At 41.5% G+C, this 67,020-nt stretch overlaps 1 protein-coding gene across 1 annotated transcript; it reads right to left on the reverse strand.

Annotated features, from left to right (window-relative positions):
* Positions 1–7,135: 7,135 nt before the first annotated feature.
* si:ch211-266g18.6 (synaptotagmin-like protein 2) lies at positions 7,136–49,983 on the reverse strand. Its single transcript, XM_038967397.1, has 15 exons — positions 49,552–49,983; positions 45,726–45,871; positions 45,410–45,503; positions 44,411–44,456; positions 44,279–44,321; positions 42,670–44,196; positions 33,783–33,844; positions 33,362–33,466; positions 32,263–32,435; positions 31,154–31,259; positions 24,016–24,177; positions 23,334–23,412; positions 21,229–21,328; positions 7,861–8,066; positions 7,136–7,597 (listed from the first exon to the last, which is right to left on the reverse strand). The coding sequence occupies exons 1-15, from the start codon at positions 49,680–49,682 to the stop codon at positions 7,458–7,460; spliced, it is 3,120 nt and encodes a 1,039-aa protein (XP_038823325.1). The 5' UTR covers positions 49,683–49,983; the 3' UTR covers positions 7,136–7,457.
* Positions 49,984–67,020: the final 17,037 nt, after the last annotated feature.

A 67,020-nucleotide genomic window follows, 5' to 3' on the forward strand; every position in this document is an offset into this window, starting at 1 on the left:
TACTGTGGATATAGATACTTTTGTACCTGTTTCCTCCAGCATCTTCACAAGGTCCTTTGCTGTTGTTCTGGGATTGATTTTCACTTTTCGCACCAAAGTACGTTCATCTCTAGGAGACAGAACGCGTCTCCTTCCTGAGCGGTATGACGGATGAACCCGATTTGTGGAGGTCTAAACTTTTTTTCTGAGGTCTTTCTTTTGATTTTCCCATGATGTCAAGCAAAGAGGCACTGAGTTTGAAGGTAGGCCTTGAAATACATCCACAGGTACACCTCCGATTGACTCAAATGATGTCAATTAGCCTATCAGAAGCTTCTAAAGCCATGACATCATTTTCTGGAATTTTCCAAGCTGTTTAAAGGCACAGTCAACTTAGTGTATGTAAACTTCTGACCCACTGGAATTGTGATACGGTGAATTATAAGTGAAACAATCTGTCTGTAAACAATTGTTGAAAAAATTACTTGTGTCATGTACAAAGTAGATGTCCTAACTGACTTGTTAACAAGAAATTTGTGGAGTGGTTGAAAAACGAGTTTTAATGACTCCAACCTAAGTGTATGTAAACTTCCGACTTCAACTGTATACATTTGGCATTGCTTTTATGATTTTAGTTGTCCTTGATGTCTTTTTTTTTTTAATTATCGATTTTTTTTTTTGGCATTGTTTTTTGCTGTTTTCTTTTTCTTTTTTATCTTTAGTTCATTCTCTTGGTTGTTGTTATATTGGGGTTTTATTAGGGGTGGGGAATGGAATTATTATTATTTTTTATTCTTGGGGGGGGGCTGTGGGAGGGGTCTCGCATGGTTGAGGGTCAACTATTGGGGAATTGTGGGGGGATCTTTTAGGGTTCGGGTTCACGTTTTTTGGCCTGGTGGGAGATCTGTCAATGTGCCCTTGAGCAGGGCATTGACCCTGGATGCTTCTATGTGTTGGATGACTGGTATGGTGTAGTTGTTGAGCGGCTTCACTGCAAGTATATTGTTTTGGATATTATTATCATTATTTTAAGTTCCTTAACTATAGGGACAAATCATTTCTACGACTGGCCATCCAAGCCAAAAAGTCGGGAGTCTGACCTTTTGATGTATGAGTATCATCGGATCTACATCAATGCTGACTTGAGCAGGGACCTCTACATGAAACGCAGAGAATTCGACCCCATAAAGAAAAATTTATGCTGAAAAACGTATCCCATTCTCTTTGGTGTACCCCGTACAACTACGGGTCAAATGGAAGGAGATATCACACTGAAATCAGCAATAGAAGCTACCCGATTCCTGGAGAACGTTGGAAATGGCAATGAACGAAATGTATAGACTACAGGACAGCCTCTCAACAGACAATGTACAACAGATGGGGCACTGGACTATTGAACTGTTTAGGCTACTGAAATTAATAAACTATGGACACGCCACCACATCAAAGACACAAAAGACAAAGGTAGGTGTTGTTAATATATTCTCTCACATGCCTATTCAAAAGATAATCACAGCACCACTCGGGCAATCTGTCTAAATGAATAACACTTTAATGACTATTGGCTATGTAGCCTAAATGACAACCACTTATTTGGTAGGTTATAGCCATGATCTATTTGTTTAAGTAACGAATTGACAAGTGAACAAGACAACGGATGATTGCTATGATCTGGACAATTATTTTTGAACGGTCTAAGTGGGCCGGAATAATTTAAATGGCCCATATGTGAAAAAAGACTAGGAGAGATCAGATGTCATACAGCCTAAGATGCTGAAATTGTAAGCACACAGTACTTTTATTTCTGTTGCCATCTCTACCTTCCTTTAAAAACATACGTTTATAAAAGAGAGAGACAAACAAGCGGGCTATGTGCGCGAAGCCCACAATTATGCACCTTTCAATCATTATTTCCAGATTTTCGTTGGGCAATTATATCAAAACAAATGAATTAATTGGATGTCAAGGTGGAATGTAAAAGAAATGGAGCTAGGCCAACTGAACATGAAAAGTCAATTGAATAGATGGACGCACTCGCTTTGGCTCTGCCAGTGCCTAGAGCAGACAGATGTTGCATTGACGTTACAAGTCACTATACTACTCCTGCTATTTATTTATTTAACTAGGCAAGTCAGTTAAGAAAGATTATTATTTACATTGACGGCCTAACCCCGGCGAAACCCAGACAACGCTGGGCCAATTGTGTGCCTGTCACGCCCTGACCGTAGAGAGCTTTTTATGTCTCTATTTTGGTTTGGTCAGGGTGTGATTTGGGTGGGCATTCTATGTTCCTTTTTCTATGATTTGTTTTTGTGTGTTTGGCCGGGTGTGGTTCTCAATCAGAGGCAGCTGTCTGTCGTTGTCTCTGATTGAGAACCATACTTAGGTAGCTTTTTCCCACATGGTTTTTGTGGGTAGTTATTTTCTGTTTAGCTGTTTTGTTTGCCTGACAGAACTGTTCGCTTTCGTTCTCCTGTTTGTTGTTTTTGTTCGATTGTTTTTTTTGATTAAATCATAAACGCTGCACCTTGGTCCACTCTTCCTTCAGCCCACGAGAAGCGTGACAGCGCCACCGTATGGGACTCACAGCCGGATGTGATTCAGCCTGGATTTGAACCAGGGACTGTAGTGAAGCCTCTTAAACTGAGATGCAGTGCCTTAGACCGCTGCGCCACTCGGGATCCCACTCAGGATCTCTTAATGATCCAGCAGCTTTTTATTTAAAAAATAATTATGCCAACATCAGTTTTTTACAAGAAACTCACCTATCAGCAATAGAAAGTGAAAGGTTTTGGTAAGCTTGGGATGGGTTGGCATTATCCTCCACCTACTCCTTAAGATCCAGAGGAGTATCAATTCTCATTGATAAAGTCCCAATTAAAAGGGAATTTCACCCTGGGTGAATCTGGGCTTGTTTTCATCATGTCCGAGCCATTTCTATGTCAGTCAGATGTGTTTCACACATAATTTCCCAGGGGGAAGTCAGGTCTGGGCGACGCACGCTGAATGATACACACCCTGTGGCGGCTTCCGGTGTATTGTGAGATCTGAACATAAATGTAGTCCTATTTGTGGCATTTCGTGAAGGCTCTATGTGATATTGTTCGCATTATACATTTTTGTGCGTGTAGATATGGTTGTCCTTGTTCGATAGAGACATTGGACTTCTTTCAGCAATGTTCCTACCAGTGGATTCATTGCTAAATATATAAACTGACACATTTTTCCAGTCTCTGGAAGACTACAACTTGTGTAGGGCAGTGCTTCGTGCTCCGGCCCTGTCTCTCCCCCAAGGCAGGCTTTTCTGAAATGGAGGCAGACACTAATGTAAGAATACTTTGAAGATAACTACACAACGCAGAGTATGAGAGTTTGAGAGGACTAAACAAAAATGAGAGTACTAATGGTCAATAGCGAATGGTAATAGGAGTTGGGTTTCAGTTCAACATCTGTTCGAATCTGTGGAATGTCACTCCTGAACTCAGAGCCACGTGTTCTACGTGGGCCACATTTTCATTGGTCTGTACAATAAGTCTGGAGTGAGACACTTGTTATTTGGCCATTGGCCAAGTGGTCCTGCAAGGACTTCTGATTGGTCAACCCCAGGCTAGGGTGGAGGGGTTATAAATGGCACCATGTTCCTTTATTCTGGGGGAAAAGCTTAGGACAGGGAGACTGAACATCTGACTCCCAGCATAACATCTTGATTTGTCCTCTCTGAATAAACCTATTTTTCTCCCCCTGATTCGCTTTGGAGTTTGTGTTATTGAAGAATAACAATTTGCTAAAGCTAACAACACAATCCTTTGAGCAAAACTGAAAGAACTGGCTAGACCGCAATGGCTTCAAGTGATTCCTCTCATCAACACGAATTTGACGATGGAGCATTTTTTTTGCTACATGGTGACATTCAACCATATGCTGGGTTTCTTCCCTGGTGATGCTCTGCCAGGCCTTTACTGAAGCTGTCTTCAGTTCCTGCTTGTTCTTGTGGTATTTTGCCTTCAGCAAGTGAAATGCATGCTCAATTGGATTCAGGTCAGGTGATTGACTTGGCCATTGCAGAACATTCTACTTCTTTGACTTAAAAAAGTATTGGGTTGCATTTACAGTATGCTCAGGTCATTGTCCATCTGCACTGTGAAGCGCAATCCAATGATTTATGAAGCATTTGGCTGAATCTGAGCAGATAATATGGCCCTAAACACTTCAGAATTCATCCTGCTGCTTTTGTCAGCAGTCACATCATCAATAAATACAAGGGAACCAGGTCCATTGGCAGCCATACATGCCCAAGCCATGCTTCACAGATGAGGTGGTATGCTTCGGATCATGATCAGTTCCTTCCCTTCTCTATACTCTTCTCTTCGTATCATTTTGGTACAAGTTGATCTTTCACCGTATTACAGCTGTGAATGTGTTTTGAAGTATTTTGGAATGCCAATAGAGTGTACCAACTGAGATTTAAATCATTTACACAAAAAGATTCAAAGAATCAAAGATGACTGCCATATACCAATACACTAACGCTGAGATATTAGTATAAACCGTTAGTCAAATGGACCCCAGAATTGGAAAATAAACTCAGAATTGACATTATGTAATGACTTTAAGAATTATTACCTGCTGAATTCCAAGATAACCAACCTACAGCACTAGACCAAACTTCACTTGCGTCATCCTTGTGGTATTGAGAGATAAACAGGGTAATGCATTAACTGATTGCACATAAAGGAAGACACTTACTACATGATAGAGTGCTTGCTTTGATATCCAATTGACCTTTTTGTCCTTTCTTTCATCCTGTGAAAAAATGTCATCCTGGTCCCAGATTCTGTCTCGCAATGTTCTGTGTAAAGTCAGCACAATTCTGTCCTTGTCCCACATTAGGTCAGTCAGCACTAGATTTTAACCATAATGTATTATGCAGTACTGTACAAAAAAGGTAAAGAAAGCTGGTGACCATTTTACAAACATAACTTTATTTTTACACTTTGTGGTGGTTAATTTCTTTACTATCAAATGAGGAGAGACAAACTTATCACACAAGTCAGAGTCATACTTAAACTAAATCTTTAATAAGAGCTTTGCAATAGCAATGACATTCAACGATCCACCATTTCTAATGATCCGTTGAGAGTGATAAAACAAAAGTACAAAGGTATTTTATAGGCAAGATACACCCCTTTCAACCTACATGACAAACAACAGATACATAGAATGTTCACAAGGTTAAGACTCCAAACTAGAACCATCTCTCCCTGGTACGGTTATAGAGCAGAAACATTAACTCATGTTCTCTGGAATGCTCTTTAGGTTTTATCACCCAAAGACATCGTAAATCTCCTCTGTCAGTGTTATCTCATAGAGGCCCATCCTCAGTAGAACACACACACAATAGTTAACAGAATACTCTATTCTGTCGAATAAAACAACCATTATAATGCAAGATATACAGTACCAGACAAAAGTTTGGACACACCTACTTATTCCAGGGCTTTTCTTTATTTTTACTATTTTCTACATTGTAGAATAATATTGAAGACATCAAAACTACAAAATAACACATATGGAATCATGTAGTAACCAAAAAAGTGTTTATCAAATCAAAATATATTTGAGATTTGAGATTCTTCAAAATAGCCACCCTTTGCCTTGATGACAGCGTTGCACATTTTTGGCATTCTCTCAACCAGCTTCATGAGGTAGTCATCTGGAATGCATTTCAATTAACAGACCTGCCTTGTTAAAGGTTAATTTGTGGTATTTCTTTCCTTCTTAATGCGTTTCAGCCAATCAGTTGTGTTGTGACAAAGTAGGGGTGGTATACAGAAGATAGGTCTATTTGGTAAAAGACCAAGTCCATATTATGGCAAGAACAGCTCAAATAAGCAAAGAGAAAAGACAGTCCCTCATTACTTTAAGACATGAAGGTCATTCAATATGGAACATTTCTTCAAATGCAGTTGCAAAACCCATCAAGCGCTATGATGAAACTGTCTCTCATGAGGACCGCCACAGGAAAGGAAGACCCAGAGTTACCTCTGCTGCAGTGGAAAAGTTAATTAGAGTTACTAGCCTCAGAAATTGCAGCCCAAATAAATGCTTCACAGTGTTCAAGTAACAGACACATCTCAACATCAACTGTTCAGAGGAGACTTCGTGAATCAGGCCTTCATAGTCTAATTTCGGTAAAGAAACCACTACTAAAGGACAGCAATAACAAGAAGAGACTTGCTTTGGCCAAGTAACACAAGCAATGGACATGAGACCGGTGGAAATCTGTCGTTTGGTCTGATGAGTCCATATTAGAGATTTTTGGTTCCAACCGCAGGGTTTATGTGAGACGCAGAGTAGGTAACCGGATGATCTCTGCATGTGTGGTTCCCACCCAAAAGCATGGAGGAGGTGTGATGGTGAGGGGGTGCTTTGCTGGTGACACCGTCTGTGATTTATTTAGAATTCAAGGCACACAACCAGCAAGACTACCACAGCATTCTGCAGCAATACGCCATCCCATATAGTTTGCACTTAGTCCCACTATCATTTGTTTTTCATCAGGACAATGACCCAACACACCTCCAGGCTGTGTAAGGGCTATTTGTCCAAGAAGGAGACTGCTAGAGTGCTGCATCAGATGACCTGGCCTCCACAATCACCCAATCTCAACCCAATTGAGATGGTTTGGGATGAGTTGGACTGCAGAGTGAAGGAAAAGCAGCCAACAAGTGCTCAGCATATGTGGGAACTCCTTCAAGACTGTTGGAAAAGCATTCCAGGTGAAGCTGGTTGAGAGAATGCAAAGCTGTCATCAAGGCAAAGAGTGGCTCCTTTGAAGAATCTAAAATATATGAACACTTTTTTGGTTACTACATGATTCCATATGTGTTATGTTTTGGGGCGACAGGTAGCCTAGTGGTGAGAGCGTTGGGCCAGTAACCGAAAGGTTGCTAGATCGAATCCCTGAGCTGACAAGGTAAAAATCTGTCGTTTTGCCCCTGAACAAGGCAGTTAACCCACTGTTCCTAGGCCGTCATTGTAAATAAGAATTTGTTCTTAACTGACTTGCCTAGTTAAATAAAGGAAAAATAAAATGTCATAGTTGTGATGTCTTCACTATTATTCTACAATGTAGAGAATAGTAAACATTAAGAAAAACCCTGGAATGAGTAGATGTATCCAAACTTTTGACTGGTACTGTAAGTAAAGTATTGGTGAATAAAAAATGCACCGAAAAATGATGCATTGCAATTCTAATTCTTTATACTTTGATTAATCACAATAAAAAAGGTTCTGAGCAGTAATTACCTTTTACCGAACCTCATCCTCCTGATATATTTGTTTTCCTTTATTCAGAAAAGTTAGAATGTAGATTATGGGGTACAGTTGAAGAGGGTAGAAAGTTGGAAAGTGTTGCTCATGGAAATGTGCGCATGTTCGACTCTAGCACTACCGCTGCGCTCCCGCACTGATGTATTCTACTTCCTCGGGGTCATAGAGGAACGAAGGGGGATCTCACCCTCCACCCAAGCATCTGGACTTGATAGCATATTTTCCCAAAGTTGAATTTCCTCATTGACAGATTCCATCCAGTCCACGTTTTTGCCATAGCTTTGTCCTGGAATCAAACAGAAAAGTAAGGTATTTCAGAAAAGTAAGCCATTGCAAAATATTGAGTGAACAACCTCTATACCGAAATCAAAGACGAACTATGGTAGTATCTCATACGTTATTTTTTCAGTTGTTAACTATGTTTTTAGTGCTTCAGCCTTGGAAATGGATTACTTTTCGTAACGAATTTTGAAACGTACTATCACAGACATTTGTCAAGCATGAGTAAAGCACAAGTAACATCATGACAAAATGGTGTTTAACAATCACCTGTGCCCAGACTGAGGCGCACCCCTCCCAGGAACTGATTGGAGAGTTTGTTGTGGTCCCACACAGTCAGCTCGCAGCAAGCCTCTCTGACCTCTCCGGCACGGAAACCGTCGTACACCATGGCGTGGTTATACACAGGCTTTTGGCTCTTCTTCACCACCCGCGTCTTCTGACGACTCTTCTTGCTTGTGTCAGGCAACATGTAACTGACATAGAAAATGCAATCATTTTGTTTTTTATAGCACATTAAAATGACACTAATGACTTTAGCATATGGTGTCTCTGCTTGCAAATATCTGTGCATCTGGATAGATGATAAGCTATCATAAAAAAAATTACATATTGATGAGTTCATTAAGAAGCTGAGAAAAAAATGCCTCTCGCTTTCTAACTCTGTAGAGACCGAAGGACTTTCCCAGAGTTAGCCATCCCTGAGACCGGGTATGGTAACTCATACGTCTAAAGGTTAACAATGATGTTGGGTACAGTGGTTGTTTTTGAAAAAGAGCTTTATAAATAAAATGTAAGCAATGTATGGAGCTACGTGACATCAAAGAGGGTCAGATCTTTTGGTAGAGAATGCAGTGATGTGTACTAAACGTGTCACCCGTAACAAAACGTAGTACACTATGGTGAACCGCATCTAATGGCTTTAGTGAAGTGGCAGCTGCATTCATATGGATGATATCTCCATAGTCTAGGACCGGTAGGAACGTCGATTGAATGATCTGCTTTCTACTATTAGGTAAATGAGCTTTGTTCTTTTACACCTTACACTTGGAATAATCTCAAACCTTTATCTCTAGTGTAGGGGGCAGCATTCGGAATCTTGGATGAAAAGCTTGCCCAAATTAAACTGTCTGCTACTCAGGCCCAGAAGATAGGATATGCATATAATTGGTAGATTTGGATAGAACACTCTAAAGCACAGGTGTCAAACTCATTCCACGGGGGGCCGAGTGTCTGCGGGTTTTCGCTCCTCCCTTGTACTTGATTGATGAATTAACATCACTAATTAGTTAGGAACTCCCCACACCTGGTTGTCTAGGGCTTTATTGAAAGGAAAAACCAAAAACCTGCAGACACTAGGCCCTCCGTGGAATGAGTTTGACACCCCTGCTCTAAAGTTTCCAAAACTGTTAAAATAGCGTCTGTGAGTATAACAGAACTGATTTGGCAGGTGAAAACCTGAGAAAAATCCATTCAGGAAGTAGGATTTATTTTTGTTTTGTAGTTTTCTATTCAATGCCATTACAGTATCCATTGACTTAGGACTCAAATTGCAGTTCCTATTTCTTCCACTAGATGTCAACAGTCTTTAGAAATTGTTTCAGGCTTGTATTCTGAAAAATTAGGGAGTAAGAGCAGTCTGAATGAGTGGACCCTGCAATGTCACAGAGCTTTTTCATGCGATGGACCGAGAGAGTGCCTTTCTTGTTTACCTTTTATATTGATGACGTTATTGTCCGGTTGAAATATTATCGATTATTTAGGCTAAAAACAACCTGAGGATTGAATATAAACATCGTTTGACATGTTTCTATGAACTTTACGGATACAATTTGGATTTTTTGTCTGCCTGTTGTGACTGCGTTTGAGCCTGTGGATTACTGAAGAAAACGCGCAAACAAAAAGGAGGTTTTTGGATATAAAGAAAGACTTTATCGAACAAAATGAACGTCTTCTGAGTGCAACCATATGAAGATCATCAAAGGTAAGTGATTAATTTTATCTCTATTTCTGACTTGTGTAACTCTGCTACTTGGCTGGTTACTGTTTGTAATGATTTGTCTGCTGGGCGATGTTCTCAAATAATCGTAAGGTATGCTTTCGCCGTAAAGCCTTTTTGAAATCTGACACAGTGGTTGGATTCACAAGAAGTTAATCTTTAAACCTATGTAAAATACTTATATTTTCCAAATTTTTATCATGAGTATTTCTGTATTTGAATTTGGCATTCTGCAATTTCACTGGATGTTGGCCAGGTGGGACGCTAGCGTCCCACATACCCTAGTGAGGTTTTAACAAGGAAAAGCCCATTGAGACCCAGTGTCTTTTTCAAGGGAGACCTGGCCAACAAGGCAGCAACAATCAATACATTACAGAATTAAAACATACAACATGAAAATAAATCCCCCAAAAAGCATTTACACTCCTCTGTAACCCCCATAAATATTGTTTATTCATTTATTGGCACTAACATATCTAGATGAAGCATGGATTGTAGACTATTTTCATGCCTCTGGTGCACAAGACGAGAAGGCAGTCTTGCCTAATACTGTCAATGTCCCGGGGACATTAAGTAGCAACCACCTAGCAGACAGGGTATGGTAACTGCTGGTGGTGAAGGAGCCCAGACTACAGAGGTAAAGAGGGAGTTTACACAAAGGGGCTTTGTAGAGGAACACATGTAGCTTTCTGCGCATATAAAGCGAGTTCCAACCTACCATTTGCTACAAGGTGCAATGGTGGGTGAGTGACTTGGCATTTGTAAAATGGATTTGAAAGGAGCATGCATAATGAACATGAGTCCAGTCTCTGTAAAACAGAGGGCTGCATGCATATACAACAAGTCACCATATTCAATTACAGAGAGAAAAGTGTCCTGAACAAGCTTCTTTCTAGCCATAAGCGGGAAGCATTTTCAATGTAAGCTTCCTCACAAGATTATCCATATGAACTTTAAAGGACAACATGTCATCCAACCATATACTGTACCTACGTAGGTATTTGTAGGATGACACTTTTTCAATGGATAAGCCACAAGGTGTGAAAATGTTAACCTTCTCTGGCTGAGTGCGAGCTCTGGTAAAGGTCATGAATTTTGTTTTTTTTACATTCAAGACCAGTTTGAGACCGTAAAAGGGAGGCCTGCAGTGACTGAAAATCAGTCTGGAGCTCTTCAACAGCCGGAACCAGAGAAGGCGCACATGAATATATACAGTATATCACAAAAGTGAGTACACCCCTCACATTTTTGTAAATATTTGGGTATATCTTTTCATGTGACAACACTGAAGAAATGACACTTTGCTACAATGTAAAGTAGTGAGTGTACAGCTTGTATAACAGTGTAAATTTGCTGTCCCCTCAAAATAACTCAACACACAGCCATTAATGTCTAAACCGCTGGCAACAAAAGTGAGTACACCCCTAAGTGAAAATGTCCAAATTGGGCCCAAAGTGTCAAGATTTTGTGTGGCCACCATCATTTTCCAGCACTGCCTTATCCCTCTTGGGCATGGAGTTCACCAGAGCTTCACAGGTTGCCACTGGAGTCCTCTTCCACTCCTCCATGACGACATCACAGAGCTGGTGGATGTTAGAGAGCTTGCACTCCTCCACCTTCCGTTTGAGGATGCCCCACAGATGCTCAATAAGGTTTAGGTCTGGAGACATGCTTGGCCAGTCCATCACCTTTACCCTCAGCTTCTTTAGCAAGGCAGTGGTTGTCTTGGAGGTGTGTTTGGGGTCGTTATCATGTTGGAATACTGCCCTGCGGCCCAGTCTCCGAAGGGAGGGGATCATACTCTGCTTCAGTATGTCACAGTACATGTTGGCATTCATGGTTCCCTCAATGAACTGTAGCTCCCCAGTGCCGGCAGCACTCATGCAGCCCCAGACCATGACACTCCCACCACCATGCTTGTCTTTGTACTCCTCACCTGGTTGCCGCCACACACGCTTGACACCATCTGAACCAAATACGTTTATCTTGGTCTCATCAGACCACAGGACATGGTTCCAGTAATCCATGTCCTTAGTCTGCTTGTCTTCAGCAAACTGTTTGCGGGCTTTCTTGTGCATCATCTTTAGAAGAGGCTTCCTTCTGGGACGACAGCCATGCAGACCAATTTGATGCAGTGTACGGCGTATGGTCTGAGCACTGACAGGCTGACCCCCCACCCCTTCAACCTCTGCAGCAATGCTGGCAGCACTCATACATCTATTTCCCAAAGACAACCTCTGGATATGACGCCGAACACGTGCACTCTACTTCTTTGGTCGACCATGGCGAGGCCTGTTCTGAGTGGAACCTGTCCAGTTAAACCTCTGTATGGTCTTGGCCACCGTGCTGCAGCTCAGTTTCAGGGTCTTGGCAATCTTCTTATAGCCCAGGCCATCTTTATGTAGAGCAACAATTATTTTTTTCAGATCCTCAGAGTTCTTTGCCATGAGGTGCCATGTTGAACTTCCAGTGACCAGTCAGTATGAGAGAGTGTGAGAGCGATGACACCAAATTTAACACACCTGCTCCCCATTCACACCTGAGACCTTGTAACATTAACGAGTCACATGACACCGGGGAGGGAAAATGGCTAATTGGGCCCAATTTGGACATTTTCACTTAGGGGTGTACTCACTTTTGTTGCCAGCGGTTTAGACATTAATGGCTGTGTGTTGAGTTATTTTGAGGGGACAGCAAATGTACACTGTTATACAAGCTGTACACTCACTACTTTACATTGTAGCAAAGTGTCATTTCTTCAGTGTTGTCACATGACAAGATATACTCAAATATTTACAAAAATGTGAGGGGTGTACTCACTTTTGTGATATACTGTAACTGTATCATCTGCATATACATGTGACTTTGCTGGTTGCATCCCATTTCCAAAATCATTAATACAAATTGAGAACAACACAGGAGCTAAAATGGAACCCTGGGGCACACCTCTATTAATCTCAAGAAAGCTAGACTTGTGATTGTCAGTAAGACGTTTTTAAACTGTGAATTCATTAGGGATTCAAAGACTTTGGCCAGAATAGGGAGTTTGGACGATAGTTATTAGCATTTGAGGGATCTCCACCTGTAACAGTGACGCTGTGAGTCGAGAAGCAGGTGAAACGTTTAATAAAACAACAAACATGAAAACAGAGTAACAGTGGTGATATAGCATGAATACAGGAACAATACTGACGGAGGAAGGAACCCAAGGGAGTGACAGATAAAGGGAAGGTAATCAGGGAGCTACGTAAGTCCATGTGAGTATCCTAATCATCTGCAGGTGTGCGTAATGATGAATCCCAGGAACGGTGGTTAGTACTCCGGCGATGTCGAACGCCAGAGGGGAGGAGCAGGAGTAGATGTGACAGTACCCCCCTCTGACATGCGGCTCCCGTCGCCAAACGAGGCCGACTAGAGGGACGACCCCGAGGACGAGGAGCGGGTCGGTCGTCAAAGGTGAAAATCACAGATGTTGGGATCCAGAATGTCCTCCACCGGAACCCAACACCGCTCCTCTGGGCCATATCCCCCCCCCCCAGTTCACCAGGTACTGGAGCCGACCCCCACGATGCCGGGAATCCAGGTGGGATCTGACCGCATACACCGGACATTTTCTCAATGTCCAGGTGGGATCGGGGGTGTTGAGGGGGACAGCATCAGCTAGGGGGCCAGGAACCACTGGCCTGAGAAAGGAGACATGAAAAGAGGGTGAGATACGATAGTGACTTGGAAGCTTTAACCTATACGCCACCTCGATGACCCTCCGGAGAACCTTGAACGGCCCCACAAACCAGGGCCTCAGTTTCTTGCAGGGCAGGAGGTGTGGGAGGTTCCTGGTAGAAAGCCAGAATCGATCCCCAGGGTGGAACACAGGGGTCTCACTGCAGTGGCGGTCTGCCTGTTCCTTTTGACGATGGAACAGGCAGGCCACTCATCAACCGCAGGGGCTTTCGGTCTGGCCCGGAGTCCACGGAGCCAGGCACGGCTGAAAACCCAAAACACACTGGAATGGGGTCAACCCAGTGGAGGAGTGAGTTCCATGGAAGGAATCGTGCCCACTCACCCTGCCGGTCCTGACAGTGACTCCTCAGGTACCTCCCTAGCTCCTGGTTCATCCTCTCCACCTGCTCATTAGACTGACGCCGGTAACCAGAAATGAGGCTTCTCCAAAAAGGCCCTCCATACTAGTGATGTGAATTGGGGGCCACGGTCGGAGAATATGTCCTCCGGAAGGGCATAGTTCCGGAAGACCGTCTGGAAGAGTACCTCAGCAACCTGGAGAGCAGTGGGGAGACCAGGAAAAGGGATTAAATGACAGGACTTAGAAAATCTATCCACTACCACCAAAATGGTGGTGAAACCGTCAGAGGGGAGCGCCCAGGTCAGCAGCCAATCCGTTATCCCTTTGGGAACGTAAATGCATTCAGGAGGGCAGTTATTGGGTGCGGGCTCCTTCTCCAGAGCCTGGCGGATGTCCGCATCTACGTCCCAGACCACAGAAGCTACGACTCGGGAGGATGGGATTATAGGTGCACTCTGGACAGGACCCTCTCCCAAATCGTAGAGACGGGACAGGGCATCGGTCTTGGTGTTCTTTGAACCTAGGCGATAGGTTAGCGTGAAGTCAAACCTTGTGAAGAACAGGACCCACCTCGCTTGGTGCGGATTCAGCCTCCTCGCTGTCCATATGTACTCCAGGTTCTGATGGTCAGTGAGAATGACGAATGGTTCCTTGGCGCCCTCCAGGCAGTGTTTCCACTCCTCTAATGCCAACTTCACCGCCAGGAGCTCCCAATCCCCGACGTCGTAATTCCTCTCTGCAGGGGACAGTTTCTTAGAGTAAAAAGCACAGGGGTACAATTTATGTGGAATACCCTGTTGTTGAGACAGAACTGCCCCCACGCCTACCTCTGAAGCGTCCACCTCCACCACAAAGGATATCGAGGGATCTGGATATTTTAGCAATGGGGTGGAGGTGAAACGTCCCTTAAGGATACCAAAGGCCTCCTCAGCTGCTGGGCTCCACACCATCCTACGGGGCCCTCCCTTAAGGAGAGAGATGAGAGGAGCGGCGACAGAGCTGTAGTTCCTGATGAAGCAACGGTAGAAGTTGGCAAACCCCCAAACCCCATTGTACCCCTTTTATGGTGGTTGGGACTGGCCATGACCTGACTGCATCTACGTTCTTGTTTTCCATCCTCACTCCCTGTGGGCTGATTTGGTAACCTAAGAAGTATACCGACCTTTGGTGAAATTGGCACTTCTCAGCCTTGACGAACAGATGGTTAGCCAGTAGGCGTTCCAAGACTGCTCGAACGTGAGTGATGTGATCCTCCAGGGTAGCCGAGTAGATCAGGATGTCATCGATATACATGACTACCTGGCGTCCGAGCATGTCCCTGAACACTTCATTAACGAAAGCCTGGAACACTGACGGAGCATTGGTGTCACCAAGTACTCGTAGTGACCAGACATTGTGCTAAATGCCGTCTTCCACTCATCCCCCTCCCGGATGCGAATGAGATTGTAAGCACTCCGCAGGTCCAGTGTGGTAAAAAAAACAGGCCCCGCGAAGTTGTTCAATGGCTGTCGGCACCAATGGGAGAGGGTACCGATACTTTGTGGTGATTTCGTTGAGTACTCTGTAGTCAATGCAGGAACGTAACCCTCCATCTTTCTTGGCCATGACGGAAAAAAACAGCCGATGCAGGGGAAGTGGAAGTGCGGATGAAACCATGTTAACTCGCCTCTTGGATGTAATCCTCCATGGCCTGGATCTCAGCCACCCACAGAGGGTAAATGCGCTGCACCTGCAAGCGGGTTGATGGCACAGTCCCAGGGGCGATGAGCAGGAAGACAAGGTGGGGCGAGTCTTGGAGAATACCTCTCACAGGTCCTGATATACCTCCGGGATATGGGCTGAAGAGCAACCATAGGACTCTCATCATGGAACCACACGGGACAGGGAAGCAGGTCCTCCGGCACTCAGGTGACCAGTGTGTAATTCTCATCCTCGACCATGAGATGGTAGGGTTATGGCGTTGAAGCCAAGGGAGCCTGAGGATGATCTTGTGGACTGGTGCACTGGTAATGAAGAAGGGGATGTTTTCCTGATGACTGGACTCCACGGTGAGGGAGAGTGGTTGAGTGATGTGGGTGATGGTTTCGGATCCTAAAGGCTATCAAGGCCTTGAACCGGAAAAGGAGAGGAGAGTGGGTATGATATGATGTTAAGGGAGGAGGCAAAGGTCTGGTCAATAAAGTTCCCCATGGCACCGGAATCAACTAAAGCTGTAGACACAGTACATGAGCGACAGTCATCTAGCGTGATGGACACCAAAAAGAGCCTAGCAGACAGTGATGAAGACTGCATACTCACTTCTGCCCCAGGGGGTGGAGATCACGTGACTGCCCTCTGCTCTTGTGGATCCTGGGTTCGGACATGCCAGACACCTCTGGAGCTTGTGCCCTTCTTGTCCACAGTACAAACAGAGACCCAGTTGTATCCGTCTGCCGTGGGGAGGCGTGTGACCCCTACCTCCATGGGTTCAGGCTCTGATCCCGAGTGTTCACTGAGGGAGGGAGAGAAACGATGAGAGTACCGGCGCTCCCGAAGTATGTTATCCAGACGGATGGCCATCGCAAGGTGAGATTGTCTCGACAGGCCAGTTCTGTCTGGACCTCCTCGCTCAGACCTCTTCTGAATGGCGTGCGAAGCGCCGGCTCATTCCATCCACTGGATGCTGCTACTGTCCGAAAGGTGAGCGCGTACTCAGCAGCCGTCTGGTTCCCCTGCTGTAATTGCAGTAGCCGCTCACCTCCCTCTCTGCCCTCTGGGGGATGATTAAAAATAAATGTAAAACAGAGCCATGAACCCCTCATAAGAATCAAGCTCCTCCTTTCCCCCGAGACGGCCGTAGCCCATTCCAACGCCCGCCCAGTCAGTAGAGAAATCACCGTGGCAACCTTGGACCGCTTGGTGGTGGGGGCTCCCATCTGATGCGTAAAATAGAGGGAGCACTGAAGTAGGAAGCCACGGCATTTGGATGGTTTGCCATCATATTTATCCAGGATTGGATAAATGGGCATCGCTGACCTGAGCAGGTTGCTGAATGTGCTGACTCACTGGGTCGACTGGTTGTAGAGTTACCTGCGCTGGATGAAGGGAACGCCTCCTGGGTGTGTTCGAGACGTTGCACACTGCGAAGAACCTCCTCCATAGCCGATCCCAGTTGTGCCAGCTGTTCATGGTGTTGACGTAGAAGATAACGCTGTTCATTGATCGTCAGAGATATTAGAATTTCCTGCTGTTTCCATAGTTTGAGTCGGTATTCTGTAACAATGCCGCTGTGAGTCGAGAAGCAGGTGAATATTTTAATAAAACAACAAACATGAAAACGAAACAGCGTAACAGTGGCGATATAACATGAACACAGGAACAACACCGACTGAGGAAGGAACCCAAGGGAGTGACAGATAAAGGGAAGGTATTCAGAGTCCAGGTAAGTATCCTAAAGATCTACAGGTGCGCGTAATGATGGATGCCAGGTGTGCGTAATGATGAATCCCAGGACCGGTGGTTAGTACTCTGGCGACGTCGAACGCAGGAGGGGAGGAGGAGTAGACATGACACCAAACCTTTAGCAGTGGGAGGACATCAGCTGATTTCCAAATGCTGGGTATGGAATTGGTGAAGAGAAAACGTGAGCCACAGGTTCAGTAATAATACCAGCTGCTACCTTTGAGGTAAGGATCCAGGTTATCTGGACCTACAGACTTTTTAGCGTCTACTGCTTTTAGTGCTTTATCGACCTCAGCATAAGAAAGAGGCTCAAAGTTAAAATTATTCAGATGAGGGCCTATATCATAGTTTACTGTAACAGAGCTTACATTAGAGGCCTGGGCCCCACTATTATCAAAATCTGAACCAGCAAAATATGAAGTGCATGTTCAAACTTCTTCAATATTGGCTTTATCCTTCATTTAATTAGAATCAATAATTAAATGGTCAGGAAGGCCAGAGGATACATTAGAACCCGGCACTGATTTGATTAGCTTCCAGAACTTGGTAGGGTTGTTTAGATTCTCTGTGACTGCATTTAGAAAGAAATCTGATTTGCAATCCTGTGCATTTGTTTCTTAGCACTCTGAAAGAGGCCCAGTCAACAGGAGCGTTTGTATGTCTAGCTTTAGCCCAAGAGACATCTCTTTTCTAATCAATTTATCTGAAAACCAGGGATTGTCCCTTCCACTGATTCTAATTTTCTTCACAGGTGCATGCTTATCACAAATGGACACAAATTTCATACAAAAATAGTCCCAGGCAGTGTCAAGATCGGGAATCAGACTTACTCTGTCATGACTTCCGCCGAAGTCGGTTCCTCTCCTTGTTCTAGCCATCATCGATCCACTTTTCATTTTCCATTTGTTTTGTCTTGTCTTCTCACACACCTGGTCTCAATTTCCCTCATTACATGTTGTGTATTTAATCCTCTGTTCCCCCCATGTCTTTGTGCGGAATTGTTTATTGTAAGTGCACGTTTTCTCTGGTGCGCGACGGGTTTTGTACCCATTTGTTTGTGGTTCTGGTTACCGGTGGTTTTATGAATAAAACTGCTCCGTTGATTACCCAGTTTTGCTCTCCTGCGCCTGACTTCCCTGCCACCAGTTACGCACTCCCTTATATACTCTGTAAATATGGTGCAGATCATGTAAGAACGCTTGCTCATCAAACTTTCTAAAATGTCTTTAAAAAATATCATTATTTGACACAGATTTCTTTAGCAGAGTTTCTGATAAAAACATTGTCTGCATTTGTCGTATTGACCCATATTCTAATCATGTCTATTTTTGGAAATAGACTTCTGAGATTAACATACAAGAGGCCAAAACCTGCTCTGTTTTCGAAAATCATAGGGAGTCGGTAGAGATTGCAGGGTATCTACAGGCCCAGGGCTTGGTCGCACATTACCAGAGACCAACAATAAAAGCATAACAATATATCTCAGTTGCCCAATGTGTGAGGGCTTGGCGGAGCACCATTGTCAATAAAACGAGTGGAGTCATTCAAAAGTTAGATATTTTGGAAGTATGCCATCAAGTGTAGGCCCAATTGCGTTTGAGAGTGGTACAAATGCAGTTGCAGAGAGAGACCAAGCTCCTGGTGGTATTGACATGATGGTCTCGTCAGAGTGTTTGCAAATTGTAGGGCATAAAGTGAAGATAATTCACTCACCAATTGGTCATTTAGCCTATTTAATCCAGGATGGCATTGAGTAAATTCAGATGACTGATTGAGACCCTTTTTCCTGAAGAATATGTTTGTTTTCTATGATTGTTTTCTATCTCTGGTTTACTTTTCACATCGGTATTGATGTGTATATTTTTGAAATTACAGGGCTCGTCTACAAAAGCGCGCTTGGTCTCAGCATGACTCCCTGTCAAAATAAAGGTTAAATAAATACATTTAAAGTATTAATTGAGACAAAATATGTCACACAAACACAGACACACACACAGTGAAAATGACGTCGTCAGAGACGGCTGCCTCGCTTCTTGCTCGGAGGAAACTGCAGTATTCTGTTTTTTATTAATGTATTATTTCAAAGAATTGTTAGCCCAGAATTTTCTTACATTATTATGTACAGTTGAAGTCGGAAGTTTACATACACCTTATCCAAATACATTTAAACTCCGTTTCACAATTCCTGACATTTAATCCTAGTACAAATTCCCTGTCTTAGGTCAGTTAAGATCACCAATTTATTTTAAGAATGTGAAATGTCAGAATAATAGTAGAGAGAAGGATTTCTTTCAGCTTTTATTTCTTTCATCACATTCCCAGTATGTCAGAAGTTTACATACACTCAATTGGTATTTGGTAGAATTGCCTTTAAATTGTTTAACTTGGGTCAAACGTTTCGGGTAGCCTTCCACAAGCTTCCCACAATAAGTTGGGTGAATTTTGGCCCATTCCTCCTGGCAGAGCTGGTGTAACTGAGTCAGGTTTGTAGGTCTCCTTGCTCGCACACGCTTTTTCAGTTCTGCCCACAAATTTTCGAAAGGATTGAGGTCAGGGCTTTGTGATGGCCACTCCAATACCTTGACTTTGTTGTCCTGAAGCCATTTTGCCACAACTTTGGAAGTATGCATGGGGTCATTGTCCACTTGGTAGACCCATTTGCGACCAAGCTTTAACTTCCTGACTGATGTCTTGAGATGTTGTTCAATATATCCACATATTTTTCCTTCTCATGATGCCATCTATTTTGTGAAGTGCACCAGTCCCTCCTGCAGCAAAGCACCCCAACAACATGATGCTGCCACCCCCGTGCTTCACGGATAGGATGGTGTTCTTTCGGCTTGCAAGCCACCCCCTTTTCCCTCCAAACATAACGATGGTCATTATGGCCAAACAGTTATTTTTTTTGTTTTATCAGACCAGAGGACATTTCTCCAAAATGTATGATCTTCGTCGGCATGTGCAGTTGCAAACCGTAGTCTGGCTTTTTTTATGGCGGTTTTGGAGCAGTGGCTTCTTCCTTGCTTGAGCGGCCTTTCAGGTTATGTCGATATAGGACTCATTTTACTGTGGATATAGATACTTTTGTACCCGTTTCCTCTAGCATCTTCACAAGGTCCTGTGCTGTTGTTCTGGGATTGATTTGCACTTTTCGCACCAAAGTACGTTCATCTCTAGGAGACAATGACATCTCTTCCTGAGCGGTATGACGACTGTGTGGTCCCATGGTGTTTATACTTGCGTACTATTGTACAGATGAGTGTGGTACCTTCAGGCGTTTGGAAATTGCTCCCAAGGATGAACCAGACTTGTGGAGATCAAAAAAAAAAAATCTGAGGTTTTGGCTGATTTCTTTTGATTTTCCCATGATGTCAAGCAAAGAGGCACTGCGTTTGAAGGTAGGCCTTGAAATACATCCACAGGTACACCTCCAATTGACTCAAATGATGTCAATTAGCCTATCAGAAGCTTCTAAAGCCATGACATAATTTTCTGCAATTTTCCAAGCTGTTTAAAGTCACAGTCATCTTAGTGTATGTAAACTTCTGACCCACTGGAATTGTGATACAGTGAATTATATGTGAAATAATCTGTCTGTAAACAATTGTTGGAAAAATTACTTGTGTCATGCACAAAGTAGATGTCCTAACCGACTTGCCAAAACTATAGTTTGTTAACAAAAAATTTGTGGAGTGATTGAAAAACGAGTTTTAATGACTCCAACCTAAGTGTATGTAAACTTCCGACTTCAACTGTATATACATAGACTTTAAATCACTGGCCACTTTAATAAATGGAACACCAGTCACTTTAATAATGTCCACATATCTTTCATTACCCATCTCATATGAAATTGTGGTATCCTATACTATTCTACTGTATCTTATTCAATGCCGCTCTGACATCGCTTGTCCATATATTTTTATGTTCTTAATTCTATTCCTTTACTAGATTTGTGTGTATTGGGTATATGTTGTGTAATTGTTAGATATTACTTGTCAGATATTACTGCACTGTCAGAGCTAGAAACACAAGCATTTTGCTACACCCGCTAAACTCGTGTATGTGACCATTACATGCCTCAGACGCCATTCTATTAAACCTGTCTTCTACTCACCACTTCACAAAGGAGTCGACACCCTGAGGCTTTAGCTTACGCAGCTCTCTGGCCTCCTTCAGCCACACGTGGACCTCCCCTGAGTTAATCTTGTCATCACCTGCAAGAAGAGGAGGCACAATATCCAATATTGATGATCAGAGAGCTAATTCAGTGTCCCACATGTCTTTCAATATGTACTACACGACTATTGACTAATCTATTCTTTTTCAGGGGTTGGAACCAAAATTATTTTCCCAATCGGTTTGGTTTCGTTCCACTGTTCTGACTGGTTTGAACCCGAAAATAGTACCGGTTTATATTGTTAGTTTCTGTTCCTTTTTCAACCTGTGAAATCAACCTTTGATGATGTGTAGCCTATGGTGCAAGATGTCACTAAAATGTTGCGGGTGGGGACACAGCAAGAGGGTTGAGGAGGAGGCTTGAAGTGCTGGGCATCACATTATGCCATGCCTTATATGAATTAGGTCCACAGAATTATACCTAGGAGGAGCAGCTTCTATGAAGGAACTTTGAATGTCCTTTAAGCTAGCTAGCTAACAAGCTTGTGTGTGCAGAGTGGCACCATAATTGTAGATTGTGAGATAGGTGTGATATTGTATTTTTGTAGATTGTGAAATCGCTAGGGGAGGAAGCGGTTTAGTAGGAAAAAGTTATAATTGTTTTATGACACTAATTGATTGAGGTCAGCAAAATGTGCACTACATGTGTTGTTGACGTGCCTAAAATAAAGGTTAAATATACAGTCCCAGTCAAACGTTTAGACACACCTACTCATTAAAGAGGTTTTTCTTTATTTGTACTATTTTCTACATTGTAGAATAATAGTGAAGACATCAAAACTATGAAATGATACATATGGAATCATTGAAGTAAACAAAAGTGTTAAACAAATCAAAATATATTTGAGATTTGAGATTCGTCAAATAGCTACACTTTGCTTGATGACAGCTTTCCACACTCTTGACATTCTCTCAACCAGCTTCATGAGGTAGTCATCTGGAATGCATTTCAATTAACAGGTCTGCCTTGTTAAAAGTTAATTTAGGGAATTTCTTTCCAATCATTTGTGTTGTGACAAGGTAGGGGTGGTATACAGAAGATGGCCCTATTTTGTAAAAGACCAAGTCCATATTATGGCAAGAACAGCTCAAATAAGTAAATAGAAACAACAGTCCATCATTACTTTTAGACATGCAGGTCAGTCAATCCATAACATTTCCAGAACTTTTAAAGTTTCCTTAAGTGCAGTCGCAAAAACCATCAAGCGCTATGATGAAACTGGCTCTCACGAGGACCGCCACAGGAAAGGAAGACCCAGAGTTACCTCTGCTGCTGAGGATAAGTTCGTTAGAGTTACCGGCCTCAGAAATTGCAGCCCAAATAAATGCTTCACAGAGTTTAAGTAACAGACACATCTCAACATCAACTGTTCAGAGGAGACTGCGTGAATCAGGCCTTCATGGCCGAACTGCTGCAAAGAAACCACTACTAAAGGACACCAATAATAAGAAGAGATTGCTTGGGCCAAGAAACATGAGTAATGGACATTAGACCGGTTTGACCAAGGAGAGTGATGGAGTGCTGCATCAGATGACCTCGCCTCCACAATCACCCGCCCTCAACCCAATTGAGATGGTTTGGGATGAGTTGGACCGCAAAGTGAAGGAAAAGTAGACAACAAATGCTCAGCATATGTGGGAACTCCTTCAAGACTGTTGGAAAAGCAATCCAGGTGAAGTCGGTTGAGAGAAGGCCAAGAGTGTGCAAAGCTGTCATCAAGGGAAAGGCTGGCTACTTTGAACAATCTAAAATATCAAATATATGTTGATTTGTTTAACATTTTCAGTGAATAATTGATCACGTGTGTTATTTAATAGTTTGGATGTCTTCACTATTATTCTACAATGTAGAAAATACTAAAAATAAAGAAAAACCCTTGAATGAGTAGGCGTGTCCAAACTTTTGACTGGTACTGTATACATATATTTTTTAAATGTTTTGGCTCAGTAAAGTGATTTAAACATGATTTATTTGTCACTATTTTTCTAGCATAACATAATGCTATCCCATGCACAAAAGAGACAGGCATATCATATCAGTACCTGTTGAGCCAGGGGGAATATATTTCAGTGCTACTGTCAACAGTCCATGATATTCAGGAGAGTCCTGAACGCCAGGATTCTGCAAATAAAAACAAGTGGATGATAACTTAACACACAGGCATTTATAACTGAGTGTTGCTCTTGCTGCTTTTTGTTTCCAAAACATTTACAAACATACATTATATCCAATAGTTGTTCTTAATGTCTTGTGATGTTTTTTTTTATCTTATTGTGGGTTTGTCAGGTCGACAAACTAATCTATCCTCGGGGATCAATAAAGTATGAACTCATCTCTTACTGCACATACCATTTCATCTCTATATCAGGGCCAGTGTTGGTCAGGGAGGGAGAGGTGGTGTCCAGCTGGGTTTTAACACATGTTCTACAATAATATTTGTGTTGTGGTTTATTTCCAAGAAACTCCTCCTTACCAGAGATCTGCTCAGGTCAGTGGTGGGTCAAATAAGCAGGCTTTTCAGGCAATTCAGAAAGTGAATTGAGATTGAACTGAAAAGAATCCTCTTTGAAAGTAATTTTGTCATTAATTACATTTCAAGTCCACCTGAAAAGACTACATTAAAATGGGATTGACCTCAACGCCTGGGAGGCAATGTACTAAGCTGCCTTGTGATGTTTCTTTCTGTATAAATTCCACAACTTCTATACAGTAAATGCTATTTACCTTGGGCTGTAGGTTGTACCAGGTAAGGGTCTCATGCCCCCAGTCCCAGGTCTTAAGGTCAATGTCTACCTGCCCCAGAAAGACATTTCTCCCTCTGGAGTCATTGTGCCACACAGAAAGGTTCAGTGTCCTGCCTTTCAGATCATCCATCATCATCTTGTACTGGAGAGGGGAATACAAAAAAAACTGTATTACACACAAAAAAATGAAATAAAAGATGAAGTGTTAAGAGGATAAGCTGCGTTCATAACATCTTGTAAATTCGTAAATACGAGGATATAATCCACTTGAAAGCCCGTCCAACTCGTAATTACTAGTGGGAAACTCGTCATCCCTGAGATCTGACTTCTAGCACACGATGAACTCAACTACTAAGGAAATAACCTCGGTAACAGAATTTGACAGTTAAATGCAACAACAAAACATTATTTATCAAAATGCAATCTATTGCATGGTTTTTGAACACTATAATAGTTTATGGTTAACGCAGCTTGTTAGCCATTAGCCTATCAGCGTTCTCAATTAGTTCAAAGCATGTAAACGCACAAAACCTGTTGCTTCCAGGTTACACGTAGTATTTTCAAAGTGTCCCACTTGTTATCACTGCAGCATTAGAATAGAATAAAAATGATCTGTTACTAGCTAGGTTTCCATGCAATTGGCTTCAGATTTTCATGCTAATATTCTAAAATCCGCATAAAATCTGTATTTCCCCACCAGAGACGTTTCCATCAAATTGGCATGTTGCAGATAAAAAGCTGTACGTGATATAGTGCACATACAAATACTTTTTGCAGTAAAATGTACCAAATGATTTTTTTTTAAAGCTGTACTAATGGTTTTCTCACAAAATAATTGTGTTATATGGCGAGGGTACCCACTCTGGTATTGGCATGTGCGCTCTAGCCAACAGCTCGCAAATAGAATGCGGGTCAGCCAGCCTACATGATGAGATTATTACGGACAAAAGAGCAAGATTATTTTTATTTGTCAAACGGCTGCCAAGCATCGACGATAATGTCACCAGAATAAGACCCACTATATGAATTGGAAAGGAGCATCAATTGAGCTCGTCACCTTGAACTTTCACCATCCTATGAAGTTCATCATAACTTACAGTGCTTTCGGAAAGTATTCAGACCCCTTGACTTTTTCCACATTTTGGTATGTTACAGCCTTATTCAAAAATTGATTACATAAATAAAAATCCTCAGCAAGCTACACACAATACCCCATAATGACAAAGTGAAAACAGGTTTTTATATTTGCAAATGTATTAAATATAAAAGACAGATACCTTATTTACATAGTCTCATAACAAAGGGTCTGAGTACTCGAAATTGACCTCAGGTGCATCATGTTTCCAATGATTATCCTTCAGATGTTTCTACAACTTGATTGGAGTCCAATTGTGGTAAATTCAATTGATTGGACATGATTTTGAAAGGCACACACCTGTCTATAGAAGGTCCCACAGTTGACTGTGCATGTCAGAGCCAAAACCAGGCCATGAGGTTAAAGGAATTGTCCGTAGAGCTCAGAGACAGGATTATGTCGGCACAGATCTGGGGAAGGGTACCAAAACATTTCTGCAGCATTGAAGGTCACCAAAATCATTCTTAAATGGAAGAAGTTTGGAACCACCAAGACTTTTACTAGAGCTGGCCGCCCGGCCAAATTGAGCGATCGGGGGAAAAGGGCCTTAGTCAGGGAGGTGATGGTCACTCTGACAGAGCTCTAGAGTTCCTCTGTAGATATGGGAGAACCTTCCAGAAGGACAACCATCTCTGCAGCACTCCACCAATCAGGCCTTTATGGTAGAGTGGCCAGACAGAAGTCACTCCTCAGTAAAAGGCACATGACAGCCCGCTTGGAGTTTGCCAAAAGGCACCTAAAGATGATCAGACCATGAGAAACAACATTCTCATGGTCTGATGAAACCAAGATTGAACTCTTTGGCCTGAATGCCAAGCGTCACGTCTGGAGGAAACCTGGCACAATCCCTACGTTGAAGAATGGTGGTGGCAGTATCATGCTGTGGGGATGTTTTTCAGGGGCAGGGACTGGGAGACTAGTCAGGATCGAGGCAAAGATGAACGGAGCAAAGTACATAGAGATATTTGATGAAATCCTGCTCCGGACCTCAGACTGGGGTGAAAGGTTCACTTTCCAACAGGACAACGACCCTAAGCAAACAGCCAAGACAGCGCAGGCGTAGCATTGGGACAAGTCTCACAAGGTCCTCTATTCTGCCAATTAATCCACACATAAAACGGTCAACCGAATCGTTTCTAGTCATCTCTCCCCCTTCCAGGCTTTTTCTTCTCTTGACTTTATATTGCGATTGGCAACTTTCATAAATAAGGTGCATTATCGCCACTGACCTCGTTCGTCTTTCAGTCACCCACGTGGGTATAACCAATGAGGAGATGGCACGTGGGTGTCTGCTTCTATAAACCAATGAGGAGATGGGAGAGGCAGGACTTGCAGCGCGGTCTGCGTCACAAATAGAATTGACTTCTATTTTAGCCCTTGGCAACTCAGACGCTCGTTGGCGCGCGCCAGCAGTGTGGGTGCAACAATGGAATAATATAGATTTCTAAATTTATTTTGCAATTCTGCAATTTTGCAGGTGCAGTCAGCCTGTAACAGCTTACAGACGGTAGGCAATTAAGGTCACAGTTATGAACACTTAGGACACTAAAGAGGCCTTTCTATTGACTCTGAAAAACACCAAAAGAAAGATGCCCAGGATCCCTGCTCATCTGCGTGAACGTGCCTTAGGCATGCTGCAAGGAGGCATGAGGACTGCAGATGTGGCCAGGGCAACAAATTGCAATGTCCGTACTGTGAGACACCTAAGACAGCCCTACAGGGAGACAGGACAGACAGCTGATTGTCCTCGCAGTGGCAGACCATGTGTAACAGCACCTGTACAGGATTGGTACATCCATACATCACACCTGCGGGACAGGTACAGGATGGCACAACAACTGCCTGCGAGTTACACCAGGAATGAACAATCCCTTCATCAGTGCTCAGACTGTCCGCAGTAGGCTCAGAGAAGCTGGACTGTCTGTTGTAAGGCAGGTCCTCACCAGACAGCACCGGCAACAACGTCGCCTATGGGCACAAACCCACCGTCGCAGGACCAGACAGGACTGGCAAAAAGTGCTCTTAGCTGAAAAGTCGGGGTTTTGTCTCACCAGGGGTGATGGTCGGATTTGCATTTATCGTTGGAGGAATGATCGTTACACCGAGGCCTGTACTCTGGAGCGGGATCGATTTGGAGGTGGAGGGTCCGTCATGGTCTGGGGCGGAGTGTCACAGCATCATCGGACTGAGCTTGTTGTCATTGCCTGCAATCTCAACGCTGTGCGTTACAGGGAAGACATCCTCCTCCCTCATGTGGTACCCTTCCTGCAGCCATACTGCTCGTTCTGTGCGTGATTTCCTGCAAGACAGGAATGTCAGTGTTCCGCCATGGCCAGCAAAGAGCCCGGATCTCAATCCCATTGAGCACATCTGGGATTGGAGGGTGAGGGCTAGGGCCATTCCCCCCAGAAATGTCTGGGGACTTGCAGGTGCCTTGGTGGAAGAGTGGGGTAACATCTCACAGCAAGAACTGGCAAATTTGGTGCAGTCCATGAGGAGGAGATGCACTGCAGTACTTAATGCAGCCACACCAGATACTGACTGTTACTTTTGATTTTGATCCCCCCTTTGTTCAGGGACACATTATTCCATTTATGTTAGTCACATGTTGGTGGAACTTGTTCAGTTTATGTCTCAGTAGTTGAATCTTGTTTTGGTCATACAAATATTTACACATGTTAAGTTTGCTGAAAATAAACGCAGTTGACAGTGAAAGGACATTTATTTTTTTGCTGAGTTTAGATGGCAACAGCAATGATAGGAATATGCTGGTCACACTATATTAAAGTAATCTACTGCCATCTAGTGGTTTTGATTAGCTATTGACGTTCTGGTTATCTCACAGACCTGGCTGAATAATTTGATTATGGATAAGGACATTGCCATTGCGGACAACAACATTTTCAGATGTGATAGACAAAAAAGACGCAAAGAATTTACTGCTGATACCGGACCAGGCCCAACCCCCCCGTCATTCGCATGAAGAAGAGACCCGAAACAGGGGACACAGATCCAGGTGTCTTGTGAGAATTCGTCAGCGAGTGGAAAACCCGCCTCCACCATCCGTCCTATTGGCCAGCGTGCAATCATTTGAGAATAATCTGGATGCGCTCGAGACTATCCTATTAACGGGACATTAGAAACTGTAATATTTTATGTTTCACCGAGTTGTGGCTGAATGACGACATAGATAATATACTGTTGGCTGGTTTTTCCGTGCATCGGCAAGACAGAACAGCCACCTCCAGTAAGACAAGGGGTAGTGGTCTGTGTCTATTTGTCAATAACAGCTGGTGTGTGAAATCTGATATTAAAAAAGTATTGAGGTTTTGCTTGCCTGAGGTAAAGTATCTCATGAGAGTTTATCTATATTTTTCATAGAGATAGCTGACAAAGACCTTCAACGTGTAAATACATATATTACTTGTTACCCAAAAGTGCGGCAGTTCGGGGCAAGGTATTAGGGTTATTGTGAGTGTAGCTCCCAAATGTATGCAAGTGTTGCTTCTCTTTCTCTCTCTCTTTAACTCTCCATCTTGTGTAACAAGTGTCCTATTGTGTTAGTTTGCTAGGGACCTGTTGTCATCGTATTAAGTTTATAATCAATAACCTATACAGTGTGTGTGTGTGTCCTATGTTATCATTTAGTTGGTTAGTTAACCTTTCTAGGACACAAGTTCCGCTAGCGGAACCCCTGACAACATTCCGCTGAAAAGGCAGCGCGGGAAATTACTTTTATTTATTTTTAAATATGTAACTTTCACACATTAACAAGTCCAATACAGCAAATGAAAGATAAACATCTTGTTAATCTACCCATCATGTCCGATTTAAAAAATGTTTTACAGCGAAAACACAACATATGATTATGTTAGATCACCACCAAGTCCAAAAAACACACAGCCATTTTCCCAGCCAAAGATAGGAGTCACAAAAAACAGAAATAGAGATGAAATTAATCACTAACCTTTGATGATCTTCATCAGATGACACTCATAGGACATTATGTTACACAATACATGTATGTTTTGTTCGATAATGTGCATATTTATATTAAAAAATCTCAGTTTACATTGGCGCCATGTTCAGAAATGCCTCCAAAATATCCGGAGAAATTGCAGAGCCACATCAAATAACAGAAATACTCATCATAAACTTTGATGAAAGATACATTTTTACATAGAATTAAAGATACACTTGTTCTTAACTTCTTTATGATAGGGGGCAGCATTTTCACTTTTGGATGAATTGCGTGCCCATAGTGAACTGCCTCCTACTTTGTCCCAGATGCTAATATATGCATATTATTATTACTATTGGATATAAAACACTCTGAAGTTTCTAAAACTGTTTGAATGATGTCTGTGAGTATAACAGAACTCATATGGCAGGCAAAAACCTGAGAAAAAATCCAAACAGGAAGTGAGAATTCTGAGACTGGTCAATGTTCAACTCATCGCCGATTCAATTCCCTGTAAGATATGGATCTGTTTGCACTTCCTACGCCTTCCACTAGATGTCAACAGTCTGTAGAACGTGGAATGAAGCTTATGCTGTGTTGTGGGGCCGGATGGGAGGGGAATGAGTCAGTGGTCTGGCAGAATGCCAGTTCCTGGTCAAGCGCTTTCCTCATGATATCGCCTTGCGTTCCATAACTTCTACAGACATGAAGGAATGCTCCGGTTGGAACGTTATTGGATATATATGATAACAACATCCTGAAGATTGATTCTCTACTTAGTTTGACCAGTTTATTCGACCTGTGTTATATAACTTTTTGAAGTTTTCGTCCGAGTTCGCCTCCATCTGCGTGAGCGTTTGGACATTTGCACTAAACATGCTAGCAAAAGTAGCTACTTGGACATTATCGAACAAAACAACGATTTATTGTGGAACTAGGATTCCTGGGAGTGCATTCTGATGAAGATGATCAAAGGTAAGGGAATATTTATGATGTAATTTCGTATTTCTGTTGACTCCAACATGGCGGAGAAATGTTGTTATTTTCGAGCGCCGTCTCAGATTATTGCATGGTGTGCTTTTTACGTAAAGTTTTTTAAAAAATCTGACACAGCGGTTGCATTAAGAACAAGTGTATCTTTAATTCTATGTAAAAAATGTATCTTTCATCAAAGTTTATGATGACTATTTCTGTTATTTGACGTGGCTCTCTGCAATTTCTCAGGATATTTTGGAGGCATTTCTGAACATGGTGCCAATGTAAACCGAGATTTGTGGATATAAATATGCACATTATCGAACAAAACATAAATGTATTGTGTAACATGATGTCCTATGAGTGTCATCTGATGAAGATCATCAAAGGTTAGTGATTCATTTTATCTCTATTTCTGCTTTTTATGACTACTATCTTTTGCTGGGAAAATGGCTGTGTTTTTCTGTGGCTATGTACTGAGCTAACATAATCGTTTGGTGTGCTTTCGCCGTAAATCCTTTTTGAAATCAGACATGTTGGCTGGATTCACAACATGTGTAGCTTTAATTTGGTGTCTTTCATGTGTGATTTCATGAAAGATTGATTTTTATAGTAATATATTTGAATTTGGCGTGCTACATTTTTTCTGGCTTTTGGCCAAGTGGGACGCTACCGTCCCACATATCCCAGAGAAGTTAATAGAATTGGTTCAGAGGTTGCTTGGATATTTCAACCTGCGTGTCCTGATCACTTCTGGTGTGGGTGAACAAAAACTATGGGGAATATTCTCATGTCACTGTACACACGCATAACATCTGGTTCTGCACCAAATGTGCATGTGTATTCCAGTCAGCCAAGCCCACACCATTGTGCCAACCGCACACGTTGGGTGGGGAAACTCAGATTTGGTTGTAAATAAAGTAATTGTATTTGAGTGAAAAATAAACAAAGACCAGGCTAAGAGATGCGTAACTTTCCCAAGTACATTTTCATGCTAAATGAATTCATAAAATATACGGAAAGCACTCACAACATGGTAAAACCTACTTTCAGTGTCTCTCCACCAAAAACTGGGTTGATTGTGCGTTTCTTGATGGAGGTCTTCTTCTTGCTATGGCGGGATTTGTCAGGGTGGAGGTAGGTTTTCACATATCTGCACAGCAGACAGGAGTTATACTGTTAAAGGAGTAGTTCACTATTTTACAACTTGATGTAAGATAGTTCCTCACCCTGAAAGTAGTCTATGGGCTAAAATAAACGTACGTTTTCTTTAAAACAGCCACTACAAATTTCAGCCACCAAAGCGAACAATCAATGGATGTGATGGGGACATGTGAGCATGTAAAAAAAACAATGTCAAAATCACCTGAAATAAAATCAACTCCATAATTGGTTTGATGTTACTTAAAGGTGATTTGTCTCCCATAACTTCCATTGATTGTTAGGTTGTGGTGGCTAAAGTTAGCTGAAGTTTGTAGTGGCTTACAGTTGGATTACAGTTTATCCTGGCCCATAGACGACTTTCAGGGTGAGGAACCATCTAACATCAAGTTGTACAATAGTGAACTACTTATAGTATTGATGCCATGGGAGACGAGTCATCTTGTATTCTACACAGCAATGACCATAGTTTAAAGGTTCCTTCCCATTCTAACCCCTTAAAAATATTTAACATAAACTGATCTAATACTCTACTAAATACTTATTATTTGGCTCATATTTATTTTTTAAAACCTGTTGTAGGTTCTGGAGACACCAATTAAAGCTGCAATATGTAACTTTTTGGGCGACTCAACCAAATTCACATAGAAATGTAAGTTAGAGATCTGTCATTCTCATTGAAAACAAGTCTAAGAAGCGGTACATCTGTTCTATGTGCACTATTTCTCGTTTTTGGGTCTTAAACGTTCAGTTTTCTATATTGGGTTATGGAAAATATATTTCACAGCAAATTAGATGGTACAATAATTCTCTACACTATACTTGCTTGTTTTGTCACATAAATTGAAATTAGGCTAACTATTAGAATTTTAGCAACCAGAAAATGGCAGAACGATTTCTGCATAGTGCATCTTTAAAACACCTGATTTAACTACTATAATATTGGTCTGAATTTGTGTGTCTATGTGCATGCATGCGTGGTGTGTTGAGTTTACGGGTCAGTGCGCTGCTTGCGAGGGTTGGCGTAGGCAAGGTCCTGACACTGCTCCACTGTGACGATCAGCTCCTCTGCATTTCTGTACCTTAGCGAGAACTCCACTGCCCCCTGAACAGTCACACTCCCAAAATCCCCCGCCTCACTGTACACACTCAGAAGACTGCCAGTGCGCTGACAAAAGAGGACAGGAGAGGGACATTTCAAAGCTACTCATTTGGAGACAAAGCATGTTCTTCAGGCGTCATTTTGGAAATGGAAGGATTACCAAACACAACCATATTAACCTCTACAGGATCCCAAAGCTTAAATTCTTGTTAATCTAACTGCACTGTCCAATTTACAGTAGCTATTACAGTGAAAGAATGCTATTGTTTGAGGGGAGTGCTCAGTTATGAACTTGAAAATGTATTAATAAACCAATTAGGCACATTTGGGCAGTCTTGATACAACATTTTTGGGGAAATGCAATGGTTCATTGGAACAGTCCAAAACTTTGCAGGTGCACTGCTGCCATCTAGTGGCCAAAATTGAAATTGCGCCTAACTTAGAACAGTACATTGTGAGCTTTTCTCTTGCATTTCAAGGATGAGGGTGGAAAAAATTCATGTTTTTTTCTTTGTGTTATCTTTTACCAGATCTAATATGTTAAATTCTCCTACATTCATTTCCACAAACTTCAAACTGTTTCCTTTCAAATGGTATCAAGTATATGCATTTAAAAAAAAGGGTTAAGCCTCACTTTCAGTATTTCGTTTATAACTTTCAGTATAACTTTTTGGGGAAAAGGTGGCCTAAATAAAGCAATCATTTTGGGGGGTTTTAAGTAATCATTGCAATAGTTTAAAACATGATGCAATTATGAACTGCAAAATCAAGAGCTGTGTCAAGTATTTTGAAAAGTCATACAGTATGATTGTATTTTTGCACAAATATCACCTTTGATGTTCAAAGAAAGATTAATAAAATAGACAAAGTATTAAAACAAATATTTCACGGGACAGCTAATATCTTGCTATTCAAGCCATATCTTCCAAAACGACTACAGTATGTTGTTGTAAATGGTAGATTTATGGTAACTGTCCATAAAATGGTCCTACCCCAGTGAGACCCAAAGCAATGGAGCCATAACCTCTTCTTGCAGAGAAGTCAGACCCATAGCTGGAGACAGAGCTGCAGTCATCATCTGAGTCCAGACCCTCATCCTGAAGAGGGTTAGAGTTCGAGTAAAAGTCAAGGAAGGCATATGAAAGCCATCAGCCGGTGTGTGCATGTATGTGGTAATATTTTTTCAAAAGTGCAACATTTCATGTATTTAGACAACTTAACTCACATGAATGAAAGGCATCAGTGTGTGTGCGTGCATGTTTTAAAGAGTTAAAACATCCATCTTTCTGGTTGTTTATATGTCAGTACTACTAAACTCCCACAAGTGAAAGCCATTATTCAGAATATGTACATAAATAGTTGAAGAATGCATTTATTCATCTGTTTTGTTGGAAATGTATTTTAACGTCTAACCTCCCAGGTGTCCATAGGTGTAACAACCACTGAAGGGGGTTCCTGAGACCTAGCTGGGTGCTCTAAGCCAGAGTGAGAGAAAAAAAACACAGACAAAAACAACCGTTTGTCATTTGGTGTGATATGCATGTTACCTCAATTGGCATGTGAACTTCCTTGATTGAAAACATACTACTGTATAGCGAATCTCTAAGTGCAAGGACATTCAGAGACTTGTCCCAAAGCCACTCCTGCGTTGTCTTGGCTGTGTGCTTAGGGTCGTTGACCTGTTGGAAGGTGAACCTTCACCCCAGTTTGAGGTCTGGAGCAGGTTTTCATCAAGGCCCTCAACTTCCAGACTCGTCTCAGTGCTGTTTGTTGCTACTTGGCTATCAGCCAAACTTTTCCATTTTTACTTTTAATACATTTACCAAAGTCTTCGTTTTTTTTCATTCAACTTTTTCACCCCGGACGCTTTATCTGGACATGGTTCTACAGGACCTCCATCAGCAGAAGCTAAGTAGTAACATTAACACTATGCCATCTAATTGCAGTCACTGTACTCATACTATACAGGAGAACTATCGCCTTGTGGTGAGGATAGGTGTGTTGCAAGCCCAGCTTCAGATGCAATCGTTAGGCAAGGACAATTTAAGCGTAGGAAAGGATGAAACAACGTGTGTGCCACCAGTAAGTACAGATAGTAGTATATCTCCCCCCCTCACAGTCTCCGCAGCCGGACAGTTTTCTCAAGGCTCCTGGAAAGAAATGTTGTTGGCATACTCAACAGGTGTCGCTCATTCAGCCGACAGAAACGTTCAACTGGTTCTCCCCATTAAGCAACGAGTATTAGACTTAAACATAATTATCCAGCGATCATACACTCACTGTCTACCAGGGGGCAGAGCTATCAAACATAAAACCTACTCTGAAGATGGTGCTGGCTAAGGCTAAAACTGGCGAGTGTAGAGAGTATAGGGATATTGTTTTACCACGTCGGCACCAACGATGTTAGGATGAAACAGCCAGAGGTCACCAGGCTCAACATAGCTTAAGTGTGTAATTCAGCTAGAAAGATGTGTCAGCATTGAGTAATTGTCTCTTAGGGGAAGTGATGAGCTCTACAGCTGACACTCACAACTCAATCGCTGGTTGAATACTGTTTTCTGCCCCTCCCTCTTTCTGGGACTCACCCATAAAAAGGACCAAGCCTGGCCTGCTGAGGAGTGACGGACTCCATCCTAGCTGGAGGGGTGCTCTCCTCTTATCTATGAACATAGACAGGGCTCTAACTCCTCTAGCTTCACAATGAGATAGGCAGCAGGCTGTTAGCCAGCCTGCAGCTTAGTGGAGTCTGCCACTAGCACAGTCAGTGTATTCAGCTCAGCTATCCCCATCGAGACCGTGTCTGTGCCTCAATCTAGGTTGAGCAAAACAAAACATGGCGGTGTTCGCCTTAGCAATCTCACTGGAATAAAGACCTCCATTCCTGTCATTATTGAAAGAGATCGCGATATCTTACATCTAAAAATAGGGTTACTTAATCAATTCCAATGCAGTCATAATCAATGAACTAATCACTGACCACAATCTTGATGTGATTGGCCTAACTGAAACATGGCTCAAGCCTGATGAATTTACTGTGTTAAGTGAGGCCTCTCCTCCTGGTTACACTAGTGACCATATCCCTGCGCATCCCGCAAAGGCGGAGGTAATACTGTATTTTCGTCTTTTGAGCTTCTAGTCGGCAGGTAGCCTAGTGGTTAGAGTGTTGAACTAGCAACCGAAAGGTTGCAACATTGAATCCCTGAGCTGACAAGGTGCAAGGCAGTTAACCCACTGTTCCTAGGCTGTGATTGAAAATAACAATTGTTTCTTAACTGACTTGCCTAGTTAAATAAAGGTTAAAAAAAATTGTCATAATCTATGCAGCCTATTCAATCACTTTTTATAGCTACTGTTTACAGGCCTCCTGTGCCGTATACAGCATTCCTCAGTGAGTTCCCTGAATTACTATTGGACCTTGAAATCATGGCAGATAATATTCACATTTTTGGTGACTTTAATATTTACATGAAAAAGACCACAGACCCATTTAAAAAGGCTTTCGGAGCCATCATCGACTTAATGCGTTTTGTCCAACATGTTTCCGGACCTACGCATTGCCACAGGGACCTAGTTTTGTCCCATGGAATAAATGTTGTGGATCTTAATTTTTTTCCTCATAATCCTGGACTATCGGACCACCATTTAATTCCGTTTGCAATCGCAACAAATAATCTGCTCAGACCCCAACCAAGGATCATCAAAAGCCGTGCTATAAATTCTTTAACAACCCAAAGATTCCTAGATGCCCTTCCAGACTCCCTCCACCTACCCAAGGAAGTCGGAGTACAAAAATCGGTTAACCTCCTAACTGAGGATCTTAATTTAACCTTGCGTAATACCCTAGATGCAGTCACATCCCTAGAAACATTTGTCACAAGACATTTGCTCCCTGGTGTACAGAAAATACCCGAGCCCTGAAGCAAGCTTCCTGAAAATTGGAACGGAAATGGCACTCCACCAAACTAGAAGTTTTCCGACTAGCTTGGAAAGACTGTACCGTGCAGTATCGAAGAGCCCTCACTGCTGCTCGATCATCCTATTTTTCCAACCTAATTGAGGAGAATAAGAACAAAATGTAGCATAAGAACTAAAAAGCAGCATTCAACAAGAGAGGATAGCTTTCACTTCAGCAGTGATACATTTATGAACTTCTTTGATGAAAAGATCATGATCATTAGAAAGCAAATTACGGACACCACTTTGAATCTGCGTATTTCTCCAAACCTCAGTTGTCCTGAGTCTACACAGAACTGCCAGGACCTAGGATCAATGGAGACACTCAACATTTTCGATCCTGTCTCGCTTGACACATTCATGAAAATAGTCATGGCCTCTAAACCTTCAAGCTGTATACTGGATCCTATTCTAACTAAACTACTGAAAGAGCTACTGCCTGTGCTTGGCCCACCTATGTTGAACATAATAAATGGCTCCCTATCCTCCGGATGTGTACCAAACTCACTAAAAGTGGCAGTAATAAAGCCTCTCTTGAAAAAGCCAAACCTTGACCCAGAAAATTAAAAAAAAACTATTGGCCTATATTGAATCTCTCATTCCTCTAAAAAATTGTTGGAAAAGCTGTTACGCGGAAACTCACTGCCTTCATGAAGACAAATAATGCATACGAAATGCTTCAGTCTGGTTTTAGAGCCCATCATAGCACTGGGAAACCAAAGTCTTTGGGTTCCGGGGGGAGTATGGTTGCAAAGCTGAAACTTAAAGGAATTGACGGAAGGGCACCACCAGGAGTGGAGCCTGCGGCTTAATTTGACTCAACACGGGAAACCTCACCCGGCCCGGACACGGAAAGGATTGACAGATTTAGATCTTATCTGTCTCTGTGGATGGTTTGTCCTCTGTCAAATCAATTTGTTTGTTTCGGCATCCCTCAAGGTTCCGTTTTAGTACCACTATTGTTTTCACTATATATTCTACCTCTCGGTGATGTCATTCGGAAACACAATGTCAACTAACACTGCTATGCAGATGACATACAGCTGTACGTTTCGATGAAACATGGTGATGCCCCAAAATTGCGCTCCCTGGAAGCCTGTGTTTCAGACATAAGGAAGTGGACGGCGGCAAATGTTTTACTTTTAAACTCTGAAAAAACAGAGATGCTAGTTCTAGGTTCCAATAAACAAAGAGATCTGCTGTTGGATCTGACAACTAATCTTGATGGTTGTACAGTCATCTCAAATAAAACTGTGCAGGACTTCAGTGTTACTCTGGACTCTGATCTCTCCTTTGATGAACAAATCAATAATATTTCAAGGATAGCTTTTTTCCATCTTTGTGACATTGCAAAAATCATTAACTTTTTGTTCAGAAATTATGCAGAAAAGCTAATCCATGTTTTTGTCACTTCTAGATTAGACTACTGCAATGCTCTACTCTCCGGCTACCGGATAAAGCACTAAATAAACTTCAGTTGGCGCTAAACACGGCTGCTAGAATCCTGACTAGAACCAAAACATTTGATCATATTACTCCAGTGCTAGCCTCTCTTCATTGGCTTCCTGTTAAGGCTAGGGCTGATTTCAAGATTTTACTGCTAACCTACAAAGCATTACATGGGTTTTCTCCTACCTATCTCTCTGATTTGGTCCTGCCATACATACCTACGGTCACAAGACGCAGGCCTCCTTATTGTCCTTAGAATTTATACAGCTGGAGGCAGGGCTTTCTCCAATAGAGCTCCATTTTTATGGAATGATCTGCCTATCCATGTGAGAGATGCAGACTCGGTCTCAATCTTTAAGTCTTTACTGAAGACTCATCTCTTCTGTAGGTCCTATGATTGAGTGTAGTCTGGCCCAGGGGTGCAAAGGTGAACAGCAAGTCACTGGAGCGACAAACTGCCCTTGCCGTCACTGCCTGGCCGGCTCCCCTTTCTCCACTGGGATTCTTTGCCTCTGAAACTATTACGGGGGCTGAGTGACTGGCTTACTAGTGCTCTTCCATGCCGTCCCTAGGAGGGGTGCATCACTTAGTGGGTTGAGTCACAGACGTGATCATCCTGTCTGGTTTTGCGCCACCCGGGCTCGTGCGGTGGAGGAGAACTTTGTGGGGTATACTCAGCCTTGTCTTCCTGTTCGGGCGGTGCTCGGCGGTCGTCGTCACCGGCCTACTAGCTGCCACCGATCCCTTCTCCCTTTTCTGTTGGTTTTGTCTTATTGGTTACACCTGTTTCTTGTTTAGGTTTTAGTTGGGCTATTTAAGCCGGTGATGCCCACCGGTTTTTGTGCGGGCTTATCTCCTCTGTTCGTGTTTGTGGTTGTGCGTTTTCTTGTTTTTCTCCGGACTGGTTGGGTCCTGTTTTTGGGTCGGTCTTTGTTATGCGCCTGGTGTTTTGGCGTGACCGTTTTCCTGCGCCGGAATAAAAAACAATTGTCCTTTACCCTCTGTTCCATGCGCCTGACTCCGCACCCACTACTCATAGAAGTGCGTTACAAAACGGGATAAATCTGCAGTTACAAGGAAGACGGAAACAGTTGTTGACATGGTGGAGAAATTTGAGGCTTTTACTAGGAAGCTTGAGTTGTTCGATTTGGACTTGTCATCTGGAAGGCTACTGCACTTCAGCACACTGAAGAAACGACAGGCTGAGGGACCAGGCTGCAGCATTGTCACAGTGGTGATGGAAGATTTCATCAAGCATGGACAACTTCTCCACCAGATTTGAAGACTACAGCATGCCCAAGGATATCATTGCGTTTGTACGTTATCCTCTCACAGTCCGCCCAGGTGGAGAATTTTTCTCCCTTGCTAAGAAAACAATACCTTCGCTGGATGAGGCTACAATTCAAACTGAGCTGATTGAATTCCAGTCATCGAGCCAAATCAGGGATGCGCTCAGGAGTGCCGAGTCCCTGTGTGTGTTGTGGGTGGCATGCTCAGAGGATTACAGCACAATAAGGAAACTTGCTTTTTATAGGCTAACAATGTTTGGATCGACTTAAACCTGCGAGTCCTCATTTTCCTCTATGAGCGCAATATAGACTCACGACAGGAACCTGCTTTCACATAAGTCAATCAAGGACTGCCTGCACATCAGAATCACATCCATCCATCAGACCAAACATCTACAAGATTGTGTCCAAGGGGAATGCAACTTTTCTCATTGAATAAGTAACTTAGTGGCCTATGACTGTATTTAGTAAATACTAATATTATTGTGAGTGCTTATCCAGGGATATTTAAATGTCAAGCTGACAGTATGTTCTGTTTGTTCTGTCGTTAGAGAGCTGGCTATCCCGACACAGACAGCCTTTTTTTCTTTAAATTATTGTTTTATGTAGGATGCTACTTTCTTGACGAGTTGCAATTGTAAGTAGGCCTAATAAAAAAAATCATACTTATTTTAGGCAGTTAAGCCTCATAGCCTACCTCAGCCAGTTAAGTTATTTTATATAGGTCTAGGCTCCAAGGAAATAGACTCAAATTAAGCCCTATTGTTGTTTTTAAAGTCAAATTAAAATGAAGCTTATTGATTATTGAATTGCTCGACTGGTGTAGGTTTTCTCCATCTGTTGCTGTGCAACACTTGCATAACAAGTAAGCTAGATTTTCCTGCACCAGGCACTGTTCACCTCCTATTGATTGCACTGCGGTTGCAGCTTTACATTTCAGCAGCACAAAATGATCCGCTGCCTGCTTTGTTAGTTGACTGTCTACTGCATTCTCTCTCATCATGAATGAAGTTAAAGTCTAACTTTTTTATTATTTAGGTACGGTGACTTCCTTCTTGGGACATTGCATTTGGGAGTATTTTTAATTTCATTAGATTTTTTATGAAAATAATTTTCATAATTATTTTGGGGGGACAAATAATATTGCCGCCAGTTGTTTTCTACAATTTAAATTGAACCTTTATTTAACTAGGCAAGTCAGTTAAGAACAAATTCTTATTTACAATGATGGCCTACCCCTGCAAAACCCAGATGACGCTGGGCCAATTGTGCGCAGCGCCACGACCAATATGACCAATATATATATTTATTTTTGTCAGAACATTAACCATGTGTGTAGGTAGATGTGGAGAGGTTGATACAAATGATTTGTTGTAAGTTGGGGGGGGGGGGGGGGGGTTCACACCTACAGTAGCCGAGCTATTAGACTATCCTTTTGTAAAGGTTGAAGAGTCTATTGTCCTGCTAATAGCCCATCCTAGAAACGTTGTTTGCAGAATTCACAACCTGCTACGCTTGTGAAAAACAAAAAGCCTCCAGCTGTCCATCACTACTGTAAATAAAAACACAGAATATCTAAGGGGCTTTTATATAATTATAATGCAGGGTTAATAATAATCATTTTTCCCCCTTCCACTTGTTGAAAGTTCCAATTGATAACGTTTTTTTTAATCAATTAATATATTTGAGTTTAACCACAATATTTGTTGTATTATTTTTCTGGTGGATTAAACAAAATAACAATATTTTGGAGATTATTTCGTTTTCAAATAACCGAAAGTGAGCGATTTAATCGGAATAAAGGGAAAAAGGCTATTCTTGAACATGGGGTGAGACATTCTTACTAAATTGCAAATAAAGCCAGTTTGTTATTTAGAAAAATGTATTTTTGTTTTTAGAGGGAGAGAAACCAAAAGCCCACCGTGCCTATTTTTTGGACAAGGACATCCCGGCCGGCCAAACCCTCCCCTAACATGGACAACGCTGGGCAAATTGTACGTCGCCTCATGGGTCTCCCGGTCACGGCCAGCACGGGTATAGAACCAGCATCTGTAGCAACGCAGTTTGCACTACGATGCAGTGTCTTAGACCGCTGAGCCACTTGGGAGGCCCCATCCACAAAGTTTTTCATGCTGATCAATTACATTGCACAAAGTATCAAAATACTACTTAAACAGAGAAATTCAAATACATTACTAGGAGATATGCTGGACCCTATGTCAGAGAGGTGTTTTTGGGACCACGTCGTGTCTATTGTCCTGCTAATAGCCCTTGTGAAAAACAAGTGTTCGAAAACATTTTCCCCCTTCCATTCATTTTGTATTTTTATCAAGGAATCCTGTACAGTATATGCTTAATCTGACATTTCGCAGGTGCATGAATTTTGGAGTTAAAAATCTCTTCCCAACAATTTAGTTAAGTGATAAGTACCATTGCCATTCCAAATAAAATGTAATATTTTTTGCTCAAATAATTTAAACAGGTCATTCTCCGCCTGAATCTCCGCCAATGACGTGACTCTCCGCCAATAATTACATTTAGAGGATTGGAGGATTCTAAATGTCAGCCTTTAAATGCTTTATTATCCAAATGTTTAAAGTGCGTGTGGGAGACGAAGAGAATGCATTTGTCTGTTAGGGCTTTCAGGAGGAACAGAAAATTGCATGTCAATTCCATGCCATGGAATCACTTCCCAACTATTTTGTAATCTATATGTCTCTCCACCAATAATTAAATTTAAAGGATTGGAGGATTCTAAATGAATATCTAAGGGGCATTTTTTGTTAGGGCAAATCTGGTCTGTGAGTATATCCAATAATAATAATAATCGCTTTGTAAATAAGGATGCATTATGAAAGGATAATGACATCCGCAAGAGACGGTGGGAATATTGCTCATTTTAGAGACTATAATACTGTACCCATGGCATCCAGGTCAGGATAACCACAAAGAACTAACTGGAATATAATTGAACATTTTCGTTTCTCTTACAATAACCTTCTTCATCCTCATCATTCAGTTCATTGAAATTCAATTTTGAAGTTGTGCACAATTATCCGTTTCTATTTGGTTTATATTGCTCATTCATTGTCAGACACAGTATCGCCTTGGGACCCAAAAGCATAACCAGTGCTCTACCTCCCCCTTGTGGTGGTCTGGAGCAATGACACAGTCATGCGGGGTAACGTTCTAAACCACAAATTCCCCGTGGCATAATCTCAAAACTTTTAATTGAGGAACCACTGTAGAAAATAAAGGAAAATCCTTGAATGAGTAGGTGTGTCCAAACTTTTGACTGGGACTGTATGTATATATATATATTTATAAGTCAAAGGTGTGTCATGATATTCCTCAAATGTCATAGCTTGAAGCTGTGTTGCAAACGAGGAAACACTGTAAAGTACTTTCATTCTGAACCTCTTTTCTAACAACAGCAAGCACAAACACGGTTATGAAGGCAAAAGATTTGAAATCACGAGATCAGGATGGAATTTTATCATGTTAGTTCGGCTAACGAAAGCATCGCAACATGTTGTGGCATGTGAAACTGAAAAATAATAGAGAGCTCCACACCAAAGTTTAAACTGCAAAATAGAGGGACCTCTTACCTTCAGTGTCATCTGTCACTGGGGATTCTGAGGAATTGACCACTAGTGTGGGAATGAGACATTTTCCAGTCTTCTGATTCACTTTTTGAAAGTCTCCATCTGGAGACAGCTTGGACTTCAAAGTATTCCTTTCCTTAAATACATCTGCCTCCTCTCCATCTAAAGTAACACATGTCTGCCCATCCACTGCTCTGCTTAGAGATTCAATAGACTTCTTTACATCCATCTGTCCGTGTTTCCTCTCTTCATGAAAATCTCTTGGAGAAACCCTATGGTCCATCTTTGTTACATGTTTCATGACACCACCAATTGCAGTCTCTGAGAGAGAATCGTTTCTAAACGTGGACACTTCCTTCTCTTCGTCTTCCTTTGATGTATGCAGATGGCTAGAAATGACGACTTCACCTAGAAAATGAACAGCAAATGGTAGAGACTCTTCTGAACAAACTAGGTCCTTTTTGGGTCTGGCCTCTTTGAAGATAGATGATTCATCAACAGGAACATGTTTGTCTATGGTGAGTATGTCCTGTGGTCCTTCGGGGAGCAAGTACTGAGGTTTCTCTATACATTTGAAGGACTCAATGGTAGGCAACGGGTCATTTCTCTGGAGAGAGAATGCATCCTCAAGTGATGGCATTTCACTGTGGCTTTGGTCTGTTTGAAGTTCTTGGCTCTCTGTTGAAACATCTTGGTTTAGCCTAACATATTCCAGCCCCAGCATATCATCATATTCAAGCTGACATTTCTCCTTCTCATACTTGACCTCGGAAGATTGCATGCTATGAGGCCCCTCATGTTCTGGAACTTCATCATCAGGTCTCCTGTTGTTGAACTTATCTTCTGATTGGGTCAGAGTGTCACCACTAGGTGGAGTCCCTGTGGTATTTGTCTTTCCAAAGGTAAAGTTGACCTCTTTTGGCTTTGGCCTTATGTGGCTGCTCTGTGCCCAGATCTCAAAAGACGGAGTAGTGAGAGACTCATGCCCTGAATGCTCAACATCAAAACCAATGGTGCTATCCTCTGACCTATTATGTGTGTCAACCCTAGGCAATATCACTATTGTTTTAGTTGCTCCTATGGCCATCTCTATGTCTTTTGGCTCGGCCTCTATGACGCTACTTTTCAACTCTGGTTGTGTCCATACATAGGGGTCTACATACATTACAGAGCTGTTCTTCTCTGGATCACCCTTTATTTCAGGGGGAAACACCAGCTTTCTGCTAGACTTCAGATTCACAATAGTGTCCAGGGATTTGGTTGATGGTTTGGTTTGAGGGTCGGGACTAGATACGTTGATAGGACCGAGCTGAGACTCAAGAACGGCATTGGCAATATAAGCAGATTCTGTCTTGTTTTCTTGTCCAGGTTTCCTGTCTGGTGGTTGGTGGACAGTGTCAGTTGTGCTAGAGTATGGCATCTCTTGATTTTGAGATGTAAATGGGTTGGTACATTTTTCCTCACTAGCAGGCCCCTCATGAGACCTGTAGAGTGGATGTTTCCATTCAGGAACATCAACAGCGGTGTTGTCTGTAATAAAGGAAAAGTTCAGCTTTAGTTTACGGTTGGCCTGCCGGGATCCTTCCACAGCTGCTAAATATTTCATACTCACCAGTATCCACAGTGCTTTCCTCATTGCTAAGTTCCTGGTTAGCCTGAGGATCACAATTGTGTTATTATGTATCAACTCTTTGATTAAAGTGAAAGAAAGTTTTGTCTCAAATAATAATGCAATAAAACAAACCTTTTCACGAAAAGATGGGTTGAGGAAACTTGTGTCTGGTTTCTGGCTATGAGTGGAAAAGAAAGATTGCAAGTAGTTGTACTCAAACAATAAGAATATAAGTACTTAATGTGCATATGCAGTACTTCAAATGTCAGTGCAAGAATGAAAGGTGTAGAACTCTTTAAAAAAAATTGTATCTTTGGCAAAATTAAAATGTTTGAATGACAAATAGGTATTTCTTGAATATCAATTTTCAAAGCTTCATGCAATTGTTGATAAGCCAAGTGATTTAATTAGTGAGTTGCATGCGTAGATACAGTAATAGAGTTGTACTACTATTACTATTATACAGTAATTCCTTGCTTTCTAAGCTAAAACGAATCATTGAGTAAAATAAATCTAATGGCCATCCGAGCTATTTGCGTTGACACCCCCCCTCTTGTTTTTACAACGCTGCTACTCGCTATTATCTATGCATAGTCCCTTTACCCCTACCTACATGTACAATTTACCTCGACTAGCCTGTACCCCCCCCCCCCCCCGCACATTTACTCGGAACCGGTACCCCCTGTATATAGCCTCATTATTGTTATTTTATTATGTCACTTTTTTTTTTTTTTACTTTAGTTTATTTAATAAATATTTTCTTAACTCTATCTTCTTAAAACTGCTGTTGGTTTAAGGGCTTGTAAGTAAGGATTTCACAGTAAGGTCTACACCTGTTGTATTCGGCGCATGTGACAAATATAATTTGATTTGATTTGAAAACACCTTGCAGTAACAGTAAAAGTTATTCTCTGGCATAGAAAAACCAAGCCATGAAGCATAATTATGTAATACCAGCACAGAAGTCTTCTGAAGCTTTTATTGCCAGAAGTTTGCTCTTGTAACACATGTATCTTCTATTAGGAGACAGCAATTCACTGTTCAATGCTTAAGCCTCTGCAATGTGTATGTTTGTATTCCCCGTGTGACCAGAAATCTTGATATTGTAGGCTACTCTTAGAATAAACTTACATCTCAGAAGTCTTGGTTTGAGGGTCCTTATTCTCCTTTTCTCCTTCTTTGTTTTCTGTTTGTCCGACATCGCTGAAAGTACTAGTCCTAAAGGCTAAGAAGCAGACAATGATCACTCAGATTATTTATCTTCGGTCAGCCCATCCCTCTGTATGAATAATGTAACTACAGTCTTTATCCTTCTCTCTGAGGAGTGACAGTGGGAGATGACTGAAAAAGTGGTTAAAGTCAGAATATGGAAAATATGAATTATTCTTTCATTGATTGAGAGTGTAATTATTTAACTGATTCATGGTAATCAGTACAAAATCTATACCTGTTGTCTTCTTTCTCCTCATTGAAGACCTGAGAACTTCTGTTACGTCTGACTGTCGTCCATAGCGATGAGTCCGGAGCTCTTCAAACCACTCCCCGGTCATAATTTTGAGCTTTTTAGGGTCAGGAATGGAGATTTGCAGACGACTGCCACCAATAGACAATAAAGCAGATGGAAAAGTAGTAAATTAAAAGCCTGATTATTTTAGTAAATATTCCAACAAAAATGTTGGTCTCTATTAACATGAATCTACTGCATTGTAAATCTTCTCAAAGGTGTAGATGTTCAAATCAGCTCTTAAATTTGGGCTGAAGGGCTAAATATAACAGATGAACAGTAATTTCAAGTAATCTATACTGAACAAAAATATAAACACAACATGCAACAATTTCAACAATTTTACTGAGTTACAGTTCATATAAGGAAATCAGTCAATTGAAATCAATTCTTTAGGACCTAATCTACGGATTTCACATGCCTGGGCATGGGCGCAGCAATGGCTCCCCACTGGGGAGCCAGGCTCAGCCAATCAGAGTGTGTTTTTCACCACAAAAGGGCTTTATTACAGACAGAAATACTCCTCAGTTTCATCAGCTGTCCGGGTGGCTAGTCTCAGATGAAGAAACTGGATGTGGGAGTCCTGGGCTGGTGTGGTTACACGTGGTCTGCGGTTGTGAGGCCTGTTGGACGTTCTGCCAAATGATCTAAAACGACGTTGGAGGCTTATGGTAGAGAAACTAACATTACATTATCTGGCATCAACTCTGGTTGACATTCCTGCAGTCAGCATTGCTATTTGCATGCTCACTCAAAACTTGAGACATCTGTGGCATTGTGTTGTGTGACAAAACTGGCCTTTTATTGTCCTCAGCACAAGGTGCACCTGTGTAATGATCGTGCTGTTTAATCAGCTTCTTGATATGCCACACCTGTCAGGTGGATGGATTATCTTGGCAAAGGATAAGTGCTCAGTAAGAGGGAGGTAAACAAATGTGTGAGTATGGAACATTTCTGCGACCTAATTTCAGCTCATGAAACATGGGACCAACACTTTACATGTTGTGTTTTTATTTTTGTTAAATATAAATCCAAATATGTATTTAACTGCATTGAGATACACTACACAGTGCATTCGTAAATTATCCAGACCCCTTGACTTTTTCCACGTTTTGTTACGTTACAAATGTATTCTAAAATGTATTAAAAATCTATATAATTCTCATCAATCTACACACAATACCCCATAATGACAAAGCAAAAACAACAGCTTTTAAAAAGAAATTGCAAATAAAAAAGTTTTATAAACATAAATACATTATTTACATAAGGATTCAGACCCTTTGCTATGAAACTGAGCTCAGGTACATGCTGTTTCCATTGATCATCCTTTAGATGTTTCTGCAACTTGATTTGAGTCCACCTGTGGTAAATTCAATTGATTTAACATGATTTGGAAAGGCACACACCTGACTATATACAGTTGAAGTAGGAAGTTTACATACACCTTAGCCAAGTACATTTAAACTCAGATTTTCACAATTCCTGACATTTAATCCTAGTAAAAATTCCCTGTTTTAGGTCAGTTAGGATCACCACTTTATTTTAAGAATGTGAAATGTCAGAATAATAGCAGAGAGAACGATGTATTTCAGCTTTTATTTCTTTCATCACATTCCTAGTGGGTCAGAAGTTTACATACACTCAATTAGTATTTGGTAGCATTGCCTTTAAATTGTTTAACTTCGGTCAAACGTTCCGGGTAGCCTTATACAAGCTTCCCACAATAAGTTGGGTGAATTTTGATCCATTCCTCCTGACAGAGCTGATGTAACTGAGTCAGGTTTGTAGGCCTCCTTGCTCGCACACGGTTTTTCAGTTCTGCCCACAATTTTCTATGGGATTGAGGTCAGGGCTTTGTGATGGCTACTCCAATACCTTGACTTTGTTGTCCTTCAGCCATTTTGCCACAACTTTGGAAGTATGCTTGGGGTCAATGTTCATTTGGAAGACCCATTTGCAACCAAGCTTTAACTCCCTGACTGATGTCTTGAGAAGTTGCTTCAATATATCCACATACATTTCCTGCCTCATGATGCCATATAATTTGCGAAGTGCACCAGCCAAATCTGCTTCAACAAGTACTGAGTAAAGGGTCTGAATACTTATGTAAATGTGATATTTCAGTTATATTTTTTTATACATTTGCAAAAAAAAACAAATAAAAAATATTTTCGCTTTGTCATGACGGGGCATTGTGTGTAGATTGAGATGGGGGAAAAACTGTTTAATACATTTTAGAATAAGGATGTAAAGTAACAAAATGTGGAAAAAGTCAATGGGTCTGAATGCCTTCCGAATACACTGTGTATACAAAGGTATGTGGACACCACTTTAAATTAGTGCATTTGGCTAATGCAGCCACACCCATTGCTGACAGGTGTATAAAATCGAACACACAGCCATGCAATTTCCATAGACAAACATTGGCAGTAGAATGTCTCATACTGAAGAGCTCAGTGACTTTCAGCGTCCACCTTTCCAACAAGTCAATTGTAAATTGTAAATGCTGTTATTGTGAAGTGGAAACGTCTAGGAGCAACAACGGCTCAGCCACGAAGTGGTAGGCCACACAAGCTCACAGAATGGGACGGCCAAGTGCTGAAGCGCATAGCGCGTAAAAATTGTCTGTCCTCGGTTGCAACACTCACTGAAGAGAATTGGAATGGGAATTTCATTGTACTTCCTCAACTGACTGGAATTGAAATGGAATTGACCCCAACTCTGCAATGTAGCCTAGGCTGTATTTATATTTGAATGCATACTTCCTCTGGATGCAACACCAGCACCAGAACTGTTCGTCGGGAGCTTCATGACATGGGTTTCCATGGCCGAGCAGCCTAAGATCCCCATGCGCAATGCCAAGAGTCAGCTGTAGTGGTGTAAAGCTTACCGCCATTGGACTCTGGAGCACTGGAAACACGTTCTCTGGAGTGATGAATCACGCTTAACCCACTGGAAGTCCGACCGACTAATCTGGGTTTGGAGGATGCAAGGAGAACACTACCTGGTCTGGGGCTGTTTTTCATGGTTCGGGCTAGGCCCCTTAGTTCCAGTGAAGGGAAATCTTATAGCTACAGCATACAATGACGATTCTGTGCTTCCGACTTTGTGGAAACAGTTTAGCGAAGGCCCTTTCCTGCTTCAGCATGACAATGCCCCCGTGCACAAAGCGAGGTCCATACAGAAATGGTTTGTCGAGATACATTGGATGTGGAAGAACTTGACTGGCCTGCAGAGCCCTGACTTCAACCCCATCGAACACCTTTGGGATGAATTGGAATGCCGGACTGCGAGCCAGGCATAATCGCCGAACATCAGTGCCCGAGCACAACATTAACTATCATGAAATAGGGAATGTTCATTCTCAGCATGTATTCGAATCAAATCAAATCAAATGTTATTGTCACATACACATGGTTAGCAGATGTTAATGTGAGTGTAGCGAAAAGCTTGTGCTTCTACTTCCGACAATGCAGTAATAACCAAAGAGTAATCTAACCTAACAATTTCACAACAGCTACCTTATACACACAAGTGTAAAGGGATGAAGAATATGTACATAAAGATATGTGAATGAGGGATAGTACAGAATGGCATAGGCAAGATGCAGTAGATGGTATCGAGTACAGTATATACATATGAGATGAGTAATGTAGGGTATGTAAACATTATATTAAGTGGCATTGTTTAAAGTGGCTAGTGATACAACAATAGCGACCCAACAATATCAAGACATTTATTGCCACCAAGGCCATAAATGAATTACCGTATGCGTCCAGTCTCTCGCTTCCTGAGGTTGTCATCTCGCTGAAGCACCTGCCGGATTGCCAATTCCTCATCTGTGGACAGATGACTCAGGTCCAGAAACTCCAATAAATCCTTTGGGGACTTCATCATGACATGAAGTTTATGTCCGTTTAAAACTTTTTTTTTAAAGCAGTAATTCCAAAAGAGTCCCAAAGATACAAATGAGGAGAAAAAGGAGTTTTGTTTTCAGTCTTCACACACCTGTGAATGTAAATAAAAAAAGGTGCCAAACCGGTTAATCTACTTTGAGGAAAGAGGAAAAACACATTGACCGATGAAAGGTGAAAGTATGGCATATATTCTTTACATGTCCCAAAAAATTATCTAAATTTAAAACAGCTAATCTTATGAGTGGACATGCAGCCACTGAGTTCCAACACATATACCAAAGTGTTTGGCCCGAACTGGCAATGAATGATGTAATAATGTAAACAGTGAAAGGTCCTTTGTCAATAAGAGTGCTGTTAATGATTTGCAGTGCAACGCCATTGTCCAGGGGGAAAATGCTGTGGGGTGGGCACTATGGGCACAGACGTTTTGTCAATAATGTCAAGATTTTAGAATCTAAGGAGAAGTAGGAAATGAATTACTTAATCCAGTCTGTTTCCCAGCGTAATGAAAGCTATGGGCAACTTTGTATCAAGGCTTCACTAATGAACTATTTCAGCAACCTTCTCCATTAACACTGAGAAGGGTTTAACCTTGTTGCAGAGTGAACACCCTTACCTAATGCTTGGGTAAATCATTGTCATTGCTTTATGAAAACCCAACCTCAAGGCATAATGGAATTGTTTACAGACAGACACATTCTTGTGGAAACAGGCACGTCATGTGTTCTGACACACCCTATCAAACTGAAACTTGCTATATTGACTTTCTCTAAGGAGGGACAATTTATTTATTTATGATCATCCCATAGTGTATACACTGAGTATACAAGACATTAGGAACACCTGTTCTTCCACGCCATAGACTGACCAGGTGAATCTAGGTGAACGCTATAATCCCTTATTGATGTCACCTGTTAAATCCATTTCAATCAGTGTAGATAAAGGGGAGGAAACAGGTCAGAAAATGATTTTTAAGCCTTGAGACAATTGAGACATGGATCATGTAGGTGTGCCATTCAGAGGGTGACAAAAGATTTCAGTGCCTTTTCAAAAATGGCAAAGCTGCAGCTTTTTTTAATGCACAACAGTTTCCCGTGTGTATCAAGAATGGTCCTTTCGACACCTTGTAGTCCATGGTCTGACGAATTGAGGCGGTTCTGAGGGCAAAGCGGGGTGCAACTCAATATAAACGTGTTCTGAATGTTTTGTAAACTCAGTGTATTTATAGGCTTAGATAGTTTCAAGACAATAAATGGTATTTTCTTTTCTTATTTCCTTGTCTATCAATTAGCTTTTGAAAATACAGTATCTGTGCAGGTATGACATATAGAAGATATGATACCTGTATGTACAGTTGAAGTCGGAAGTTTACATACACCTAAGCAAAATGCATTTAGACTCAGTTTTTCACAATTCCTGACATTTAATCCTAGTAAAAATTCCCTGTTTTAGGTCAGGTAGGATCACCAATTTATTTGAAGAAGTGAAATGTCAGAATAATAGTAGCGAGAATGATGTATTTCAGCATTTATTTCTTTCATCACATTCCCAGTGGGTCAGAAGTTTACATACACTCAATTAGTATTTGGTAGCATTGCCTTAAATTGTTTAACTTGGGTCAAACATTTCAGGTAGCCTTCCACAAGCTTCCCACAATAAGTAGGGGGAATTTTGGCCCATTCCTCCTGACAGAGCTGGTGTAACTGAGTCAGGTTTGTAGGCCTCCTTGCTCGCACACGCTTTTTCAGATCTTCCCACAAATTTTCTATAGGATTGAGGTCAGGGCTTTGTGATGGCCACTCCAATACCTTGACTTTGTTGTACTTAAGCCATTTTGCCACAACTTTGGAAGTATGCTTGGGGTCATTGTTCATTTGGAAGACCCATTTGCAACCAAGCTTTAACTTCCTGACTGATGTCTTGAGAAGTTGCTTCAATATATCCACATCATTTTCCTTCCTCATGATGCCATATATTTTGCGAAGTGCACCAGTCCCTCCTGCAGCAAAGTACCCCCAAAACATGAAGCTGCCACCCCGTGCTTCACGGTTGGGATGGTGTTCTTCGGCTTGCAAGCATCCCCCTTTTTCCTCCAAACATAATGATGGTCATTATGGCCAAGCAGTTCTATTTTATTTCATCAGACCAGAGTACATTTCTCCAAAATGTACGATCTTTGTTCCCATGTGCAGTTGCAAACCGTAGTCTGGCTTTTTTTATGGCGGTTTTGGAGCAGTGGCTTCTTCCTTGCTGAGTGGCCTTACAGGTTATGTCGATATCGGACTCATTTTACTGTGGATATAGATACTTTTGTGCTCGTTTCCTCCAGCATCTTCACAAGGTCCTTTGCTGTTGTTCATCTAGTACGTTCATCTCTAGGAGACAGAACGCGTCTCCTTCCTGAGCGGTATGACGGCTGCGTGGTCCCATGGTGTTTATACTTGCATACTATTGTTTGTACAGATGAACGTGGTACCTTCAGGTGTTTGGAAATTGCTCCCAAGGATGAATCAGACTTGCGGAGGTCTACAATTATTTTTCTGAGGTCTTGCCTGATTTCTTTAGATTTACCCATGATGTCAGGCAAAGAGGCACTGAGTTTGAAGGTAGGCCTTGAAACACATCCACAGGTACACCTCCAATTAACTCAAATGATATCAATTAGCTTGTCAGAAGCTTCTAAAGCCATGACGTAATTTTCTGTAATTTTCCAAGCTGTTTAAAGGCACAGTCAATTTAGTGTATGTAAACTTCTGACCCACTGGAATTGTGATACAGTGAATTATAAGTGAAATAATCTGTCTGTAAACAATTATCACAAAAATTATTTTGTGTCATGCACAAAGTAGATGTCCTAACCGACTTGCCAAAACTATAGTTTGTTAACAAGAAATTTGTGGAGTGGTTGAAAAACTAGTTAAGTGTATGTTAACTTCTGACTTCAACTGTATGTCTTGAAGGAGTTCCCACACATGCTGGCTACTTTTCCTTCACTCTGCGGTCCAACTCATCCCAAAACATCTTAATTGGGTTTTGGTTGGGTGATTGTGGAGGCCAGGTCATCTGATGCCGCACTCCATCACTCTCCTTCTTGTTTAAATAGCCCTTACACAGCCTGGAGGTGTGCTGGGTCATTGTTCTGACGAAAACCAAATTATAGTCCCACTAACCAGATGGGATGGCGTATCGCTGCAGAATGCTGTGGTAGCCATGCTGGTTAAGTGCGCCTTGAATTCTAAATAAATCACTGACAGTGTCACCAGCAAAGCACCCCCACACCATCACACCTCCTTCTCCATGCTTCACGGTGGGAACCACACATGCGGAGATCATCCTTTCACCTACTCTGCGTCTCACAAAGACACGGCGGTTGAAACCAAACATCTCAAATTTGGACTCATCCGACCAAAGGACAGATTTCCACCGTTCTAATGTCCATTGCTAGTGTTTCTTGGCCCAAGCAAGTCTCTTCCTCTTATTGGTGTCCTTTAGTAGTGGTTTCTTTGCAGTAATTCGACCATGAAGGCCTGATTCATGCAGTCTCCTCTGAACAGTTGATGTTGAGATGTGTCTGTTACATGAACTCTGAAGCATTTATGTTGGTTGCAATATCTGAGGCTGGTAACTCTAGTGAACTTATCTGCAGCAGAGGTAACTCTGGGTCTTCCTTTCCTGTGGCGGTCCTCATGAGAGCCACTTTCATAGCGTTTGATGGTTTTTGTGACTGCACTTGAAGAAACTTTCAAAGTTCTTGAATTTTCCATATTGACTGAACTTCATGACTTAAAGTAATGATGGACTGTCATTTCTCTTTGCTTATTTGAGCTGTTCTTGCCATAATATGGACTTGGTCTTTTACCAAATAGGGCTATCATCTGTATACCACACCTACCTTGTCACAACACAACTGATTGGCTCAAGCGCATTAAGAAGGAAAGAAATTCCCCAAATTAACTTTTAACAAGGCACACCTGTTAATTGAAATGCATTCCAGGTGACTACCTGATGAAGCTGGTTACGGAATGCCAAGAGTTTGCAAAGCTGCCATCAAGGCAAAGGGTGGCTACTTTGAAGAATCTCAAATATAAAATATATTTTGATTTGTTTAACACTTTTTGTTACTTTTTTGTTACTACGTGATTCCATACAGTATGTGTTATTTCATAGTTTTGATGTCTTCATTATTATTCTAAAATGTAGAAAATAGTAAAAATAAAGAAAAACCCTGGTATTAGTCGGTGTGTCCAAACTGTTGACTGGTACTGTATGTGGTACTACACATTTGCCTCTTAAAGATAGCGGAACACTTTTTGTTGCTATAAGGCTCAGTAAATTGTTAAATCCGTCAAACGAGCTTTGTTAACTTCTTCTTAATAGGGGGCGCTGTTTTCACTTTGGGAAAAAATCGTGCCCAAATTAAACGGCCTCGTACTCTGTTCTAGATCATACAATATGCATATTATTATTACTATTGGATAGAAAGCACTCTGAAGTTTCTAAAACTGTTTGAATTATATCTGTGAGTAAAACAGAACTCATTTGGCAGCAAACTTCCGGACAGGAAGTGAAAAATCTGAAATCGAGGCTCTGTTCCAGGGCCTTCCTATTCAATTGCCTGAAATCTATGGTTATACATGCACTTCATACGCCTTCCACTAGATGTCAACAGGCAGTGGGATTGTGGCTACGTATTCACAATGTAAAACCACGATTTGTAGCTCTAAATATGCACATTTTCGAACAAAACATAAATGTTTTGTGTAACATGATGTTATAAGACTGTCATCTGATGAAGTTGTCCAAAGGTTAGTGATTTATTTTATATTTATTGCTGGTTTTTGCTAAAGCTATCTTTGCGGTGAATAAATGCGGTTGTGTGTTTGGCTATTGTGGTAGGCTAATATATTTCTATATTGTGTTTTCGCTGTAAAACACTTTAAAAAAAATCAAAAATATTGGCTGGATTCACAAGATGTTTATCTTTCATTTGCTGTACACCATCGATTTTTCAGAAATGTTTCATGATGAGTATTTAGGTATTTGACGTTGGTGTCTGTAATTATTCTGTCTGCTTTCGGTGCAATTTCTGATTGTAGCTGCAATGTAAACTATGATTTATACCTGAAATATGCACATTTTTCGAACAAAACATAGATTTATTGAATAACATGTTATAAGACTGTCATCTGATGAAGTTGTTTGTTGGTTAGTTTGGTTGGTTCTTGGTTAGTTAGGTTGGCTTTGTGCATGCTACCTGTGCTGTGAAAAATGTTAGTGCTTTTTTGTATTTGGTGGTGAGCTAACATAAATATACGTGCTGTTTTCGCTGTAAAACATTTTAAAAATCGGACATGTTGGCTGGATTCACAAGATGTGTACCTTTCATTTGCTGTATTGGACTTGTTAATGTGTGAAAGTTAAATATTTCTAAAAAATATATTTTGAATTTCGCGCCCTGCACTTGAAGTGGCTGTTGTCATATTGTGGCCGGCTTCAGGCTTGCAGCCCAAAGAAGTTAATTAGGACAGCTAATCAGCCATACCAGTGATTGTCCAGGAGGGGAGTTTATCATCTCCACCTCATGTTGAGATTCAAAGTTCAAACAACTTTAAATGTACAGCTGCAGCTTCACGTTTTTCTGGTCTCTTATGTTAATTCCATTACCCATCATTTATACAGTTTGTTCGAAAGGGGCAGTTCCGTCAGGCTGACACGCTCTCGGACCTCATTCGTGGGCGTGACTTGTCACTTGTCACTCTTGTAGCTTCTCAAATCACATCCCTCTCTTAACTTCACTAGGGTAGGGGGCACTATTTTCACCTCCGGATGAAAAGCGTGCCCAAAGTAAACTGCCAGAAGCTAGGATATGCATATAATTGGTAGATTTGGATAGAAAACACTCTACAGTTTCCAAAACTGTTAACATAATGTCTGTGAGTATAACAGAACTGATTTGGCAGGTGAAAACCTGAGAAAAATCCAGGAAGTGGGATATTTTTATGTTTGTAGTTTTCTATTGAATGCCATTACAGTATCCATTGAATTATGACTCAAATTGCACTTCCTATGGCTTCCACTAGATGTCAACAGTCTTTAGAAATTGTTACAGGCTTGTATTCTGAAAAATGAGAGAGTAAGACTACTCTGAATGAGTGGACCCTACAGTGTCCCAGAGATTTTTCATGCGCGAGACCGAGAGCGAGCCTTTCTTCCGGTCTTTCAACCGGACAACAATAACGTTATTGTTGTCCGGTTGAAATATTATCGATTATTTAGGCTAAAAACAACCTGAGGATTGATTATAAACATCGTTTGACATGTTTCTACGAACTTTACGGATACTATTTGGATTTTTCGTCTGCCTGTTTTGACTGCGTTTGAGCCTGTTTTTGGATATAAAGAGGGACTTTATGAAATAAAACAAACATTTATTGAGTAAATGGGAGTCGTGTGAGTGCAACCATATGAAGATCATCAAAGGTAAGTGATTAATTTTATTGCTATTTCTGACTTGTGTAACTCCTCTACTTGGCTGGTAACTGTTTGTAATGATTTGTCTGCTGGGCGCTGTTCTCAGATAATCGCATGGTATGCTTTCGCCGTAAAGCCTTTTTGAAATCTGACACCTTGGATTAACAAGAAGTTAATCTTTAAACCGATGTATAACACTTGTATGTTTCATACATTTTTAGAATGAGTATTTCTGTATTTTAATTTGGCGCAATGCAATTTCACTGGATGTTGGCCAGGTGGGACGCTACCGTCCCACATCCCCTAGTGAGGTTAACAAAAACACTTACATTTTTCATATTACATGGAAACTTTGTACATGTAGTGGGTATACTTTCCAAGTTACAGTATTTCCTTTATACATTTTTTTATGACATCACAAAATAACATTAGTGTTCTATAGATAGAACGTGGGGAATGGTCACAGGTTATGTTAGAAATATTGTTCCCGTATTGACTCTTGAAAATGTTCGAGTTTTGGCAGGAAAAGTCTATTGAAACAAAATGGTGAATCTGGGAGAGGGAGACCTGAATCTTCTCCCCTTGATTTACAACAGGACGTGAGATGGTAATCCCCACTTGTTCTTTCCTCCTCCCCTCTGCAGGTGAGAGGTGGTCTGATTGAAGTCATTTGGATTCTCATGGACAGTCATGAGAGCATGCTCCCTCCAATATACTCTCTCTCTCTCTCTCTATGAATGCATTGATGTCTGTCAGCTTGCCAAGTGACTCACTGTCTGTAGGAGCGAACCATTTTCATGAATGGGGTGGTGTACCTAATAAACTGGTCACTGGGTGTATGCTCAACCGTTTACGTGGCCACTGAAAGGACTATGAGACATGAAAAATGCTTTAAGTTTTAACTTGAGATGTAAGTTACACTCTAAAAAATGTGGGGTTGTTTAGATGACCCAATTGCTGGGTTGTAGCCATTGGGTCAATAGTTGGGTTGTTTTCTGTAAAAATAGCAAGATTGGGTTGTTGGTGCTGGGTTATTAAGGTTGGGCTATGGATATTTGACCCAGCCAGTAGGTTAATTGACTGAGTGGAAAACGGCTAACGTTATTTCGACAGACTAAGGGTGTTTTGGCTGACTGAATTGTTAAAACGGTAAGTACTAGTTTTCAATGGTTTCTGTAAGTGGCAGCATTAGTTGGACTTGTGAAGGTGGACGCTAGCTAGCTAGTTATGTTTCTAACATTTCTTTATTTCTGTAATTAAATGCAGATGTCAAGGCCAATGAATGGACAGCTTTCCAAAGTTTGAGGGTAAGTAAAATCGAGAAATTCCTTTTTGAGAGTGGGGACTGAGCTTTGGGTGGGGGCATTGCTTTTCATTGACCCTTTGTAAAACAGCATCTACATCTTCCACATTGTCATCGGAAGCCAATAGTACAACCTTAAAACTGCAATATGTAACTTTTTGGGCGACTCGACCAAATTCACATAGAAATGTAAGTTTAGATCTGTCATTCTCATTAATAACAAGTCTAAGAAGCGGTAGATCTGTTCTATGTACACTTTCTATTTAAAAAAAAAAATGTCCTCTTTTACTTTCGGTTTTGTACACCAGCTTCAAACAGCTGAAAATACAATATTTACTTAAATAGAAAATATATATTTTACAGCGGTTTAGATATTACAATAATTCTCTACACTATACTTTCTTGTTTTGTCACAAACTTCAATTAGGCAAACTATTAGAATTTTTGCAAATGGCAGAGCGATTTCTACATAGTGCATCTTTAATGGAAACTCTGCATGTCTTACAGTGGAATCTAGTCTCGCTCTCGCTCTGCTTCCTCTGTCATGGTGTCTTCAAGCTCACCCATTATGCAGCTGGACCTCACTTCACGTGAGAACTATGCACATCCCCAAGGAGAGACATGACGATCTTTACCGCTGCAGGTGCTATAAAAATAAAACTACATAAAATGTCTCATGAGATCAAAAAAAACCCCAAGGCATTCTGAGTTTGCAAGGAGTGTTTGGCCATATGATTTAAATGCGTTACCTTTAGAATCCATACATACCCCTGGCATTTCGCCTAGATTCTTTAACCTAACATATGTTTCCCTGTGGCAATTTAGTCAACTTCTCATCATATGGAATCCGCAATATTTGATCCCTGGCCTCTACTAAAAAGATAGGTAAGACGTGATCTCATACATATTCCTTCACATAGAAACTGTAATCTCTATGAACCACTTATCGATCGAACCGAGACTACACATCGCTAGGTGAAAGTTCCATTCCTGCTACTTTCCGGAGGATATGTTGTTTGCTCTTTTAAAAAATATCCAAACGCTTGCCTGGCAGCATTTTCTCAGAATACAGCAGGCTCCATACCCACTTTACACTCCCTTTTCCAATTACCAAAAGCTCCACACCTAAAACAGGACTCTGTCTCGCTACGCTTTAATGTTTTTCCGCTACGTTTCTTTGGTTTACCTTGGCCATTGAAACTATAGGTAGTGATTTCCCCTATGACCCTATTACCCCTTGCACGTCTGCGAAGTGAGCGGAGTTATATTCCACTCAAAACATCCTCCTGAATTAAATACCGATACCCCCTCTTTTACCGTTTTGATCACAGGGTTCAAACCTGCCATCAAAACAGAAGTGCAAATTATATCAATGCACTCCCGTTCCCAGTCTTTCTGTGGCAGCCTACTCATTCCGGGTTTATCGTGATGCATTTTTTGTTGATCGAATGCTGACATCAAAACGCTGGTATATTGCTTTTGATTCTGGTTTTATGTCCTTGTGCCAAGTCATAATTGCCTCCCTGAATTCTTTATTTGATTTGAATTCTCCGTCAGCAGGGAAATGTTGCCCAATTTTATCCAGCTTGCTAAATTGTTCACATATTCGAGCCGAATTGGTAGAATACTGGTGCACTTCTTTTAGCGCCTCCATGGCTATATTAAAATCCTCTCGCTCCGTTCTACAGGGAGAATCAGAGCCGTTTGTTGCCATATCAATAGTTATCATTCCCTAAACTCTCCCGACGGTGTTCAGGGTATTTTAGATTTCTTCACTCCCGTCTATAATACACACATTCTATTAACTATTTTCCAAGGTAGTGCTACCCACTTCCCCAGATAATAATTAATTGATCACGGCACTTAATACCTTGTATTAGAACCGATACCATAGCGTCTGTGAATTTATTACTGGCGAATACAGATGACTTAATGGATTTCCCCCGTAATGCCTCCAATATCACTATTCTTGAAAACACACATCACCAAAATTATTCACACTTGTCTTCCTAATTACACATAATCTCTCATGGTTCACCACCCCTACAGGGCATAAAACAAACCTCTCTTTCACACCCACACTCACACCCTGCGCTCTCACGGCCACTGTGACTGGGCTTCCACCCTCTTGTTACAGATTTAGCAGGGAACCAACCCCAACCAGAATTTACCCCCTAGGACATACCCTTCGCAGGTTCCAGCCTGCGCCGGCTTACCTTCCGGGGCTCAACTTATTCTTATAGTAGTCACATGAACTATCCCCATCAGAATTTACCCACTAGGACTTACCCTACAGGTACTAGCCTGCTCGAGTTTACCTTCTGGGACTTACCCTAGACTTTATAGTACTAGCAGGAACCAACCTACTAGGAATTTACCATTTACTTTATAGTACTAGCAGGAACCAACCTACTAGGACCTTACCATTTACTTTCTAGTACTAGCAGGAACCAACCTACTATGAATTTACCCCCTAGGACTTACCCTACAGGTACCAACCTTTTTCAGAGTAAATAACTCACGGACACTAGAGAAGCTGAACCAAGTTTAATTCTTCCCAAAGGGTCGACACAGCTGTATTCAGACAAAGACATGTTCCCACCATCACAAGTATATATACTCCACTTTGGACACTCCTCCTCCTTCTCACCAATCCTTACATCTTATGGATCCACAGGAAGAGGGTAATAGGGTAATGAACCATAATTAATTCCTTCAGGGGATCTGACCTGACCTCTTGACCTCAACCCTTCCTTCGCCTAATCCACAGATGTCCATCCACTTCCCCTATAGAAATCCTGTGACTTCCTCCCGTCCACCCAACACATTCCAAAGCCATCTGTCTTTCTACAGAGAACCATTAACGTCTGATGTAAAAACCAGTCTCTTACACTCCTTAATATACTTCGCTACACCCGGAATAACATCTGCTAAACACGTGTATGTGACGAATAAAATGTGATTTGATTTCAACACTAAATAGATTACAGCAAAGACTAAATACATTCGCATTCATTCGTGAATGCAATGTCCGAAATGGAACGGTTTATATATTGTTTAAGCTAATTGTTCAAGGCTTTTAAAACTAGCTTTTAAAACTAAAATGCTTGATTGCATTTCAAATCATGATTTGTATGCTGTGTGAAGACATGAATGAAGGCATGACTGATATAGCAGCATATATAGGTATTGAAATATAAGCCTAAGTAAGTTACGGTATTAAGAATAAACAGGATGCGCTCATAAGCCTAATCAGTTCTTAATCAGTTTCACTAATTCATTTTAATTAACTTAATCATTATGACACACCCCTCATTACTGTCATTGGTTACACTAATAGCACTGTGTCTACAAAACCTGGTTCAAGTATTCTTGACATTACCCTGAGGAAGGCACAGTGATGCCGAAACGTTGGTAAATACCCATTAAATTGCCTGGAGATTATACATGGAGTGTGCGACTTTATTTTGATAGTTTATTCGCCGTTAGTCAGCACCTCCACACAAACTATTATTCTGGGTGTGTGCCAGCTCATGTTTTTTTTTGTATCTACCTTATAAGTAGACATAATTACAAACTATTAAATCCTTTCAAAATAAATAAAATAAACAATTTAGTTAAGAATTGAACTTTAATTAAATTAGTTGACTCTTCACATGGTGTAACGCTCATCGGAAGAAGTGGACCAAGGTGCAGCGTCGTACGTGTTCATGATTCTTTATTCAATCCGAACTCCAAACAAAACAACAAAAGCACAACGAACGTCACGTTCCGTAGGCTACGCAGAGCTAACAAAAAAAAACATCCCACAACCTAAAGGTGGCAAAACAGGCTGCCTAAGTATGATTCCCAATCAGAGACAACGATAGACAGCTGTCCCTGATTTAGAACTATAACCGGCCAAAACTTAGAAACACAAAACCTAGAAATAAAGAACATAGAATGCCAACCAAATCACACCCTGACCAAACCAAATAGAGACATAAAAAGGCTCTCTAAGGTCAGGGCGTGACACATGGGATGATTTCACTAAACAACAAAAGAAAGGGAATATTGAATGATCCATCGCATCTCCCAAAAACATTTTCAACATAGTGGGGCAAAAAAGTATTTAGTCAGCCACCAATTGTGCAAGTTCTCCCACTTAAAAAGATGAGAGAGGCCTGTAATTTTCATCATCGGTACACTTAAACTATGACAGACAAAATGAGATTTTTTCTCTCCAGAAAATCACATTGTAGGATTTTTAATTAATTAATTTGCAAATTATGGTGGAAAATAAGTATTTGGTCAATAACAAAAGTTATATTATTTTGTTATAAAGTTATATTGTTGTATTTCTATTTATTATGGATCCCCATTAGCTGCTGCCTACTCTTCCTGGGGTCCAGCAAAATGATGGCAGTTGTACAATTTTAAAAACATTACAATACATTCACAACTGATTTCACAACACATTATGTGCCCTCAGGCCCCTACTCTACTTACATATACAACACAAAATCCATGTGTACGTGTATGTATAGTGCGTATGTTATCGTTTGTTTGTATGCATGTGTCTACGCCTATGTTTGTGTTACTTCATAGTCCCCGTTGTTCCAGAAGGTGTATTTTTAGCTTTTTAAATCTGATTCTTCCTCTTGCATAATTTACAGTACCTGATGTGGAATAGAGTTCCATGTTGTCATGGCTCTATGTAGTACTGTGTGCCTCCCATAGTCTGTTCTGTATTTGGGGACTGTGAAGAGACCTCTGGTGGCATGTCTTGTATGCATTGGTGTCTGAGCTGCGTGCCAGTAGTTCAAACAGACAGCCTGGTGCATTCAACATGTCAATACCTCTCACAAATACAAGCAGTGATGAAGTCAATGTCTCCTCCACTTTGAAACTGGAGAGATTGACATGTTAGCACTCTGTGTACATCTAATGTTAGCTCTTTCATAATTTGGTCAGTTATACTTGGATGTGTAGGTTCGGCATTTGTTGCTGACATGTCATGCCTAAGTTTGCTAATCTTCCCAATTAAAAAAAATATTAAAGTAGTTGGCAATATCAGTGGGTTTTGGTGGGCCTTTTTGCCCAAAATGTCATTTAAGGTGCTCCAAACCTTTTTACTATCATTCTTTATATCATTTCTCTCTCTTTCATAGTATAGCTTCTTCTTATTTTTGTTCTGTTTAGTCATGATTTCTAAATTTGCAGTAGGTTTGCCAAACAGTTATGCAGCCAGACTTACACTACATGACCAAAAGTACACCAGCTCATTCCAAAACAATGGGCATTAATATGGAGTTGGTCGCCCCTTTGCTTAGATAACAGCATTCCAATTCATACCAAAAGTGTTTGATGTGGTTGAGGTCAGGGCTCTGTGCAGGCCAGTCAAGTTCTTCCACACCGATCACGAAAAACCATTTCTGTATGGACCTCGCTTTGTGCATGGTGGCAATGCCATGCTGAATCAGTTGGCACAAAGCATTCGGGCAGGTAGCGTTCTCCTGGCATCCACCAAGACCAGAATAGTCCGTTGGACTGCCAGATGGTGAAGCGTCATTCATAACTCCAGAGAACGCATTTCCACTGCTCCAAAGTCGGCGAGCTTTACACCAGCCCAGCCGACGCTTGGCATTGCGCATGGTGATCTTAGGCTTGTATAGGGCTTTCTACGCACTATGGGCTTCAGCACTTGACGGTTCCGTCCTGTGCGCTTGTGTGGCCTACCGCTTCGCAGCTGAGCTGTTGTTGCTCCTAGACGTTTCCACTTCAAATAACAGCACTTACAGTTGACCGGGGCAGCTCTAGCAGGGCAGAAATTCGACAAACTCACTTGTTGGAGAGGTGGCATTGTTGAAAGTCAATGCGCTCTTCAGTAAGCCCATTCTACTGCCAATGTTTGTCTATGGAGATTGCATGTGTTGTGTGGCTCTAAAAAATAAATATATATTTTTACAAAATCCGTTTTCGGGATGTAAATGGCATGTTATAGAAGTGTCCAGAAGCGTACAGACACTTTTTGGGCGATTTCACTTGGTTTTGAGAATCTTGCCCCACCAGCAGTAGACTTCCTCATGGATCGTTCTGCAGTTGCAGGGGCACTTTTAGAAATGGCAACACTCTCAGTATAGTGATGCAGGTCTTTAGATGCTGTACACATGAATGTCATTCCGAACTCTTACCGCAACGTTATATTCCATTTTGTGGACTCGAGTGATACTTTTCCGTGTGCCCCTGCAACTGCAGAACAACCACGACGAAGTCTATCGCTGGTGGGGTAAGCTTCTCAAAACTAAGTGAAATAGCGAGAGAAAAAAAAGTGTCTGGACATTTCATTTACATCCAAAATATAGATTTGGTTAAAAACAGCGAACTTGTCCTTTAATGTGTATACATTTTTATAGTAAGACACATGCACACATGTAGGCCTACATTGAGGTAGTATTTTAGCCACTTCCTCCCTCTCTCTCTGTGTGTGTTCATGTGCATGGATGCTTGTATGTATGGCTCCAATCCCATTCAGAATACTCTTGCCAAAACTGTATGAGAAAGAGGATTTGGGGGTGAGAAAGAGAGGGGGAGATGGGAAAAGGGAGCAAAGAGAGAAACCTTTGCATCTCTCCAACTTAAAGAGGCTGGGGGAACGACAATGTTGGATTTTTGATCTTCGTTCCCTTCTTTGTTCTCTGTAAGATGTATTCCTGTTGAAATGTAGTTGGTCTCCTCTAAACGCTCCGTCTTCAAAGGGCTTGAGAGAAAGGTTTTTTGAACTAAGTAAGTGGAGAGGGGTTAGAGTGGGGTGCGTATGCGAGTGTTTGAGTGCGAAGGCAGTTGCTATGTTTTGCAGTATTTTTCGATGATGTGGTGTGTGCATGCGTACGTGTGCATAAAGAAGGATGAAAAGAGGGAGAGAGAAAAAAAGAGGGAAGGGCCCTTGTTATCACAGAGCCGTGTTTGTACTCCTAATTATTTGTTCAAGGAGCGCTTTAAAAAAGGAGGGGAAGAACGGGCCCTTTGTATTTGTATTATTAGGGATCCCCATTAGCTGCTGCCAAGGCAGCTGCTACTCTTCCTAGGGTCCAGAAACATTAAGGCACAACACATAAAACAAATGATAAAACAGTACATCATATTTCTAATGGATCCCCATTAGCTGCTGCCAAGGCAGCTTCTACTCTTCCTGGGGTCCAGCAAAATTAAGGCAATTTATACAATTCTAAAAACATTACATTCACAGACTTCACAACACACTGTGTGCACTCAGGCCCCTACACCACCACTACCACATATCTACAGTACTAAATCCATGTGTATGTATAGTGCGTATGTTATCATGTGTGTGTGCATGTCTGTGCCAATGTTTGTGTTGCTTCACGGTCCCCGCTGTTCCATAAGGTGTTTTTAAAATGTAATTTCACTGCTTGCGTCAGTTACTTGATGTGGAATAGAGTTCCATGTAGTCATGGCTCTATATAGTACTGTGCACCTCCTATAGTCTGTTCTGAACTTGGGGACTGTGAAGAGACCTCTGGTGGCATATCTTGTGGGGTATGCGTGGGTGTCTGAGCTGTGTGCTAATAGTTTAAAAACAGACACCTCAGTGCATTCAGCTTGTCAACACTTCTTACAAAAACATAGTGATGAAGTCAATCTCTCCTCCACTTTGAGCCAGGAGAGATTGACACGTGTATTATTGTTAGCTCTCCATGTACATTTAAGGGCCTGCCGTGCTGCCCAGTTCTGAGCCAATTGTAATTTTCCCAAGCCCCTCTGAGACACCTGACCACACGACTGAACAGTTGTCCAGGTGAGACAAAAAACTAGGGCCTGTAGGACCTAACTTGTTGATACTTTTGTTAAGGCAGAGCAACGCTTTATTATGGACAGACAACTCCCTATCTTAGCTACTTTGTATCAATATGTTTTGACCATGACAGTTTGCTTATCGGAGTATGTAGTACAGTAATATAATAGATTATGGCTGTTAAATGCAAGAGACCATGGGGCAGATGTGAATTATCCACATTTACACACCCTAATGATACAGCTAGTCACATAGTAGGACAATTTAAGATAAAAGCTTTTAAAAAGGGACACAACAACATTGTTTAGTTTGTAGATGGTAGTTTCCCCTAACCACTGATTCAAGGTCAGTTTTGTTCTTTTAGAAGTGACATCACTTCTTGGATTGGGAGAACTGATTCTAGTGAAGTGCTTACAAGAAATATACACCTCTGATTATTACATCCAACCTGGGATTTGAATTTACAATGTTGGGGTCACCAGACCAACGTCTTAACCACTATACCATACAACCACCTCTCGACATAACTTATGTTCCTAGCTAATATAAACTCAAACCGAAGATTTGACAGGCTAGCTGGGCAGAGGGCAGAGAGCAGGGGGGAAGGCGAGCGGAGCATCAGGGTTGAGCCTTGGGACAACTGTTTGACAAGCTGTCGGGAATGTTGGCTTAACGTGAGAAGGAATCAGTTACAGGGCAGCGGTCGCTAACTAAGGTGCCATTGTGGGGCAGAATTTGGTTCAGTCATTCAGGAAGCCTATGGCTCCTCACTAAAAGGTGCTGTTCCCAAGAGTTGAGGGATGTACCAAAAATGAAGAATTCAGGAGGGTTTTCTTTTGGGTTTCTATTATAATTAAGGTCCTTGAGTTTGGTTTCATTATTATTAGTGTCTTGCATCTTTTCAAGAGTTTTCTAGAGTAGTTGATCAATTGAGTAAAGCGTTTTACTGCTGGGCTGGAACAAAAGCTTGCACACCAATGTTGCTCTCCAGGACAAGGACTGTACTAAAGGATGACTCTCACCAGTAGCACACCATGTCTTAATATTTTCCCACAAGTGTCCAAATTATTTTAAAGTGATTCCTTCTTGTCTTGTTTCTTTGCTTCATGAAGGCTAATCTGAAAACTCTTGAACGATGTGAAATAGAAATAAGGTTGCAGTGGTAATATTGATATAATGATACAGAATGTAATGACAATAATATGGTGGATGACTATGTAGCCTTTTCATCGATCCACAGTCATTAAGTAAAGGAGATGAGGAAAGGAGGATCCAGTCCACTCCACTCTATTTCTGCATTCCCTGCCCTTTCCTCCTCTCTCTCCCCATCATAAAGTCTCCATGACTAATAGCTGGCGCTAATTACCCCAAAGAACTCAGCGGAGTGTGTTAGTGGTAGTGAAAATCTATGTTGGACAGGGAGTTGTGTGTTCCGTTTTTGTGCATGCGTGTGTGGGAATGTGTGAGTCAGAGTATTTATGTACTCATTTTTCTGTGTGCCAAGTATTTAGTGTCTGTGTGTGCTCGGTTATGTGGCCCAGAGTTGGGAGGATGAAGGTACATGTTTGACCAAAGACATGATTACAGGGTTGGTATGATACTGTTGGTTGCCGTGGTGACACGATCACAATTACAGGACACATCTGCATCCTCAGACACGGAAAGCCAAGACTCTTCCTTCAAACACAAGCTAAACCGGGACAAAAAAATAACTCAGATTTTTTTTTACATTAAGGTACACTTTATAAA

The sequence above is a fragment of the Salvelinus namaycush genome, chromosome 28 (assembly GCF_016432855.1).
Source record: "Salvelinus namaycush isolate Seneca chromosome 28, SaNama_1.0, whole genome shotgun sequence".
Classification (NCBI taxonomy): Eukaryota; Metazoa; Chordata; class Actinopteri; order Salmoniformes; family Salmonidae; genus Salvelinus; species Salvelinus namaycush.

Excerpts from the sequence above, each read along its gene's own strand:
- si:ch211-266g18.6 (XM_038967397.1), bottom strand. The coding sequence starts at position 49,682 with ATGATGAAGTCCCCAAAGGATTTATTGGAGTTTCTGGACCTGAGTCAT. Across the intron at positions 44,322-44,410 it reads ACCCATCTTTTCGTGAAAAG|GCTAACCAGGAACTTAGCAA; the intron begins GTTTGTTTTATT and ends TGTGATCCTCAG. Across the intron at positions 31,260-32,262 it reads CGCAAGCAGCGCACTGACCC|ATATGTGAAAACCTACCTCC; the intron begins GTAAACTCAACA and ends TCTGCTGTGCAG.